This window comes from Panthera pardus, unplaced genomic scaffold (assembly GCF_024362965.1).
Source record: "Panthera pardus isolate Hobbes unplaced genomic scaffold, ASM2436296v1 HiC_scaffold_8, whole genome shotgun sequence".
NCBI lineage: Eukaryota > Metazoa > Chordata > Mammalia > Carnivora > Felidae > Panthera > Panthera pardus.
In genome coordinates, this window is record NW_026527013.1 from 1,977,529 (window position 1) to 2,049,124 (window position 71,596).

Sequence of the window (71,596 nt, forward strand, 5' to 3'; positions counted from 1 at the left end):
GAAATCTCTGCCTAATACGTGAATAGAGGAAGAAGGGAGAAAAAGACGGTGAGTTTCTCGCAAATGTCCTAGACAAAAGGAATAGGCTCACAGACAGGAACTTGTTCAGATTTTTTTTTTAGACACCCCCCCCCCCCCAAATACTGGAACTATATTAATCCTTCCAGGCAGGGGCTGCATTACAGCAGGGGTTTGGGCACCAAGAGTGTACTTCTGGTGTCAAGGACAGAGATTCATTCCCAATGTGCAGGTGGTTCCACAAGCTGATTAAGACAGACAGCTGGGAAGAGCCCCTGTGGTTCCCTGGAGCCCTGTCACTGGGAATGAGGAGGATGTCAGAAAGACCAGGTGGAGGGATGCGGGTGGATGGAGTGCTTACATTTGAAGAAGATTTTTTCCAGAATCCTGGCTCTTTGTAATAATACCAGAAGCTACACTTTTTAAAATTTTCCTGTGGAGAGATTTCATATGCTGTCAGTAAAAAGTGAGAATTTTCTTATTTTATTTTTAAATTTATATCCAAGTTAGTTAGCATATAGTGCAATAATGGTTTCAGGAATAGAATCCAGTGATTCATCCCCTACGTATAATACCCAGTGCTCATCCCAACAGGTGTCCTCCTTAATGCCCCTTGCCCATTTAGCCCATCCCTCCACCCACAACCCTCTCCAGCAACCCTCAGTTTGTTCTCTATATTTAAGAGTCTTTTATGTTTTTCCCCCTCCCTCTTTTTATATTATTTTTGCTTCCCTTCCCCTATGTTCATCTGTTTAGTATCTTAAATTCCACATATGAGTGAAGTCATACGATATTTCTCTTTCTCTGTCTGACTGATTTTGCTTAGCATAACAGCCTCTAGTTCCATCTATGTTATTCCAAATGGCAAGATTTCATTCTTTTTGACTGCTGAGTAATCTCCATTGTATGTATGTATGTATGTATGTATGTATGTATGTATGTATGTATATGTGTGTGTATATGCACACACCACATCTTCTTTATCCATTCATCTGTTGATGGACATTTGGGCTCTTTCCATATTTTGGCTATTGTTGATAGCTCTGCTATAAACATTTGGGTGAATATGTCCCTTTGAAACTGCACACCTGTATCCTTTGGATAAATACCTAGTAGTGAAATTGCTGGGTCATAGGGTAGTTCTATTTTTAATTTTTTGAGGAACCTCCATACTGTTTTCCAGAGTGGCTGCACCAGTGTGCATTCCCAACAGCAGTACAAAAGAGTTCCCCTTTCTCCACATCCTTGACAACATCTGTTGTTGCCTGAGTTGTTAATGTTAGCCATTCTGACAGGTTTAAGGTGGTATCTCATTGTGGTTTTGATCTGTGTTTGTATTGATTTGATTTGTATTTCCGTGATGTTGAGCATTTTTTCATATGTCTGGTAGCCACCTGGATGTCTTTTGAAAAGTTTGAGAAGTGTCTATTCATGTCTTTTGCCCATTTCTTCACTGGATTATTTGTTTTTTGGGTGTTGAGTTTGAGAAGTTCTTTATAGATTTTGGATACTAACCCTTTATCTGATATGTCATTTGAAAATGTCTTCTCCCATTCCATCAGTTATCTTTTAGTTTTGCTGATTGTTTCCAAGTTTTTATCTTGATGAGGTCCCAATAGTTCATTTTTGGTTTAGTTTCCCTTGCTTCTGGAGACATATTGAGTAAGAAGTTGCTGTGGTTGAAGTCAAAGAGGTTTTTGCCTCGTTTTCTCCTCAAGGATTTTGATGGCGTCCTGTCTTACATTTAGGTCTTTCATCCATGTTGAGTTTATTTTTGTGGATGGTGTAAGAAAGTGGTCCAGGTTCATTTTACTGCATGTCGCTGCCCAGTTTTCCCAGCACCACTTGCTGAAGAGACTGTCTTTATTCCATTGGATATTCTTTCCTGCTTTGTCAAAGATTAGTTGGCCATATGTTTGTGGGTCCATTTCTGGGTTCTCTACTCTGTTCCATTGATCCGAGTGTCTGTTCTTCTGCCAGTACCATACTGTCTTGATGATTACAGCTTTGTAATAAATACATCCTGAAGTCTGGGATTGTGATGCCTCCAGCTTTGGTTTTCTTTTTCAGGATTTCTTTGGCTATTAGGGGTCTTTTCTGGTTCCATGCAAAGTTTAGGATTGTTTGTTCTAGCTCTGTGAAGAATGCTGGTGTTATTTTGATAGGGATTGCATTGAATATGTAGATTGCTTTGGGTACTATCAACATTTTAACAATATTTGTTCTGTCCATGAGCATGGAATATTTTTCCATTTTTTGTGTCTTCTTCAATTTCTTTCATAAGCTTTCTATAGTTTTCAGTGCATAGATTTTTCACCTCTGTGATTAGGTTTATTCCTAGGTATTTTATGTGTTTTGGTGCAATTTTAAATTGAGATCAATTCCTTGATTTCTCTTTCTGTTACTTCATCATTGGTGTATAGAAATGCAACTGATTTCTGTGCATTGACTTTATATCCTGTGCCTTTGCCGAATTCATGGATCAGTTCTAGCAGTTTTTTTGTGGAATCTTTTGGGTTTTCCATATAGAGAATCACATCATCTGCAAAGAGTGAAAGTATGTCTTCCTCCTGGACGATTTGGATGGCTTTTGTTCCTTTGTGTCGTCTGATTGCTGAGGCTAGGACTTCCAATGCTATATTGAATAACAGTGGCAAGAGTGGACATCCCTGTCGTGTTCCTGACATTAGGGGGAAAGCTCTCAGTTTTTCCCCATTGAGGATGATATTAGCAGTGGGTCTCTCATATATGGCTTTTATGGTCTTGAGGTATGATCCTTCTATCCCTGCTTTCTTGAGGGTTTTTATCAGGAAAAGATGCTGTATTTTGTCAATGCTTTCTGTGCATTTGTTGAGAGGATCATGTAGTTCTTGTCCTTTATTTTATTAATGTGATGTACCGCATTGACTTGTGGATATTGAACCAGCCCTGCATTCCAGGTATAAATTCCACTTGATCATGGTGAATAATTCTTTTAATGTATTGTTGGATCCATTTGGCTAGTATCTTGTTGAGAATTTTTGCATCCGTGTTCATCAGTGAAATTAGTCTGTAGCTCTCCTTTTTAGGGGGTCTTTGTCTGGTTCTGGAATGAAGGTAATGCTGGCCTCATAGAATGAGTTTGGAAGTTTTCCTTCCATTTCTGTTTTTTGGAACAGCTTCAACAGAATAGGTGTTAACTCTTTAAATGTTTAGTAGAGTTCCCCTGAAAGCCATCTGGCCCAGGACTCTGTTTTTTTGGGAGAATTTTTTTTTTTTAGCGTTTATTTTTGAGAGAGAGAGAGAGAGAGAGAGAGAGTGTTGAGTGGGGGAGGGGCAGAGAAAGACAGGGAGACACAGAATCTGAAACAGGTTCCAGGTTCTTAGCTGTCAGCACAGAGCCCAACACAGGGTTTGAACTCGGGAATGGTGAGATCATGACCTAGGCTGAAGTCAGATGCTTAACCAACTGAGCCACCCAGGTGCTCCTAGAGATTTTTGATTATTAATTCAATTTCTTTACTGGTTTTGGGTCTGTTCAAATTTTCTATTTCTTCCTGTTTCAGTTTTGGTAGTTATAGGTTTCTAGGAATTTGTCCATTTCTCCCAGATTGCCCATTTTATTGGCATCTAATTGCTCATAATATTCATTTATTACTGTTTGTATTTCTGCAGTGTTGGTTATGATCTCTCTTTCATTTGTGATTTTATTTATTTGGGTCTTTCCTTTTTCTTTATGATCAATCTGGCTAGGGGTTTATCAATTTTGTTAATTCTTTCAAAGAACCAGCTCCTGGTTGCATTGATCTGTTCTACTGTTTGTTTGCCTGCCTGTTTTATTTTAATAGCATTGATTTCCACTATAATATTTATTATGTCCCATCTTCTGCTGGTTTTGAATTTTATTTGCTGTTCTTTTTCCAGCTCTTTAAGGTGTAAGGTTAGGTTGTGTATCTAAGACCTTTATTCCTTCTTTAGGAATGCCTGAATTGCTATATACTTCCCTTTTATGATCGCCTTTGCTGCATCCCAGAGGTTTGGGGCTGTGGTATTATCATTTCCATTGACTTCCATGTACTTTTTAATTTCCTCTTCAACTTCATGGTTAGCCTATTCATTCTTTAGTAGTATGTTCTTTAGTTTCCAAGTATTTGTTGTCTTTCCATTTTTTTCTTGTAGTTGATTTCAAGTTTCATAGCTCTATGGTCTGAAAATATGCATGGTATGATCTCAATCTTTTTGTACTTTTTGAGGGCTGATTTGTGTTCCAGTATGTGATCTGTTCTGGAGAATGTTCCATGTGCACTTGAGAAGAATGTGTATTCTGCTGCTTTAGGATGAAAAGTTCTGAATATATCTGTTAAGTCCATCCGGTCCAGTGTGTCATTCAAAGCCATTGTTTCCTTGTTGAGTATCTGCTTAGATGCTCTGTCCATTGTTGTAAATGGGGTGTTAAAGTCCCCTACTATTATGGTATTATCGTCAATGCGTTTCTTTATGTTTGTGGTAAATTGATTTATATATTTGGGTGCACCACGTTAGGGACATAAATGTTCACAATTGTTAGATCTTGGTGGATGGACCCCCTAATTATGATATAATGCCCTTCTTAATCTCTTGTTACACTTTAATTTTAAAATCTAGATTGTCTGGGGCGCCTGCATGGCTCAGTAGGTTGGGCGTCCAACTTCAGCTCAGGTCATGATCTCACACTTCATGGTTCAAGCCCTGTGTCAGGCTCTGTGCTGGCAGCTCGGAGCCTGGAGCCTGCTTCCGATTCTGGCTCTCTCTCTCTCTCTGCCTCTCCCCGACTTGTGCTCTGTCTCTCAAAAGTGAATAAATGTTAATAAATAAATGAATAAAATCTAGATTGTCTGATACAATTGTGGCTACTCCAGCTTTCTTTTGGCAACCATTAGCATGATAGATGGTTCTCCACCACCTTACTTTCAATCTGAAGGTGTCTTTAGGTCTAAAATGGGTCTCTTGTAAACAGCATATAGATGGATCTTGTTTTCTTATCCATTCTGTTTCCCTATGTCTTTTGGTTGGAACTTTTATTCCATTCACATTTAGAGTGAGTACAGAAAGATAGGTATGTATTGCCATTGTATTGCCTATAGAGTTGGAGTTTCTGATGGTGTTCTCTGGTCCTCTCTAGTCTTTGTTGCTTTTGGTGTTTCTGTTTTGTTTTGTCTTTTCTCTCCTCAGAGAGTCCCTCTTAAAACTTCCTGCAGGGCTAGTTTAGTGGTCATGAGCTTTTTTAGTTTTTGTTTCTCTGGGAAACTCTTTATGTCTCCTCTATTTTGAATGACAGCCTTGCTGGATAAAGAATTCTTGACTGCATATTTTTCTGATTCAGCACATTGAATATATCTTGCCACTTCTTTCTTCTGCATATTTTTCTGATTCAGCACATTGAATATATCTTGCCATTGAATATATCTGCCAGGTTTCTGTGGCTAGGTGTGTTGCGAACCTGATCTGTCTTTCCTTACAGGTTAAGGACTTTTTTCCCTTGCTGCTTTCATAATTCTTTCCCTGTCTACATATTTTATGAATTTGACTATGATATGCCTTGTTGATGGTCAGTTTTTGTTGACTCTAATGGGAATTCTCTGTGCTTCCTGGATTTTGATGTCTGTCTTCCCCCAGGTTAGGAAAGTTTTCCACTATGATTTGCTCACACAAAACTTCGACCTCTTTTTCTTGCTCTTCTTCTGGGATCCCTATGATTTGGATGTTATTCCTTTTTAATGAGTCACTGAGTTCTCTAATTCTTATATCATGCTCTTTTGCCTTAGTTTCCCTCTTGTTTTTTGCTTCATTATTCTCCATGTTTGTCTTCTATATTGCTGATTTGCTGCTCTGCTTCATCTATCCTTGCTGCTGTGGGAACCATTGAGATTGCATCTCAGTTATAGCATTTTTAATTTTGTCCTGACTAGATTTTACTTCTTTTATCTCCGCAGAAAGGTATTCTATTTTTTTTCACCCCAAGCTAGTATTATTATCATGGCTCTAAATTCTAGTTCAGACATCTTACTTATATCTGTGTTAAGTCCTTGGCTGTCATTTCTTCCTGTTCTTTCTTTTGGAGTGAATTCCTTGATTTTGTCATTTTGGAGGAAGAAAAATAATTAATAAAATAAAAAATTAAATTAAAAATTAAAAACAACACAAAAAAGTCAAATAAAGGAAGCTAGATTCTAAGTGTGTTTTGATCTGGTTGTTGAAAGAAGCTTGATAGAATATAGAAAAAAAGGAAAGGAAAAAAAAGAAAACTTTAAAAATTTTAAAAGGATGTATACAGTAAAATAAAATAAAATTAAGAAAGTAAAACAGACTAAAAATTTAAAAAAAATTAAAAATAGAAAAATCTTCATAAAAATGGAAAGTAAAAATAATTTTTTTCTCTTTCTGTTCAAGAGTAAGAAAAGAAAAAAAAAATGAATAGATGGACCAGCAATCAGAATGAAATCTGAATGAAATTACATTGGTTTCCCCTAGAAGTCAAACTATGAAGCATTTTATAGTCTGTACACTAAGCAGGCAGAGAGACTTGTGGTGGTCCTCTAGGGCTTGGTTGGTATAGTTGGACCAGGCTTGGTGTAATGGCTCTGTACTCCACTAGGTGGTGCTGCTTAGCTTACTGGGGGTGGATTGGTGTGTCACATGTGTATGTGTATGTGCATGCTCAGGAGAGGTGAAAATGGTGTCACCCAGCTTCCCAGTCTCTAGGATCAGAACTCTGCTCTCGCTGACTAGCAACCAAGCATCCCTCCTTTGTCTCTGGCTTCCATCTACTCACCACTTCTACACTGTCTGCAACCAAGCCTTCAGCCTGCCAAGCAGCACCTCCCTCCCGAATTTTATCTCAGATGGGGCTGTGTTTCCAAATCCCTCACTACTGAGGGCCCTGAGGCTTGAACCTGCTCTGACCCTCTGGGGAGGGTATCCTTGAATAATGGCCGGGTGCCAGCCTACCCCCAGAAATGTTCACATGACTGTGCTGGTGCAGATGCTGAGAGACTGTGGCTGGTGCCAGTCCGCCCCAGAAAAATTTAGCATTATCATGTAGCAGCAGTGGTTCGGGGACTATGGTAAATCACAACATACATCTGACGCCACATTTCACTGCTCCCTCATGCCCCCTAACGTCCTTGTTCCAATACCAGCAAACATGGGTGAAATATGGGGTCTGCTGAGACCTTTGCCTGTGAGGAAGCTGCATGGCCTCTACCATATATCCTCCTGGCAGGGGACCTGCCTCTCCCCATATGGTCCGAGGACCCCCAGTACCTCGCTATTTGCTCCTGGGGATTCTCCCTTCCCACCAGAGCACCACCAGGTATTGAGCTGCAAACTTTCCGACTCTGTGCTCCCCAGTTTATAGACTTCTAATGGTACTGAAATCCTCTCCTTTCTCCTTTCTCCCTTTCTTGTTCAGTCCCTTATGAGTGTTTCCACTCTTTTTCTTTCCAGCTGCTTTTGGGGGAAATGCTTTCCCTGTACTCTCTCCCCTGTCTCTGTCTTCTCTCTGCAAGCAAAAATAGTTCCCTACCCTCCGTGGCTTCTTCCTGCCTCAGTTTACCTCTCCATGCCACGTACCGGCCAAATTCTGTGGCTCAAGTTCTGCAGATTGTTGTGTTAGTCTTCAGATCAATTTTATAGGTGTGCAAAATGGTTTGGTGCTGATCTAGCTGCATTTCAGGGATGAGAGAAGCAGAGAAGTTCAATGTGGCTCTGCCATCTTGGCCCCTCTGAGAATTGTCTTGAGAGACAATTTGGACTCAATTGTGATCATTAAGAAAACATTCATCAGGTTGTGGTGTGCAAGTCTGAATTTTGCTCCACCCTAGAGGCTTAAGGGAAGATGTATAATTGCTCAGTCATATTTCCAGTGACTGTTCTAGCATCTTTGCCAGAATGTAGGTGTCTGCTTTCCAAATACCTTTAAGGATGTTCCCATTGGGCCCGCTGGGCCTGGCGGTCTCCAGCAAGCATGTGAGCTAATTGGTATAAAGTTGAGAAACTAAGTAGGTGAGTATGAATAACTGTTAAATTCTTTGGCAAACCTCTGGGGATTCTCAGTTACTTTGGGAAAGCCTAATTCTGGCTCACAATTCTGCCTTAGTCCAGGGAAGGTAAGTAATTGAGCTTTATTTGGATTCTCACAGGGGCATGTCTTAACAGGTTCAGGGGAGGAAGGATTGGGGAGAGAATCAGAGGAAAAGGACCTTCAGTAAAAGGATTAAAAGTAGGTGGGGGTACATAGAAGGCCGGGATGGGGCAGAGGGAACAGAGGAAGGGGACATTGATGGCCTGGTCTCCACTGGAAGAGGCACCCACGTGTCTGGAAACAAAGAAGATGGGGAAGGGGAAGGAGGCTTGGAAGCCATTTTGACACCCTTGAGTGCTTTGTCTCTGATAATTTAGAAATAGTGGAGAAGGAACTTTAGATCCTGATAGTGTTTGGAAGCTTCAAAATTCCCATTAAAATAGGCATCCAATCTGGTTCTGACAATTTGAGAGCCATGGCTGTCCAATTCTATTTTGATTAGAGTCGGGAGATCAGAAGTCTTCCGTAATGGCCATTGATGTTCTAAGTTACCCCTGCTAAAGTTAGTCCATTTAGTTAGAAATTCACACGAGGAAAGACCGCAGTTTTTAAACATAAAACCAGAGGGGACCACTGAATTGGGGCTGAGAGACACCCTCAAAGCATTTTGATGACTGGGATCCCCTTTCTTGGCTTTTTCTTTAGAACAAAAGGATCAGATCCTAAAAACCACTGTTGTGACAGGAACAGGCTGGTTCCAAAAGGACTTGGCCCAAAGGCCCACACACTTCCAGGTAGAAACAGTCTAAGTCCACACAGAAGTCAGACCAGAGGCTGGCACACTTCTAATGGGACAGTGTTTGGTACCAAGTAGGTTAACCTTAAGTGTTGGTTGTTTTTCCAGCAAAAGGGGTCTATTGGGAGCTAATTGCAAGAACTGCAAATCAAGACATGCAAGAAATGGCATATCTGAGAGCAAGTCCTGAGAACAAAGGAGAGGATGCTCTTTTATAGGCAAAGGAGGAGTAGGGAGAGGGGAGGAACTATACAGAAAAAGTCCATTTGGGCAAACTGTGGTTTGAAGATGGTGGCTTCTCATTGACTGAGCTGTCACCATCTCTCATTGGCGGAGCTGTGACTGTCTCATTGGGGTGTGACAGCCTCTCATTGGCTAGACTGTTGCTGGGCAGGGGAAAGTTTTCTCAATGGGGTAAGGGCAGTAAAGTCTTTTCCTGTTGAGTCTGCAGGTGGCCAGGGGTTGAACAAGGAGCATCTCCGGCTGGCCTCCTGCCTTTATTTTATTTCCCTTTTGTGTTCTCACAAAACTTACACCTTTTGACGTTTTACTTTCTGCTGTGATTTTCTTTAACTCCTTTACAACTACCACTTTTTATTTATAAAAATGACGTTGTCACTCCTAATCTTGAAAACCTAAATATTGCTTATGAAATGGTCTTTGACAAAGAACACCAGGAGTCTTGGCCTTGCAGGTTAAGATTGTGGGATGGGGAGCCAGACACACATCTTCCCTACTTGTCTGTCAACAACTAGAACAGTGTCGGTGAGGTGAGTCTTAGTTGTGGTGGGAATGAGTTCTTACACGGAGCTCCAGGCATAACTGCGTTGAGGACACTATTAATTTCTGGAAATGCTGTTCCCAATGTGTGTTTTCCAAATAGCTCTTTGATGTTTACATGAAAATCTTTACCAGAATGGAAACATGTCCTTATTTCCTTACTTGTTCTTACTAGGAATAGTGCTATTTGTGTTCAACAGGAGGTTTCTTCCTGTGATGGGTGGGTAATTGGTTGGTAATATTTCACCCATCAATGTATCCTTGTATTAATTCCAGTGGAGGAAAAATGGGCCATGCCTTTCTCTTTTCCTTCAAACCACTGATACTTCTGTTGATCTGCCCCCAATTGAGATAAATCAGTTTCTATTGCTGTGTCAGATGGCCTCCAGGGATGCTTCTCTGGCCCCGGGCATGGTCGTAGTCCGGTTGTATTTCAGGTTGGGTTTCATGTCTGAGATGGTGTGTAAGGGGAGCTGCAGTCCCACTGGGATGTGGGGAAGGAAACAGTAAAGGAAATGTACAGGAATGTGGTAGCATAAATGGAAAATAGAGATACCTGTACACTGTGCAGTCTTTGCAGAGAGGAATGCTTATGTCTTATCATTCCAACCAGGGTCAGAATGGGCTTTCCTGTCTACTGTCCTCAGTTCACCAAAATGACCTTGTCATGGGGACGACAACACACTGACCTAACAACATGGGAAGTGTGGATCACAACAACATTGCAATTTCTGCACTGGCAGGAAAGAGTCCGTATGTGACATTTGATGTGGGATTCTTTCTTGTTCATAGAAAAACCATGAAATCCCTGATTTTAAACATTGTCTAAAAAGAGTTCACAATTGCAAATACTCAGAGGATGTTTTCTTTGTGGATTTATGTTCCTTTTCTTTGCAATGCCCTTCTGATTCTGAGTCTGCAGTTTTGCAGGACAACCACTGAGTACATGTTTAGAGGCCTTGAAGGTGCACCTGTTCTGTGGCCATTTAAGGTTGGCCAGTCTTGGCAATGACAGGAGGGGGCACAGGAAGGCCCAGGACAACAGACAACCTTATCCTCAGGTCTGAGATGGACAGTCAGTGCGTAGAGATGGGGTGACCGTGGGAGGCACCAAGGGAACGAGCCTGAACGGGCAGCTGGGAAGCAGTGAGCGTGAGGACATGTGGGCAAGTGTCTGCAGTGCCTGGGTCCACATGGAATATAATTGTGTGCTTTGAGCAAACATTGCTTTGCTTTGAGCCAGCTGTGTGGCACATAAGAGGGGGCTCAACTTTTAGCACCTGATACCGAGTATAGAGTCTGGGAAAGAAAGGATAAATTTGAATCATAATCCTGAGTTGTTTGTTTTGTTGTTGTTGTTGTTCCTATGCTTGGTGCCCTCTAAAAATTCACCTAGATTTATAGGCCTCAGTTAACTCATACAAGGAGAGGGGAAAAAAAGGATGGCATTTGAGCAACTTGATTTATATGTGCTGACAGGGTTCCTTTAAGGAGGGCATTTAACACACTGCCGGATATGAGTAAGCAACACGTCCGTGTTCACACAGTCGGTGAGAATGGCAGTCATAGCCTCAGACACGGAAGCCGGCCCGGCGCTCGGTACCGGGCTGTGACATTCACTGAGCAGAAACCATTTTACCCGCCTGTCCTCGGACGAGGCACACCCATGTCTGTGAGGCGTCAAGGCACATGAAGACCACGATACGGTCATGTGTGTAAAGAAGCTAAAAAATAGAGTCCAGTCCATACAGCTCCCCACATATTCCCTGCTTCTTGCTGATGTGCTTGCTGCCTCTTTTTTAAAACAAATTTTTTTTTTAATGTTTATTTTATTTTTGAGAGAGAGAGAGAGAGACAGAACATGAGCAGGGGAGGGGCAGAGAGACTAGTAGATACAGAATCCGAAGCAGGCTCCAGGCTCTGAGCTGTCAGCACAGATCCCGACATGGGGCTCGAACTCATGAACCAGGAGATCATGACCTGAGCCAAAGTAGGACGCTTAACCGACTGAGCCACCCAGGCGCCCCGTGCTTCCTCTTTATTCATAGTTCGAGCTGCACCGCATCCCGCCTGCTTTCTAGACAAGAAGTGTGAAGATCTCCAATCACAAACTTACCTGTACGTCCTGACGGCAACTAATCCAGAATAAGGGAGCCCTTCTCACACGCCCCCATCATCTGTCACACGTCTGCATGCGTCATGTCAGAACACGTCCTCACGCGGTACATGTCACAGTGTGTCCCTCACACCGACACCTCCGCCCACCTTCATGAGTTGTGGTCATCCAATGTCCCGATGCAGTGTGATCCTCTCTGCCGACAGGTGTGGTCCTGGTGGTCTTTGAGTGGAGGGCATTGATGAAGTCATCGCCTTAGTCTTAGTAATGTGTTACAATCACGGTAATGACAAAGATCGGAAGTATATAAGAATTTAAAATATCGACCCAAAAGAAAACATCCCTAAAATCCTGTGCAGCTGGTACCATGACTAAGAATGCATGAAAATATTAACCAAGAATTGTCCTACATGAGAAATAGCAAGGCTGACTTGACACTACATAAGTGCAAAGGGATATTTTGATAAAATCTCTCAGCCAATGAAAAGTTAAAGAGAATTACATTCGTTAGTATACAGGTGGTTTTTAAAAATGATTGACAAGTTTTCTTCCGGGCAACATGCATACAAACTTGTGTTTGACTAAACAAATGCACGCAGTTTTTAATCATAATATAAAATGTGAACACTTGCTGAATTCTTGGCTTCAACTCCCAAGTAAAAGAAATCTCCCACATCCCGCCTGAGACATGCAGAAGGTGCTCGTTTCTCACACGGAAGGATAGAACAGTACAGACACTCAACAGGGCAGTAGAGGGTCAGAGTCCCATGTAGTTTTTAGCTGCACCATTATATCTGTTGTCCTGGAATCAAGATGCCTGGTCTTCCACAATTACTGAGAGAATGGGTGCTTGCTATACAAATGATATGTTACACAAATACGGTAAGAAAAGGGGAGTCAAAGCATCAGAGAAATTTAAGAAATATGACTTTAAATCAGTGGCTCGGGGGACACAGTGGGGCTGGGTGGAAAACCCAAAGCTGTGGCTTTCTGACCATGGAATCTGATCTGTATTTGGGGGGTCATAGAGACATGAATGGAAGGCAAGACTGCTAAAAAAATAGGAGGGGAAAAGGTTAGTGTTTGGTTTGGTACATGCTTGATTGACAGGCTGCTAGTTAGAAATTTGGGCTGCAGGCTGTTGGCAAATAAGCCCCTATGCATTTGTCCATCTGTATGGTGACCCCAACACTAGACTAGGGCATCTTCACCTCTACTTTCAATACTCAGACCACTGGTGAGTTGTCACCTAGAACCACGAATATGGGGATTCTGGGAAAAGTGGCTGTTAGCCTTATCCACAATGAAATAATTCAGCAGAACCATAATTATCTACGTAATTTTGTTGACCTTTCACAGTCGCATGGAAAAATGGAGTACAGTGAAGGGACAAAAAGAAAAGGTATATGGAGATTATATATTTCTTAAATATACATACAGTCTGAAATATATATACATACAGTCTGAAACATATATGTATATTTTAGAGGGATAGCTGTATATGTGGTTGGAAGGACTAGGAAAACAAAACAGTAAAGTAATGATTTCACGTAACACTGGAAGTTGATACCTAAATTCATGACAAGGTATATGCAGTACAAACACACACATACTCTGGGTTCAGTATTGTACCCCCCACATTTCCTGTCTATGCGGAACCTCAAAATACAGCCTTATCTAGAAATAAGGTGTTTGCACATTTAAGGAAGATGAGGCCACACTGGATTAGGGTAGGTCTTGACCCAGTGATGGGTGTCCTTATAAAACGGGGAAATTGGGACACAGAGGCCTGTACTGAAGACAGGGCTTGACCATATGAGACAGAAGCAGGGATTGGCATGATGTGTCTACCCGCCGAGGAATGCAAGGGTTCTTTGGCAACCCCTGGAAGCTGGGAGGGAGGCCTGGGACACATTCTCCTTCAGAACTTTCAGAAGGAACCAACCTTGCAGACAACTTGATCTCAGGCTTCCAGCCACCTCAATTGTCTGTCCACAAATATCTGTCCTCTGAGCCACCCAGTGTGTAGCACTGTGTTACAGCAGCCCCAGGAGAAGAATGCATTCCGAAGGAGGGAAGGGACCTCGGATATCCAAGGGACAGCTGGAAGCCGCTGTGTCTACAGCAGAGTGAGAGGGGAAGAGGCACAGGAGATGTGAGAGGAGAGGATGGGGCGGGTCACATGTGCCACTCAGCCAAGAAGACGGACTTTGGTGGTGGGTGGTGTGGACCCTCAAGATGAACTGATAGGGCAGCCTCACTGGACCCGTTACCATGACAACAGACAGCAGGATGGTGATGTCGTCCAAGGTGGTGGGTCACGCTGGGCGGATCATAGCAGTGGCAATGACGTGGAGGTTGGAGTGCAGATAGAGTTGGAGCCATGAGAATTTCGCGGTTTGCAGGTGGGCTGAGAGAGATTCCAGGAAATGTTCCCACAATGTCAATACTTCGCAAATAGTTGGATGGTTTTAGTAGAATTTCATCAATACTATAACCAAGTTTTTCTTGGAACTTCACAAATCCCACTTCAGCATTTTATACAGAAGAACAATTGTTCGATCATGGACATGCTTTTCTATATAATGAGGTAGAGGGAATTACCCAAAAACGAGCAATCATCAAGAACTTGTATGTTGGAAGTATAATGCTGAAGGTATGGATGTATAGAAGTATTTTCACATAGGAATCAAAGATCATCACTTAAAACAGAAACACCTGGGGCGCCTGGGTGGCTCAGTCGGTTAAGCGTCCGACTTCGGCTCAGGTCATGATCTCGCGGTCCGTGAGTTTGAGCCCCGCGTCGGGCTCTGTGCTGACAGCTCAGAGCCTGGAGCCGGTTTCAGATTCTGTGTCTCCCTCTCTCTGACCCTCCCCAGTTCATGCTCGGTCTCTCCCTGTCTCAAAAATAAATAAATGTTAAAAAAAAATTTTTTTTAAACAGAAACACCTTCATGGCCTCGCACATTAGACAAGTGTCCAGGGACATGTGTGTTATCAGAGCATCTCAGTTCCAGGCCTTGGAAACAGCTCTGCTGAGAATCCCCAGCCCTGAAGGGGCCTGTCCTGGATAATTCGAGAGTGAAAGAAACTCAGGGAGAAATCTTCATGAACTCGCATTCGGTAAGGTTTCTTAACTGACAGGATAATCTCAGGGAACACAAGAAAAAGTAGCTAAATAAGGCTTCAGCAAGATGAAAATCTTTTGTGCATCAAAGGTCAATATCAAGAGATTGAAAGGACATAAAATGGGAGAACAACCTTGTAAATCACATCCATGGTAAGATTTTATCATTCAGAATACACAAAGAAGTCTTAAGTGAGTAACAAAAACGTGGCCCAGTCAGAAAGCAAGCAACACCTTGAAGAGACATTTCTCTTAAGATGACGCACAGGGGCGCCTGGGTGGCTCAGTCGGTTAAGCGTCCGACTTCAGCTCAGGTCATGATCTCGCGGTCCGTGAGTTTGAGCCCCGCGTCGGGCTCTGTGCTGACGGCTCAGAGCCTGGAGCCTGCTACCGATTCTGTGTCTCCCTCTCTCTCTGCCCCTCCCCCATTCATGCTCTGTCTCTCTCTGTCTCAAAAATAAATAAACGTTAAAAAAAATTAAAAAAAAAAAGATGACGCACAAATGTCTAATAGACACCTGAACCGATCCTCCCATCAGGACGATGCGAGTCAGAACCACGATGAGATGCCACTTCCCACTCACGAGGACGGCTAGGAGCCAGAATCCAGAAAAGAAGCGGCGGCCAGGATGTGGAGAAAGCGGAACCCTGTGCTTGGCTGGTGGGAGTGTCAGGGCAGCTGACGTGGAAAAAAGATTGGTGGTTCCTCAAAAAGTGAAACACAGAACTGCAGTGTGACCCAAGTGTTCCAGTCCTACGTAAACGGAAACAGACACTCAGATGTGTGCACACGAATGCCAGGTGCAAAACTGTGGAGACCCCGCAAAAGAGGGAAACGTCCCAAATGTCCCCCAGTGCAGGGATGGATGAACAGGGTGCGGCATAGACACAGGACGGTCGGTGATTCAGCCCAGAGAGGAATGAAGGACAGACACATCATGCACGTGAACGTATGGTGACAATGTTATACCACGTGGAAGACACCAGCCACACCTGGCCACGTGGTGTGAGTCCACTGACATTAAATAGGCAGAGTGGGCAAATCCGCAGAGACACGAAGTATTTCAACAGTGCCCAGGAGGCATGATTTCCTGGCTATTGTGGCCTTTAAATTTGTTTCGGAAAATGGAGATATAATTCACATCCCATAGGGCTCACACTTGTCAGAGTAAAACTCAGCGTTCTTTTTATTTTGTGTGTTCCCAGAGCTGTCCCACATCAACCCACCCCCTGAAGAAGGATGTGGAGCTTTTACATTCCACATCCACAGGGACGGATTATAAAATGGATCTGCGTGACTTTCCTTGCAGAATGTAACGCACACCTGATCATTGCAATGTGTCACGTCTGGGGCTGTGCCTGGCTGGGGCCGCGGGGTCCCACATCCCTTGGTGGCTGAGGCCTCGGGGCACTTTTGATTGACCTGAGGCCTGAGACGTGGAGGTTGGTTCAGAGGTCGGGGCCTCACGCTTTCAATGGGCCAGGTTAAAACTCAAGGAGACCAATCATCCCTTAGGTGAGGCCACAGACCAGTGACTTTCTTCTCTCTTATTTTTTAATTTTTTAAATGTTCTTTTATTTTTGAGAGACAGAGGCAGAACACAAGTGGGGGGAGGGCCAGAGAGAGAGGGAGACACGGAATCTGAAGCAGGCTGCAGGCTCTGAGCCACCCAGGCACCCCGTCAGTGAGCTGTTCTTAAACACAGGGGACAAGTGCATCGTCACCCCGTGTCGACCACGAACACAGGGTCACCAGGACATTCTGTTCTTTCGCGTCCCGAATCGACCCTGGACTAGGGAGTCTCCGCAGAGAAAGTGAGTCGGATTCCCTGAACAGCATAGGAGGAGGCAGGCTGCTCAGCTCGCCCCGAGCTCTTTCAGCTGAGAGCCCACCTCCTGGCAGGCGGATCGGACGCGTGTGTACCGCCAGCCTGTCACTCGGGGGGAAAATGCGGGACCTGGGGTTATCTACCCAATTTTCGGCCACCCAGGACTACCCTCCAATCAGAACGGGAAGGGCCGAAGGCTGTCCTATCACGGTGAGGAAGCGAGGTGGCTTGGTAACGTCCAATCGGGTTCTGGGGGATTATCTTCGGAACCCATCCAATCAGGCCGCAGGGACTGAAGGATCGCCCAATCAGGGCCCGGGACCTTCACGCCACCCAATCAGGCCCGAGCGAGAGCCCGGTGGGTGTGGCTCTCCGCCGGGGCGGCTGGTGCAGTCGGATCCTGCGCTGCCACAGTTGTGGGGGTGCGCGCCGTGGAAGGACGCCCCGAGGGCGCGGAGCGGGGTCGCGAGATGGTGAGTGCGCGGGCCGGAGGGGACCAGCCGGAACTAGGTGGAAGCGGCCGCGGCGGGGTGTCCCCGTTCCCCGGGGTCCGCACCTGGGTCCTGGGCGGATGGAACTGAGAAGGGAGGCTGGGGGAGGGCAGGGGGGAGGCCTGGGATTCGGGGAGCGTGTGCGACGAGCTGACTAAGCAGGAGTTTGCTCCTCGGTGGAGGACAGGTAGAGACTGTCCGGCGAGTTGTCTCATAAAGGAAACTGTTTGCAGCCATAAGGAGGCCGCAGGGAATAGCTTCCGAATCCGCGACTCCCCAGAGGGGAGGGGGGGGGGGTCTTTTATGGAGGGTGACGATGAATATTCAGAAAGGGGAGCTCTGTCGGGGGCAGTCTAGGCGGGCGTGAGGTTGCTCGGACCGAGCTGCAAGACGTGCCCAGAAAGCACGCGTGCAGCGTGACGGTCACGGAGCCAGAGCTGCTCCCGGGGGCTGAGACTTGGACGTTAGAATCCAGCGGAGGTAAGTGTGGGACGTAGGGCCCGGGCTGAGCGCGCGCTGAGGGAGCAGGTGCGCGCGCACGGGGTCCTGGGCTGCGATCTCGGGTAAGAAATGCAGGGTTTTCTCACTTTGGAAACCGCGCGGAGCGTTTCACGGGTTTGGCTGTTTCCTGGCCTGGTGCAGACTGTCAGTGTGCAACCCGCTGTTCCCTTCAAGTCGTAAATGGCTGAGATTGGTTTTCTGTTTTTCCATTTCTTTGTGATTCTGACCCGGACCAGGAAGTTATGCAAGGAGTGTACTGGGCAAATAGAGCCGGTGAGGCGTAGATCACGGAATGGAGCTGGGGTCCTAAAACGATTGCTTTTCTGGGCACCCCCTAAACCCGCTGAGCTTACAGGGGGACCCACGGTGGACCTGTCACCCAACCAACCTGAGTTCTCTGCTTGGTGAGTCAGAAAGTGCTCCACACTGAGCAGTCCCAGGAAGAAAACTTTATTAGCAGCAGATACAGAGATCAGTAGATCCCAGGAAATAACTTCCAAAGCCCTGACTCCCCGGAGGGAGGGTGGATGGGCTCTTCTGGTTTAGAGCTGGATGGATATTTCCATGGGGAAACCTCCTCGTCCTGTGTGGGGTGGAAGGAGGGGTGCTGGAGGTGGGCCTTAGAGCAGCAGGCCTGTCCCCAGGAAGTAAGTCATGTACAGGAGGCTGTGCTCCTCCCCCAGTGGAGACTTCGGTGTGATAATGAGGTAAAGGTAATTGGTGGTCATTCCAGAGGTCCCTCCAGGTCCCTCTGCACAGACAGGAATCCTGGGGCTTCTCAAACTGGTTGGGGAGGTTGGGGCTCTGGAGGTCTGGTGAGGGCAGTCGATCTGCGATCTGCTCCAGGGGCAGGTTCCTGTCATTTGCCTAAGTTAAAGAGGACAGCTGGAAAGGACAGCTTAGGGAAACATGTGGGGCAAAGTTCTGTGAATACAAGCACGTCGGCTTGAGGTCTAGCTGGTGACAGACCTGGTGGATGACCTCAAATCTGCGCCTGGCTGAGGACAGTTTATTACAATCAGTTCCAACAGGGACCTGCTCCCATCTCAGGGACCCTCCAGTGAAACAGAGCCGGGGCATGGCTGTTCTGCAAGAGGGGGATGGGCAGGAAAGCCCAGTGTCAGGATCCGACCCCTGCGGTGGAGGAAGGCCTCAGTGGCTCAGGTCCCCAGGGCCTTGTTCCTCAGCTCAGTGGATGCTCGGAGTGTGGGCCTCCAACACTTCAAGGGAGGACAGTGGCCTGGGTAAAGTTTGGGTAGGAAAGGGGCAGTGGTGGACAGTTGGTCAAACCAGTGTCAAATGAAGATTCCCAATTGAGTAAGGAGAGTCCTGTATTGAGGAGAATGATTGCAAAGGGGTGGGGTGGGAGGGGACTGTTGCACTAGGGGCAGGGGCCTTGCAGGGGGCAGGGGCTACATCAACAGGGAGACACTGTGAGCAAAAGGCATCTGAGTGTCTCGAGTCGTGTAACAGGAAGGAGAAGAGAAAAGAGACCAGGCAAGTGCAGGTGTGGTGCTGACGTGGTGGTTCCCTGAGGCCAGCCTGTCCCCCTGTCCCCAGGAGGGGCTGTGTGTGGCTCAGGCTGAGATCAAGCCCACGTTCAGGGGTCTGGAAGAAGGAGAGAAGCCAAAGGAAGTGGGACCAGCCAGCATTTTGTGCCCCTTGGTCACGGGGACAAGCAGCTGAGCTGATCACAGATGAGGCACAAAGTGTGGGTGTGGGGGTCTGCGCGTGGCCCTGTCGTGGGTGAGCCAGGGGGACTTCCTGTCAGTCTTCTCCTGGTCTGATGGGGGAGGGGCCCTCGTGCAGCCTGCTGTTTTCCAGACCCCAACAGGGTGGGGGAGGGAGTGCCTTTCCCTTCCACTGAGGTTTTCCCGGGAGCACAGGGCTCAGGTAGGCGTCTGCATGTCACCTGTCACCTGTGAGAAGTGCTGTCCCTGTCCAGCTCGACACTGATGGCTCTGTCCTCCGCCAGCCAGCCTCGCGTTGAGCAGGTATAAAATGCAAGTTCTTTCTGCCTCCTTTCTTCCCCTTCAGGGGAGAGGGTGGTAAATGTGTCAGGTCGTTCCTGTCCCTGCTGACTCAGGTTACTGGGGGCTTTATCCAGAGAGCGTCCCCTGGGGAAAAGTGTCTCAGGACAGAACTGTCCTTCTCCATTAGGGTTGGGGGGGGGGGGGGCGGTCTGCAGGGGGCTCCACACCTTCATGCAGGTGGGTGGAGTCATGGGTCAGAGGATTCATCCAAATGCTGGTGACGGTTCCACGCAGGGTCCAGAGGTGGGAAACTGTCTTCCTGATCTGTCCCCTGGGAATTGCCGGTGTCAGAGACGCACACAAATTCTGTGAACTGAGACGGGTTCAATTCTAACGGTACCAGGTCCCTGTTCTCTGAAAGGGATAAACAGCTTCCATTCATGGGAAACCACGCAGGGGCCCTAGAGCCGCCCCTCCCACTGTGGCCTTGCCCTCAGGGTGGAAGCCGTGATGCTGCACCTGGTTGTCCACACAGCAGCTTGGGGTCCCCGTGTCATTCGGATGACCCGGGTTGCTGGAAGCTAGGGCCTCCTCTGGGCTGGGGACCGGCCACCCCCAAAGCTGGGCCTGGTGGGAGGCAAGGGAGGGTGTGGTGGGGTCTCGCTTGCCTGCAGGTGGCCTCCAGCCCCCGGGATCAGTGGGGACCAGTGGGGAAGGGGCTGGGGCCGCCCTGGGGTGTCTCCCGAGGACCGGTGTTGGCATCGTCCAAGGGGTTGTGGGGTTAAGTGGGATCTGTGGAAACAGGAAGTCTGTGCAGGTCAGACTGAGGGAAGGCTCCTCGGGGTCAAGTGCCATTGGAAGGGTCATGAACACAGAGCGTGTAGGGTTCAGATCCTAAACTGGGAAGGTTTCCTCTCTGGTGAGAATTGTGGCCCCAGAGGAGGGGGTGCAGGGCATGTGGAGCTCAGAGTCCAGTCCCCAGGGGTCTCTGGTCCCCTCCTTCCATCCCAGAGGACCGGTGTCAGCAGGGAGAGCTTGGCGCTCATGGGGGGACTGGGTGTCACCCTGTGCACTGGGGTGTCATGTGTGGTGTGGGCGCCGTGGGTGACCAGTCTGAGCGGCTCCTGCTCTGGTGCTCGGCCCGTTGTTCCTGGAGAGGCTCTCGCTGCCCTGGGCATCCAGTGTGGGTGACACTTAGGACTTTTGTCCCTTGGCCATACCTCTTTGTGCTGGCAGCTTTCCGTGTCGTCACCCCCCAGCAGGCGTCACTCGACCTGATCTCTGTTGCGGGGCGAGAGGGGAATGTCAGCAGTGCCACCGGTGATGTGTGGCTGCCCAGGGCTCGTCTGTGTCTCTCGGGCGGGTGCTTGGGGCTCGGTGTGTCCGGTGAAGCCCTCCGTCCCGGGATGGTGGGGCGCGGGGTCTCCAGTTCATGTTTTCCTTCTGTGGGCTCTGCTGTTGCCGTCAGTGTGGTCTTGTCTCCAGGGTAAAAGCCTCGTAAGTCCTTCTGCGCTGGGGGGACATTGCATGTTGTAGCTCGTAAGTTACACGTTAGCAGGAAACGGGGTGCGGAGTGTGAACCACGTGTCGGTTTTGGGTCCTGTCACTTGCGACTTCATGGCGTCCAGCTCGAGTGTGTGACACGGGGTCTCCTGGACGTCACACGTTGGTTTATCTGATTCCTCCAGGGCTGAGCATTTCTCACGTGTGGGTTTCCTCTTCCGTGGAAGCATTTCCAGCGTGTTGTCTCCTGTATCTCACATGTCTTCTTCCTGAACTTCTGTTTCCTTCACGTCCTGAGGACATTTGTCTGTTTCATTTCTACGTGTTGTGTTTTCTCCACGTCAGGGTGTGTCCTTTCTCTGGGTTGTCTGCGTGGATGCACCCTTCACGTTGTTAGTAGACTTGTCCTTCCCCGTCTCTTCCTGTGTAGACGACCGTCTTTTGTTCTGTGGGAAAACTCCTCCATCGCTCAGGTCTGATCACACGTGCTGGAACTTTCTGTCCGTGTGTTCCTCTTGTTTCCAGTTAAATCCACCAGACTCGGTTATTGCCCGTGAATCTGATGATCCCTTTTACCCTTTAGAAAACCAGTCTTCCCTGGCCCCCTGTGCCCTGGTGTCCCTGTCTCTGCCACCGCCCTGCGGCACTTGCCGTGTGGACATCCACTTGCCTAAATCAGGGGCGACTGATGTCTCCCCTTAACTATATCCTCATTACGGGAATCGATGGCAAGTGGGAGATACTTGTCCTGGGAGATAAGAGCATCCCCAAGTGCATCCTCCAGTCCAAGATGAGGAATGTGATCCCACCCGGTATTTCCACAAGTCCGTAGTTAAGCCTATGGAGTGGGGTACGCTGTGGTTTAAGGAGCGATTTTGAGATCCCAGTCTCACAGGATCGGTCAAGGTGATAGTTGAGTCATGCAGTTGTTGGGGAGTCCTTCCCATTTTCCGGTTGATCACAAAATCCTGTGTCCATGGGGTCCTGTCATTATCCCTCTAGAGACACAAGCATGGAGATTGTGTCTACATGAGCCGTAGGGTGGTTTCTCTGAAGCTGACCTCAAGTTGTTCAGGATCGGTTTTCAGGACTTGAGGAAAGAGGGCAGATTGGTTTTTAATGACTTTAACTCAAGAGAATGGACGATGGGACCCCTAGTTTGGAGAACGGTAGCCAGAAATTTGAGGAAACCAGACGAATTCAGGACCTAGTCTGGTTTATAAGAAAGAGTATCAAAGTCTAATACCTACAAAAATGTGTTCCTGAAACATAATTTTTTTCTCTCTGCATTCACTCTTATTTCCAGAGATAGCCAAATCAAGAACAATTCATTTGTAAAACAAGTCCAGTTTTAACAAAATGGCCTACTTACTTACAAAAGCTCAGCAAACGCAATGATTGACCATATAAGTTTTCCAAAAACTTGCTTTGCTCAAAATTTTCATAAGGAATCTCTAGATTGAACTTCATTAGCCCCTCGAGGCCAGAAGGTAAGGGAAATATCTGTCATCAGACTTGTCTGCAAGACCTATAAATTTTCGTGACTTCCTCCTCTTGAGGCCCCCAAACTATCCTGAGGTTTTCTGCGCCTGCCAGGAGTTGACTTGACTCACCTGGTAAGGCTGCTGGGAACTCTGTCAGCAAGGCATCAGGCCAGTATTTCCAGGAGGCCTGATTGGTTCCAGTAAGTCTACCTTAATTCCTTCATGCTGTCTGCTTATTCTGAGTCTATGCAGGTCTCTGTCAAATCTAACATTCCAGTCAGAGCCTTAGTAAAACAACCATTGTGTCCAATGGTGTCCTATTACAAGGAGAATACGTTCTCATTGAACTTATGCAAAAGGAGGGGAGGACTCAGCACTCAGATGTGTAGGAATGTGTTTGCTTGTAGATCAAGATGGCAGCTGGGTACATGGGAACTAAGGAGTTAAGGGGGGAATCTGACAGAAGCAAGGCTGCCGAGACTCAGCCAGCGTCAGGAAAGGGTCCCAGCTGAGTCCTTCACATGTGCGGATTCACCACGGCCGAGCTGCCGTTGCCATATTTGCCACTCGTTGGGAATAGACCTTGGGAACAGAGTGGAGAGGAGAGGAAAGGGATCATTCGCCCATACAGGCCCGAATGGTCTGACCTTGTTCACCCTCAGACCCATAGACCATACCAGGGACCCCTTGGATAGAGAACTTTGGCTGCCTGGTGAGGACTGTGGTTACACCTGCCAAAGGGCAAAAAGAAAGGAGAGGGAGTCACGGATCCCCCTGAAGGGCAAGAGGGGAAATCCCTCATCCTGTTGGGCAAGGGGTGCCCCATAGACGCCCCCTGGGACTTGGGATCCTCACCAAGGAGGAACCTCAGGTGGAGGTCGTCAGCTGTCCAGAGAACGCTAGGGTCAGTCCACCGAGGGAAACTCCCAGAAAATTCCTAGAAAATCCCAGGAGAGGCCCAGTACAGCAGAGGGTCCCTGTGAAGGCCATCAAATGTGGGGTGACCCGATCAGAGGGAGGCCCGCAGCTCAGGGGGTGAGAGTTCCCCCAAGGCAGAACAGAGGAGATGGGAGTTTACTGAATACCCTGCAAGGGAGCAGCGGGCAGGACGGCAAAGGAGAGACCGTCTGCCGGGAGGCGGTGCTGGGGGCTACAGTTATGGGGTCACGAGGGAGCATGAGAACCTTTGGAATGCTCCCTGTGTGGGACCTGTGCCCGGTTGTAAGTATGCAGGGGTTAGTTAGGGCCTGTGGCCATTTCGAGGCAGGTCACTCAGGAGCGCGTGTGCATTCAGCTGTGTGCTCACTGTGCCCTTCGCTGCGTATCTTTCCATCACTCAGGCCTGTTGCCTAAAAACGGTCCATACACTGTGATTCTTCCTCCTGTGTTAACGTGAGCGGTGGCTGTGTCCCCATCAATCCCTCAGGGACTCTTCCTTCTGGTGCCCTTTTCCTTGAATTCTGGGCCCTGGGTTAAATGTTAGAGCGGCCCTACTGACTTCCACGTTTATTAAGGCCCCGGACTCGTCTTACACCAGGTGTGCCAGGCACCCAGGCCCTGGCCTGTGTCGGTGCCCAGAGCCCACCTAATCCGGGGAAAGGGTCGTGTCTGCCTCTGTCGGAAGAGAGGGGACTCCAGCAGGCTTCTTGCCCTTGTTCCTTCCAGGGCGAGAGCTGCTCCCATCAAGCAGCCCTGGAATCTGAGTGTCCACAGCATCCTGACATTCTGGTTCCAGTTCTTGGAGCTGATGATGAGGCATAATCGTCTTAGAGCAAGCCAAGCGTGTGTCCTCCGGTCTGTGTGCTGTCCGAGTGAATATTTCACTTTTCAGTCTGTACAGTGCTGGTCTGCTCAGATGTGTCTCCGTAGAAATAACCCAGTAAATTGGGTGTGTGTAAGTCCATGTCAGCTGTTGTCCTCACCCTCTGTTGTGACTCAGGGGTCCTAGGAATGGAGTCAGCTCCCTGCCTGTCACCCACACCCTTCATTCTCTAACCCACACCCTTCATCCTCCCACACACGTGGGTGATGATGGAGCTTTGCTGCAATAGAGTGTGTGGTATGTTTCAGGCCCCTGTGGTCTTTGAGGACGTGGCTGTGAACTTCACCCTGGAAGAGTGGGCTTTGCTGGATCGAGGTCAGAGGAAGCTCTACAGAGATGTGATGATGCTGGAGACCTGCAGGAACCTGGCCGCAGTGGGTAAGGATCCTCCATACCTTCACTGGTCTTTTCAGGAGGAGGGAGAAAAGGTCAATATTTGCAAATCATATGAGACTGTACCTAGAATATCCTTAAGGCTTCACTAATTAGTATTAGAAGTAATAAATGAATTGGAAAAGTTGCAGAACACAAATTAATATTGCAAAATCTGTGCATTTCTATATTTACTACCCACGTAGCTGAGAAATTAAGGAAACAAACCCATGTTCAATTCGTTCAAAAACAATAGAATACTATGTTAAAAGTAACCAAGGATGTTGAAACAGCTTACTCTGGCAGGTATAAAACATTTTTTTTTTTTTAAATTTTTTTTTTCAACGTTTTTAATTTATTTTTGGGACAGAGAGAGACAGAGCATGAACGGGGGAGGGGCAGAGAGAGAGGGAGACACAGAATCGGAAGCAGGCTCCAGGCTCCGAGCCATCAGCCCAGAGCCTGACGCGGGGCTCGAACTCACGGACCGCGAGATCGTGACCTGGCTGAAGTCGGACGCTTAACTGACTGCGCCACCCAGGCGCCCCGAAACATTTAATGAAAGACATTGAAGGTGACATTGTCACAGATTGTACGGACTAATTTTTTTGAAAACGCCCATAGTATAAAAAGCCCTCTACGTACTGAGTGCAATCTCTATCAATATACTAATAGTATTTTTGAAAGCACTAGAGCAAAATACTCTCAAATTTGTGTAAGAACAGAAAAGATTCCCAACAAACAAAGCCATTTTGAGAAAGCATACCAAAGCTAAGCAAAAAACAGTCCTAGATTTCAAACTGTAGTAAACAAAACCATATAGTACAAAAGCAGATACAGAGCTCAAGGCAACAGAATAGAGAGTCCAGAAGTCAACCCATGTTTATATGGCCAGATTATCTACAAAGAAGGAGCTGAGAATATACCGTGGGGAAAAGACTGTCTCTTCAGGAAGCGGTGCTGGGAAAATGAGACAGCTACCCGCAAGATGAAATTGGAAAATCTTCGTACCTCTTACCTGAAAGGAAGCTCAGTATGGATTAAACACCTCAGGATAGGACTTGAACCCATACATGTCTTAGGACAAAACAGAGGCGCTGAACTCATGGACATCAGTCTTAGCAATATTTTTGTGGAATTATCCCTTCAGGTAAGGGAAACAAAAGGGAAAGTAAAAAATGGGAACAGGGACATAACAGACATTTTCCCACAGAAGATATAGAGATGGGCACTTAACGCATGAAAAGCTGCTCAATGTCACTAATCATCAGGGAGATGCACATCAAAACCACAATGAGCTGTCCCCTCCCAGAAGCCAGAATGGCTAGTATCAGAAAGATAAGAAATAGCAAGTGATGTTGAAGGTGTGGAGAAAAAAAATCTCGTTGTTGGGATTTAAATTGGTGCAGCCACCTTGGAAAACAGTATGGAGTTTCCACAAAAAACTAAACACAAGTACCATCTGTCCATAATTCTACTTCTGGGTGGGTAAACTTACCAAAAAAACTAACAGAAAAAGATAGGCGCACTGTCCCACTCCCTGTGGCATCAGTCACAATACTTAAGATATGGAAGCAACCCAGGAGTCCATCAACAGGTGAACGCATAGTGAAGATGTGGTATCTACTCAGCCATTTGTGACAACACGGTTGGACCTACAGGACATTATTCCAAGTAAACAAGTCAGAAAGGCAAACGTTGTATTTTACTTACGTGTGGAATCGAAACAGCACAATGAACGAACGAACAACAAGAAATAGAAACAGACTTAAAAGTATAGAGATTCAATTGGCGTTTGTGGGATTGGAAGGGATTGGAGGAACATGTGAAATAGGTAAAGGGGATTGAAAAGTACAGAGTTGGGTTTATTCAGCAAAGAGGTCATGGGAATGCAGAGTCCTGCACAGGGAATATGGGCAGTAATATTGTAGTATTTTGTTCAGTGACAGATGGTAATTCCAATTATCGTGGTGAGGATCTTGTAATGACTGTAATTGTCCCAAGCACTAGGCTGTACAATATTACAGATCAATAGATTTCCACTGAAAACGCCCCACACTTATCATCATTAACGAACCTGAAGACTAAAGTAAGAGCCCATTTTCCAGATTGCTTGTGGTCCTTCAAATCCTCCCTGGTGAGAGCTCTTCTCAGGGGCAGGACAGCAGCCACACACGCACCATCTAATCTCCTAGTGGCAGCTGGGGCAGCGCAGACAGGCTCCACCGAGGGCCTCTGTGCCTTCAGAACAGACCAGTGTTCCTCTGGTTGACCAAGTTCTGGAGAAGGAAAAGCATTTGGACACAGCCATTAGAAAGGTGACTCAGCCTTTGCTGGAGAAGATGATGTCTGTCATTCACGTGGCTTCCCTGTTGGACTTTTCATACATCCTCACCCTCGTGGTGAGCCTTTTGTGTTCCTCTTGTAGAGGTAGGTGTGGACGTGTGTGTCTTGCCCAATTCCTTCCTACTTTGCTTGTCTGATACTTATCTCCACTTTATGTCTGTTTTTTTTTTTTAAGATTATTTATTTACTTTGAGAGAAAGAGTGTGTGGAAGGAGCAGAGAGGGAATCCCAAGCAGGCCCCACACTGTCAGTGCAGAGCCCACACAGGGCTGGAGCTCGTGAACCATGAGGTCATGACTAGAGCTGAAGTCGGCTGCTTAACCCACAGTTTCCAATGGTCAGGCGCCCCAGTCTCCATCTGTTCGGAAGTATTTGTGAGTGAATGGGCCGCCATTATGTACCCTTTTCCTATTACTGCCAAAGTCCCAAATCACTAGGGTCTCCCGAAGTTTTCTTTGGTCACGTGTCCATTCTTTCTGATGAACTTCATCTACATTTCAGGATCCGTGTATGAATAGAAATCAGCATATGGTCTATGTTCTTACCTTACACACCAGGTCATTTCCAAAGAAATTAAATTAGGCTCCCAATTCTTGTAGTTTCTCCCAGTAAAGGTAAAGCGTGTGGATCAAAGACTCCGTGGGCTACTGAGTGAAGAGGAAACAGTAATATTTACGATAAACGATTCCTGTTCTGCCTTTGGAGAAAACCAGAAGTTTCATAGCAGTGGAGACGAAACCCAAACCCAGGAAGGGTGTGTGAGGTGAGTGACAGTTGTACGGGAGGCATGCGTGGATCCGGAGAGATTGGGAGACTACCTTGAAATTTAAGAACAGCCATAACCTAGCTCAACAATCGTATAGTCAGATTTGCACAGGACACTGTTTTTACAAACGCATTCTAGGTACTGACCATCTGAAGAACAATTCAGTTGGAAATAATGGTCAGGAAAAACTATGTGTAAGAAACCCAGAAAGTTATGACTGTCATTAATGCCAAAGCATTAATCTTGTTCCACGTTGTAACCATACAGACGGTGCCACGAACAAACCCATTCATTGACAATGGACATTATGTAGTCCAATAATAATTAACAAGCATCAATAGATCATTTGTTAATAAAGAGATCACTTATAATCATTATTCCCTGACAACGTGCCTTCCTATTTTGAACAGAAGTCTTTTGGTGGGGAGTGTCTGTGAACGTTCTGAATGAAGGAGATCGACGTAGAGAAGCCCTGAACCTGATTACAAGTCTTCCTGTGCATGAGGGGTGTCCTACTGCAGGCAAATCGTGCACTGAGTGTAGAGAAGCCTTCGCGGATGGTTCCTTCCTAGAGAGGACGTGAAGCTCTCACCCAGGGCTCAAACGTAGTCCCTGTGAGGAACGTGGGCTGGGCTGTAGCCCCGTCTCGAGCCTCAGCACTCACGTGGATGTAGACCTCGTAGAGAGATCCTATGAAGGTCAGGATGCTGGGAGAGCATCTGACACAAAAGGGAAGAGTCTCAGTAGTGAAAAATCTCTAGAGTGCAAGAGTTGTGGAAAAGCTTTCACTTGCACGTCTTCCTTTCAGGGTCATGTGTCAGTTCACTGTGGACGGAAAGTCCATGAGTGTGACGTGTGTGGGAAAACCTGTATGTATCACTGCTACCTCCCACGCTATGTGAGACCTCACACTGGGGAGAGACTCCTGTCCATGTTAAGAGTGTGGGAGCGCCTTCAGGTATAAGTCAAGCCTGAGAAAACATGTGCGAACACACGCTCAGGAGAAACACTATGAACGACCACACTGTGGGAAAGTCTTCACTTGTCTCTCTTCCTTTCGAGGACACACATGCAAGCACAATGACATGAAACCTTATGAGCTTAAGCACCGTGGAAAAGCCTTCAGGTGTCCCAGGAATCTTTGAGCACAGACACGCTGTGGGAAAGCATTTTTTCTCCCTTAAAATCTTATTTATTTTTCTCTTTTTCTCTTAAAATCTTAATTAAAATGTGAGCCAATACATTGGAGATGATCCTGGATGCACACAATTTTGGGAAAACTCCAGGTATAGAACTTCATGTATTTTGTTCATGAAAATTCAGGTGGGACAAAAATCTGTTCATTGTTGGGAATATGGCTTTGAGTTTCCAGATGCCTCTTCCTTAATAGGGATCCCACATGTATGGATTCCTAGTTCGTGTCACTGATATGAACACTGATGGTTTTAAGTGTCCTTCTTTGTCCTCTACATCTGTAGGATGTAGATGTTGTTATCTCAGACTTGAAGTAATCATATGGTTATATAAAAATACCTGTTTCCCATTACAATGTCTCTTGGACCCTGGGGTGATAAGAAAGTGTCTGTTGAGGGGAGGTGTACATGCAACTTTATATAATTTTAGAGAAAAATTCCGTGAATTCTACATCCCAGAATATGGCTACTATCTGATCACGACACCAGACTTGTCTTGTTGCAAGTTCATTTCTGTTCGCTGTTGCGGATACTGGAATTTGCCAATTCTGTGTGTCCTTTCAGTCCTTATTATTGAAAGATACATTTCAAGTTCAGTTATCTCTTTATTTAACGGATATTTGTTAAAATTCCAATATTGGTTAATGTGTTCGGGCACTGAATCTTGGTATCTTTGGTCAGTTTTGTTCCCAATTATGACCTGGAAGAACATCCCTTTGGACCATGACTCAGATTTGCCTGTTTTTTGGTTTTTTTTTTTGTTTTGTTTTTTTTTTAATGAACAGTGACTGTGGTGGAAATACAGTGGGGTGCTTTCCTCTGGCCCCCAGGAGGTAAAGTCTGGAAAGACCAGTACCCTTAATATCAGACAGATCAGTCGGTCAAAATATGGTATCTTGTAAATTTTGGACACAGGAGTCTTTTCCGTTTTATCTCCCCACTGGAGATAAAAACACCTCATTATTTCCATAATATTCCACAGTTCCTAGGTACCCCAAAGGCATTCAAACTATGGGACTAAATGGTTTTGGTTTTACCCTTCACTAAGGTATATGGCCAAGTAAGCATATGTAACTATCCTGTTGGGTTGGATGTCAAAGGGAGAAGTATTGTTTCCTCAGTACTTTCAAGAGGATTTACAGGGCATTTGGCAGACTCATTCAGTGGAGCGTGCAACTTTTGGTCTTGGACTTTTGGATTTTGACTCCACACTGGGTGTAGAGATAACGTTAAAACCAATGATAATAAAATAAAATCTTTAAAGGAAAAAAAAGGATTTGCAATAGTACACGCAAGTTAATATTTACCACTTTGATCTTTTTTTTAAAAGACCCATCAGTAAACTATGCAAAATCTTTACTGTTTAGAGGAGTGGCATGTAAATTGCCATGGGGAGTCAAAAGGGGACGTGTCAGCATTAAGCAGTCCTGAGGGGTTTTCTTTGGATCCAAATGAGGTCTGGTTCCACGATCAAGTGCCCTAAGCGTTGGTCCTGAGTTTGAGCAAACTGCAGATTTTTGAGGCTTTCTGTCCCTTTAAGGCCAAAAGTTGCAACAGGTACATGATGTCTTCCACTGGGGGCAAGCAGACAATGAAACTACCTGCGTACTGTAGCTAAGTAGAGATGCGGAAGACTCTCTCTCCTCCAGATCAGCTTTAGTGGTTTGTGCAACGACAGGAAGATCATCAGTCCCTGGGGCACGACTGTCCAGTGTATTTCTGTGCCTCCAAGAGAGAACAAAACCTCGCAACACTGGTAGCTACACTGGTGGGAGTATAAACTAGGACAGCTGACGTGGAAAACGTTTGGTGGTTCCTCAAGAAGTGAAACACAGAACCGCAGTGTGACCCAAGTGTTCCAGTCCTACGGAAACGGAAACAGACACTCAGATGTGTGCCCACGAATGCCAGGTGCAAAACTGTGCGTTCCCCGCAAAAGAGGGAAACGTCCCAACTGTCCCCCAGTGTGTGGATGGATGAACAGGGTGCGGCGTATCCACAGGACGTTCGGTGATTCAGCCCCAGAAAGGAATGAGGCACGGACACATCATGCACGTGAACGAATCCTGAGAATGTTATACCACGTGGAAGACACCTGCCACACCAGGCCACATAGCGTGAGTCCGCTAACATTAAATAGGCAGAGTGGGCAAATCCGCAGAGACACGAAGTATTTCAACAGTGCCCAGGAGGCATGATTTCCTGGCTGTTGTGGCCTTTAAATTTGTTTAGGAAAATGGAGATATAATTCACATCCCATAGGGCTCACACATGTTTTTAAATGTTTATTTATTTTGAGAGAGGGAGCAGGGGTAGGGGCAGGGAGAGATGGGGACAGATCTGAAACGGACAATATACTTAAGCCCAATACTGGGCTCCGACTCACTAACCAGAAGCTCATGACCTGAGCTGAAGTCCTTGGCTCAAGCGACTGAGTTGCCCAGGTGCTCCTGTGCTCACACTTTTAAGAGTAAAACTCAGTGTTCTTCCCTCCCCTCCCCTGCCCTCCCCTGCCCTGCCCTGCCCTCCCCTCCCCTTGCGTGTTCCCAGGCTGTCCCACATCAACCCACCACCTGAAGAAGGAAGTGGAGCGTTTACATTCCACATCCACAGGGACTGATTACAAACTGTATCTGCCGTGACTTTCCTTGCAGAATGTAACGCACACCTGAGTGTTGTAACGTGTCACACCTGTGGCTGTGCCCGGCTGGGACCGCGGGATCCCACGTCGCATGGTGGCTGAAGACACAGGGCACTTTTGATTGACCCGAGGACTGAGAAGTGGAGGTTGGGTCGGGGGGGGGGGGGGGGGGCGACTCTAGGTGTCAAATGTCAGCTCCAAACACGGGTGGACCTGGCTCCCGTGCGATGAGGTCACCGGTCAGTGAGCTGTTCTTAAACGTAGTGACCACGTGTAGGCCACGGACTGAAGGATCACTGGGCCCTTCTGTTCTGTCACGTCCCGATCCCACGCCGGACAAGGGAGTATCCACAGAGAAACTGAGTGGAATGAGCGACAGAAAAGGAGGAGGCGGGCAGGAGACCCCGCCCAGAGCACATTGGACTGAGGGCCCACCTCCCGGCCGGAGGAGGAACCACGTGCGTGCCTCCAACCTGTCACTCAAAGTGGAGAAGGCGGGGCCTGGGCGTTCAGCCCAATCTGTGACCGCAGAGGTGGTGTCAGGATTATCTTCCAATCAGAACGTGAAGGTCCCAGACTGTCCTATCAAGGTGCGGAAGCGCTGTCGGTAATGTCCAATCTGGTTCGGGGTGGTATCTTCGGGACAGCATCCAATCAGGCCGCAGGGATTGAAGCACCGTCCAATCAGGGCCCGGGACGTGTAAGCTACCCTACCAGACCCGAGTGAGAGTCCGGGGGGTGTGGCTCTCAGCCGGAGCCGTTGGCGCCCTCGGATCCGGTGCTGCCCCAGGCGCGGGTGTGGGCGTCGGAGGAGGAAGCTCCGAGGGCGCGGAGCAGGGCCCCAAGATGGTGAGTGCGCGGGCCGGCGGGGCGGATGGGACCAGCCGGAACTAGGTGGAAGCGGCCGCGGCGGGGTGTCCCCGTTCCCCGGGGTCCGCACCTGGGTCCTGGGCGGATGGAACTGAGAAGGGAGGCTGGGGGAGGGCAGGGGGGAGGCCTGGGATTCGGGGAGCGTGTGCGACGACCTGACTAAGCAGGAGTTTGCTCCTCGGTGGGGGACAGGTAGAGACTGTCCGGTGAGTTGTCTCATAAAGGAAACTGCAGCCGTAAAGAGGCCGCAGGGAATAGCTTCTGAATCCGCGACTCCCCGGGGGGGGGGGTCTTTTATGGAGGGTGACGATGAATATTCAGAAAGGGGAGCTCTGTCGGGGGCAGTCTAGGCGGGCGTGAGGTTGCTCGGACCGAGCTGCAAGACGTGCCCAGAAAGCACGCGTGCAGTGTGACGGTCACGGAGCCAGAGCTGCTCCCGGGGGCTGAGACTTGGACGTTAGAATCCAGCGGAGGTAAGTGTGGGACGTGGGGCCAGGGCTGAGCGCGCGCTGAGGGAGCAGGTGCGCGCGCACGGGGTCCTGGGCTGCGATCTCGGGTAAGAAATGCAGGGTTTTCTCACTTTGGAAACCGCGCGGAGAGTTTCACGGGTTTGGCTGTTTCCTGGCCTGGTGCAGACTGTCAGTCTGCAACCCGCTGTTCCCTTCAAGTCGTAAATGGCTGAGATTGGTTTTCTGTTTTTCCATTTCTTTGTGATTCTGACCCGGACCAGGAAGTTCTGCAAGGGGTGTACTGGGCAATTAGAGCCGGAGAGGCGTAGATCACGGAATGGAGCTGGGGTCCTAAAACGATTGCTTTTCTGGGCACCCCCTAAACCTGCTAAGCTTACAGGGGGACCCACGGTGGACCTGTCACCCAACCAACCTGAGTTCTCTGCTTGGTGAGTCAGAAAGTGCTCCACACTGAGCAGTCCCAGGAAGAAAACTTTATTAGCAGCAGATACAGAGATCAGTAGATCCCAGGAAATAACTTCCAAAGCCCTGACTCCCCGGAGGGAGGGTGGATGGGCTCTTCTGGTTTAGGGCTGGGATGGGTATTCCCATGGGGAAGCCTCCTCGTCCTGTGTGGGGTGGGAAGAAGGGGTGCTGCGGGTGGGCCTTAGGGCAGCAGGCCTGTCCCCAGGGAGTATGTCATGTACAGGAGGCTGTGCTCCTCCCCCAGTGGAGACTTCAGTGTGATAATGAGGTAAAGGTAGTTGGTGGTCATTCCAGAGGTCCCTCCAGGTCCCTCTGCACAGACAGGAATCCTGGGGCTTCTCAAACTGGTCGGGGAGGTTGGGGCCCTGGAGGTCTGGTGAGGGCAGTGGGTCTGCTCCAGGGGCGGGTTCCTGTCCTTTGCCTGAGTTAAAAGGACAGCTGGAAAGGACAGCTTAGGGGAACGTGGGGCAAAGTTCTGTGAGTACAAGCTCGTCAGCTTGAGGTCTAGCTGGTGACAGACTTGGGAGATGACCTCAAATCTGTGCCTGGCTGAGGACAGTTTATTACAATCAGTTCCAACAGGGACCAGGTCCCATCTCAGGGACCCTCCAGTGAAACAGAACCGGCTTGGCTGTTCTGTGAGAGGGGGATGGGCAGGAAGGCCCAATGTCAGGATCCAGCCCCTGGGGTGGAGGAAGGCCTCAGGTCCCCAGGTGGCTCAGGTCCCCAGGGCCTTGTTCCTCAGCTCAGTGGATGCTCAGAGTGTGGGCCACCTGCAGTCGGGCCTGTGGGGAGGACAGCGGCCCGGGTAAAGTTTGCGTAGGAAAGGGGCAGTGGTGGACAGTTGGTCAAACCGGTGTCAATTCAGTCAAAAATCCGAAGTGAGTAAGGAGAGTCCTGTATTGAGAAGAATGATTGCAAAGTGGGGAGCAGGGGCACCGTTGCACTTCAGGCTGGGGCCATGCCAGGGGCGGGGCACTTTTGCACTAGATGCAGGAGCCATGGGGGTGGGGGTGCAGCTGTTACATTAGAGGCAGGGGCTACAGCGGGGAGGGGGCTGTTGCATTAGGGGCAAGGGCTGTGCGGGAGGCGGGGGGCTACATCGACAGGGAGGACACTGTGAGCATAAGACTTGCGAGTGTCTCAAGTTGTGTAAGTTGTCTGCGAGTTGTGTACAAGGGAGGAGAAGAGGAAAGAAACCAGGCATGAGCAGGTGTGGTGCTGACGTTGGGGTTCCCTGCGGCCAGCCTGTCCCCCTGTCCCCAGGAGGGGCTGTGTGTGGCTCAGGCTGAGAGCAAGCCCACGTTCAGGGGTCTGGAGGAAGGAGAGAAGCCAAAGCAAAGTGGGACCAGCCAGCATTTTGTGCCCCTTGGTCACGGGGACAAGCAGCTGAGCTGATCACAGATAAGGCACGAAGTGTGGGTGTGGGGGTCTGCGCGTGGCTCTGTCGTGGGTGAGCCAGGGGGACTTCCTGTCAGTCTTCTCCTGGTCTGACGGGGGAGGGGCCCTCGTGCAGCCTGCTGTTTTCCAGACCCCAACAGGGTGGGGGAGGGAGTGCCTTTCCACTGAGGTTTTCCTGGGAGCACAGGGCTCAGGTAGGCGTCTCCATGTCACCTGTCACCTGTGAGCAGGACCTGTCACCCTGTCCAGCTCCGCACTGATGGCTCAGTCCTCTGCCAGCCTCGTGTTGAGCAGGTGTAAAATGCCCGAGTTCTTTCTGCCTCCTTTCTTCCCCTTCAGGGCAGAGGGTGGTAAATGTGTCAGGTCGTTCCTGTCCCTGCTGACCCGGGTTACTGGGGGCTTTATCCAGAGAGCGTCCCCTGGGGAAAAGTGTCTCAGGACAGAACTGTCCTTCTCCATGAGGGTTGGGGGGGGGGGGGGTCTGCGGGGGGCTCCACACCTTCATGCAGGTGGGTGGAGTCATGGGTCAGAGGATTCATCCAAATGCTGGTGACGGTTCCACGCAGGGTCCAGAGGTGGGAAACTGTCTTCCTGATCTGTCCCCTGGGAATTGCCGGTGTCAGAGACGCACACAAATTCTGTGAACTGAGACGGGTTCAATTCTAACGGTACCAGGTCCCTGTTCTCTGAAAGGGATAAACAGCTTCCATTCATGGGAAACCACACAGGGGCCCTAGAGCCGCCCCTCCCACTGTGGCCTTGCCCTCAGGGTGGAAGCCGTGATGCTGCACCTGGTTGTCCACACAGCAGCTTGGGGTCCCCGTGTCATTCGGGTGACCTGGGTTGCTGGAAGCTGGGGCCTCCTCTGGGCTGGGGACCGGCCACCCCCAAAGCTGGGCGTGGTGGGAGGCGAGGGAAGGTGTGGTAGGGTCTCGCTTGCCTGCAGGTGGCCTCCAGCCCCCGGGATCAGTGGGGACCAGTGGGGAAGGGGCTGGGGCCGCCCTGGGGTGTCTCCCGAGGACCGGTGTTGGCATCGTCCAAAGGGTTGTGGGGTTAAGTGGGATCTGTGGAAACAGGAAGATGTGCAGGTCAGACTGAGGGAAGGTTCCTCGGGTCAAGTGCCATTGGAAGGGTCATGAACACAGCGTGTAGGGGTCAGATCCTAAACTGGGAGGGTTTCCTCCCTGGTTAGAATTGGAGCCCTGGAGTAGGGGGTGCAGGGTGTGCAGATCTCCAGGGTTGGGTCCCCTGGGGTCTCCAGGTCCCCTCCTTCCTTCCTGGAGGACTGGTGTCAGCAGGGAGAGCTTAGCTCCCATGTGGGGATTGGGCGTGACCCTCTGCAATGGGGTGTCCTGTGCGGTGTGGGCACCGCGGGTGACCGATGTGAGCGGCTCCTGCTCTGCTCCTTGGCCTGTTGTTCCTGGAGAGGCTCTCGCTGCCCCGGGAGTTCAGTGTGGGTGACACTTAGGACTTTTGTCCTTTGGCCATATCTCTTTCTGCTGGCAGCTTTCCGTGTCGTCACCCCCAAACAGGTGTCACTTGACCGGATCTCTATTGCGGTGCGAGAGGGGAATATCAGCAGTGCCACCGGTGATGTGGCTGCCGTGTGGCTGCCCAGGGCTCATCTGTGTCGCTCGGGCGGGTATTTGCGGCTGGGGCCTCCTAGTGAACCCCTCTGTCCCGGGATGGTGGGGCGTGGGGGTCTCCAGTTCATGTTTTCCTTCTGTGGGCTCTGCTGTTGCCGTCAGTGTGGCCTTGTCTCCAGGGTAAGTGCCTCGTAAGTCCTTCTGCGCTGGGGGGACGTTGCATGTTGTAGCTTGTAAGTTACATGTTAGCAGGAAACGGGGTGCGGAGTGTGAACCACTCGACAGTGCTTCTGGCTGGTATCACCTGGGTGGTAAACTAGGTTCCCAGCCTGGCTGGTGAACTTTTAAGCACCTGGCTGGTAAACTGGGTTCCCCGATCCCTGTGAAGTTTGAGAGGTGTTCCCCAGGTAGGGATATCGTTCTCTCACAGTCTGAAGCCATAGGGAAACACTGGGCTTCTGTCCAGTGAGATAACATATAAACCGTGGCTAAACTGTATTCGTGTTTACGAGAGAGGGAGCTGTGTGACATCCGTTTGTGCGAGCCAGCTTCCCTGGGGTTGTCCTTGGACCGGTGGAACCTGCGAGGTTGTCACTTTTGTGACCTTATTAGTATTTCTCCGCTCATAGTCATTATCGAACACTATTAGGTTGTTGGGGGTCACTGCTCTAATGTCCGTCCACTGGTGAGTAGTGCATATTATAGTGTCTCTGGATATTGCTGGACTGGTATTTGTCCAACCAGAGTTCTCTTTTTACTAACGTCACAATTATTAGATTTCCCTCAATGCTTTTACATTTCTGGGGAACATTTTTGGACACCTCTGTTCAGTTTCTCTATGTTATTATTTGGGAGAACATCCCTTTGAACTATGACATGAGTTTGCCTTGGTTTCCTAGAGCTGTGTTTCCTTTTTTGTGTTGAAGAATCATTAGCCAAATGGTTTCTTTTGGTCTCCAAGGAGTCAGATCTGGAGCCAGGACCCTTCGTAATGCCAGAGAGGTCAGTTCAAGTAGGGCATCTAATGAATTTGGGACAAAGGAGCCATTTTTAATTGACCCCCGTGTGGGTGAGGACATCTTGTCTCCATAGTAGTCCAAGGTCATGAGCTCCCATACAGGCATGGCGACTGTCCCTATGAACATGTGTGAACATGTTTTACCCTTGGTGAAGGTGCAGGGCCAGAGGAAGGGCCGATCATTCAGCGTGTTGAGCCGAAGTAGCCCAAAGGTAAAGTGCTGCTCAGGGACCTCAAGGGACTTGGAGTCGCATCCCCAGCACGATATTTACCGTTTTCAATTTGTAAATAAGAGTAAACCATAGAACCTGTGCGTGAGAGGCACTTCCTGTTTGCAGGGGGAGTCAGAAGGTGCTGTGTCCGTGCTCAGCAGTCACGAGGGGTTTCACGTGGGTCCAGGTGTCACGCTCATTCCCGGATCAGACGCCCTACGTATCGATCATTTTGTCCTTTCAAGGCCAAAAGGGGTAACAGGTGGATTCGGGCTTCCCGGGAAGAGGTCTGAGAAGGGGAGCAGAGACCGAAACCATCTACATATCATCAGAGAGCAGAGCCTTCAGCAATTTTCCATCATCCAGACCAGCTTTTGAGATTCCAGAAAAGCAAGAAAGCCTGTGCCGCCCTGGGCGTGAGTGCCCTGGTGTGTTTCTGTTCCTTTCAAATGCAAGCGGAGTTAACTGCGTTCATCCTCACAAACTGCAATACGAAAAATGCACTGTGCAGTTTTATTTCCTTGAAAATTTGCTCTCAGTGGGAAGGGATGTCAGCGTGTGGGAGTTGGGAACAGCAGGTGCCAGTGATCACCGTGTCCTGGACAGTCCTCCATCATCTGGGCACTGGTAAAAGAGGATGGGTGCAGGGTATAATGGGATCATAGCCTCAGGCTCGTAATCTTCTGTGGGCTTGGTGCCTTTAAGGGCTTCTTTATTTACAGGAAATTTATTAAATACGACAGCGCTCTGAGGGATTTATTTGAATCTTCATAGGAGGTACACTGTGGGTTCTGCCAATATTAGTTGGGGATTTTGCTCAGAAAGAGGATGGCAGGTGATCCAGCCGAGACAAATGATCAGTGTCCCCAGATGCCACTCTAGTGCGTCAGAGATGAAGTAGATAAAAGATGTCCAAAGGGCATTTCGCCCCCTGGTTAGGTATTTTGAGTACCTTCATCCAGTTCTAGAATTACTTCCCCTTTGTGGGAGAATGAAATTCCAGCGTGATCCCTTCTGAGGATCCGTGCAGTGAATGACTAGAGGTGGAGGAACTAACGTGAAAATGGTGTGTCTGTCACACGGGACTAGACACAAGGGGGCGGGTTCAGAGGCAGGAACCTGTGCAGGTTCATTAGAGACCCCACTGTTGGAGCCCCGTGAGCTCTCTGCGGCGGGACCTGCTTCACAGTGTAGGTCCCGTGTCAGGCGGCACAGAGAGAGTGCCTCCCCATCTGGAGAGTGGTTTCTCCAAGCTGATCAGGAGGGAATTTGGGGCAGAGCCCCTGTGGTCCTTAGAGCCCAGCCGTCGGGCATGAGGAGGGCTTGGGAGGGGCCGGGAGGAGGGCTCCCACCTGGAGCATTCAGGCTGCTGATAACCTTCCCTCACAAGTCCTGTATGTTGGCAATAATAGTGCAAACTAGGAGGTATTTGGTGGGTTTTTTTTAAATGTTTGTTTATTTTTAGAGACACAGAGTGTGAGTGGGGGAGGGGCAGAGAGAGAGGGAGACACAGAATCCGAAGCAGGCTCCAGGCTCCGAGCTGTCAGCACAGAGCCCAGCATGGGGCTCCAACCAACGAACTGTGAGATCATGACGTGAGCCGAAGTTGGATGCTCAACCCACCGAGCCACCCAGGTGCTCCTTATAGAAGCCTTCAGTTGTTCGTGGTGCAAATTAAGAATTTTAGCTGTCTTTCCTTCATGTGGGCTGTGAGTGGCCTAGTTTGTCAAAATAATTAAATATGCAGGGGATGAGATTTCCCAGCCCATCCTGGTCCTTTTAACGAAAAAGAAAGATTCCAGTCCAGCCCATTAAATGCTGCCTGATGGATTCCACATGTGAAGAAAGACCAGAAGTTACATTGAAGATAGGCTGAAGTCCATTGTAATAGCTATGTACAGGTTCATCAGGCTTTTGTGTGGAAACCTGGATTTTGTTTTAATTCACAGTCTTAGGAAAAGCTACTGTAATTGCTTGGTGGGGATTTTCAGACGTTTGGCATCTTTTCAGAAGTTGGGCCTCTCTCTCTCTCTCCCTCTCTTGGGTTAGTTTCATCCCATGTGTGGCCTGGGCCTCAGCAACATGCATGTGGACTAGTTGATCTGAATCTGGGAAACCATGTTGGTAAGTTGAATAGCCATGTCATGTTCTTCAGCGAGCTTATGGGGGGTCCTGGGCACTTTTGGAAACTTCTGCCTTAGTCCAGGGAACATGAGAAACATGGGCTTTTAGATCTTTTTTTTTTTTTATTTTTTTTTTATTTATTTTTTTTTTCAACGTTTTTTATTTATTTTTGGGATGGGACAGAGAGAGACAGAACATGAACGGGGGAGGGGCAGAGAGAGAGGGAGACACAGAATCAGAAACAGGCTCCAGGCTCCGAGCCATCAGCCCAGAGCCTGACGCGGGGCTCGAACTCACGGACCGTGAGATCGTGACCTGGCTGAAGTCGGACGCTTAACCGACTGCGCCACCCAGGCGCCCCGGGCTTTTAGATCTTGAGAAGCCTTCCCTTTAAAGAGGCCTGGTTAACAGGCTGAGGTAAGGAGGGATCATGGGCAGGTTCAGAAGAAAAGGGGAAGTTCGGAGCTTGTTGAGGAAAGTGGTTGGAGGCAGGTCCCGGGTGTAGAGTAGCCACCGGATGTCTGCAGACAGGGAAGCCTGGGCGGGAGAAAAAGACACTTCGGAAGCCATTTGTCGTTATTTCAGTTGTTTGCCTTGGTTCATTTGAAACAGTCTTTTGCAAAGAGGTACACTTAGATCCTGAAAATATTTGCAAGTCTTGAGGTACTGAATAAAATATGTATCAAATTCAGTTTGCTGGATTCACGACTTCCTCATTTCTTTTTTTTCTTTTCTTTTCTCTCATTCTTTCTTTTCTTCTTTCTTTCCTTCTTAATTTTTAATTTTTTTTTCTAACAGTATTCAATAAAACATGTTTGGGGAGATTGAAAGTTCCCCATAAAGGCCCTTGTAGTTCTAAATTATATTTGGTTCAGTTGCTCATTTTGTTAGAAATGCACGAGGATGCACCATGGTTTTTAAACATAAGATTGGCCAGGGTTCCATTTGAGGGCCCCCTCCATGCGCTTTGATAACTGGAATCCATTTCTTGGTAGTTTTCTCTAGACCAGAATAAAAATTTATGAACACTAGTCTCTATAGGAGTAGCCTTGTTCCAGAAGAAATCAGACCAAGAGCCAACGCATTTCCAACAGGCACGATTCCAAGAGGAACAGTCCAGTTTTGGAAAGTAGTCGGAACAAAAATGAGTTCTCTGAGAAAGGACAAGCCCCTAACACAGGTTCTGAATAAACCCTGGAGAGTGCACACACAGGAGAGCGCAGACCCAGGGAGCGGGGCTCTGATCTCAGCACAAAACAACCTCCACTTCAGGGTCCCCAAGAAAGCAGAGAGAGCAGTGGGCTCCGTGGGTACCTGCACCTGTTTGCTCGCCAGCCTGGAGTGGTTGGGGTCTCCTCTGGGTCCCCTGGTGATCACCAAGTAACATTAACTTAAAAATGAAACCGGCAGTTATTTTTCCAGGAAAAAAATGAGAATAGCAGAGAATTGGGATTTGGGACAGGTAAGCCCCAGCAATACCACAGGCAAGTCTGGAGAAGAAAGGGAGGAACAAAGGGAGGAACGCTTTTTCCTAGAGGAGAGGGGACATTGGGAGGGGCTGTGCCAAACCAGAAAGCCATTGGAGCAAACTGGGTGTTCCACGTGTAGTGGCTTCTCATTGGCTGAACTGTGGCTCTCTTTCATTGGCCGAGGCATGACTGTCTCTCATTGGCTGGGCTGCGACCATCCCTCATTGGCTGGGTTGTGACTGTCTCTCATTGGCTGGGCTGTGGCTCTCACTGGCTGAGCCCTGGCTCTCACATTGGCTGGACTGTGACTGGCTCTCATTGGCTGGCCTATGATTGTCTCTCATTGGCTGGGCTGCTACTATCCTGCATTGGCAGGGCTGTGGCCGTTTCTCATTGGCTGGGTTGTGGCTCTCACTGGCTGAGCCCTGGCTCTCTCTCATTGGCTGGGCTATGATTGTCTCTCATTGGCTGGGCTGTTGCCACCCCAGGAAATCATCTTCCTTCCTCCTGCAGGAGCAGTGATGCATTATGGGTGTGCAGGTGCGTCTCTCCGTGTTGTGTCTGCCCTTGGCCCTGAGCGGCAGGTTGGGGAGCTTCCCCTGTGGACTCCTGACTGCACTTCAGTCGTGTCGCCTTTACTCAGCCTGGAAGGGGTGCCCGGCTTCTGGGTGGTTTTCATCGCTGGCGATCGGGAGTCGTGCCGCGGAGAGCAGAGCGCGTGCGCACGCGTGTGTGTGATGGCGCTCGTCCTCCCGGGTCTGGGGCAGGTGGATACGAGGAGCGGACCTGCCGTGTTGGGTGGGAACTCCACGTTGCTCGTGTTTGGGGTCCACCAGACTCTTCCAAGGCGGCCGCCCCCTCTTACATCCGCAGCAGGATGAATGAAGGAGAATGCGCCCTGCTCACGTCCTCGCCAGCGCTTCCCGGGGCGTCTTTATAGCCAGTGTGGTGGGTGCGAAGGGGCCTCTGCTGGTAGTTCGAGGTGCGTGTCCCTCGTGACGAATGTCTAGCATCTTTTCATCGACCCACTGGCCATTTGCATATGTTCTTGGGAGAAGTGTCTGGGTGCGCAAATGTTAGGTGTGGACTTTTCCCCGCTGCCCCTTTTCCGGGATGAGGAAGTTCCTTTCTGTTCCTAGTTGGCTGAGTATTTTTGTCAAGAGAGGGTGGTGGGTTCAAGGAGATACCTTTTCTGTGTGTAAGTGATCATGGGGTTTTTGTTTCTCTTCTGTTCATGAAGTTTATGACTGCTATTTTGCTTGCTGAACCAACCATTTTATTCCCAGATAAATCTCACTTGGTCACATTGTAGAATCCATTTTATTACTATTTTTAAATTTTTTTTAAACATTCATTTTTTGAGAGTGAGAGAGACAGAGCATGATCGGGGGAGGCAGAGAGAGAGGGAGACACAGAATCCGAAGCAGGCTCCAGGCTCGGAGCTGTCAGCACGGGGCCTGACGCAGGGCTGGAACTCACAGACTTGAGAGATCATGACCTGAGCCGAAGTCAGACATTCAACCAACTGAGCCACCCAGGCGCCCCTGTAGAATCCATTTCATATAGGATTAATTTTGGTGTCAGGATAAACTGGCCACATGGGGTAGATTGGAAGTGTCTGTGCATGGTTGCATTTTGCATATGGATCCCTGATGTGTGGTGACGTTGAGCTCATTTCATGTGCTTTTTGGCCACTTCTGTATCTTCCTAGGGAAATGTGCATTCACATTTTTTTGTCCATTACTTAGTTGCATTATTTGTCTTTATAATGTAACCTATAATATAATCTTTTTTATTGTTGTTATGCAAGTTTTGAAAAACCTGTGTAGGTTACAAGCCTCGTATCAGATGTGACTAGCAAACCCACGCTGCAGCCCCAGATGAAATGGTGTTGCCTTCATTGTAGCTGATGTAGCTGGAATTCTGTGTGCTTAGGCTGTGGAAACATGTCTTTTATTTAAGTAATTCCTGATTATTTTCTCATAATTGTTTGCTTTTTCCTTCAGTGATGTGGTGTCCTCATATTGCTCCAAAGATACTATGTGTAGGGTGTTCAGATTGGTTGCGGAGGGAGGGTGGGCAGCATAAGCTGTGAAAGAATTCACCCACAGCAGAATTTACCCAACAAAGGAGTTAGAAGTCTATTGAATGCACTGCAGGGGAGCTGCAGGCCACCAGGTGGTGGTGACGAGCTATGGTCATAGGGCAGAGTGAAGGAGTGTAGGGACACATGGAAATTCGCCCTTTTTATGGTAACTGTGCCCGGTTGTAAGTAGACCATTGGCGAGTTGGGGCCTGTGGCTATTTAGAGGCGGGTCACTTCATGAGCCTGTTTTTTATCCATCTGTGTGGTCACTGTGGGCCCTTTTGCCTAACTTAGGTTTCCATTGGTGAAGCCTGTTGTCTAAATGTGGCCCTGACATCCCCCTGACAGGTGGAAAATGACAAATCTTTGGTGTTAGGACAGGGGTGTCACCTTCAGTAGCTTCTTCCTGCTGAATGAGGGCATAGAGATGTCCCTGGTGTGTCAACATTCAGCAGGAAAATAAGCCTGAAGAAAAGACCTTTGATAGTTGACCATGATCTTCCTCCAGTCCAGGAGTGTCGCCAGTCATTAAAGGAGAGGGAGGGATCCTTTCAAGCACCCACATGAGGATTTGTATCTGTCAGCGCGCCTGTTACGTTATTGGGGTAATCTGGAGCGCGTACATGGCACTCTGTTTTAATGAAAGCATAGGTTCCTTTTTGAGCTGCTGCAGGATATCAGGCCATTGGGTATTGGAGGGTCACCTTCTCAGTTTGTGGGTGACTGTGTGTTGGGCTTGGTTAAAGATGGCTGTTGTATGCCTGGCTAAAACCTCTATTTGTAATTTTAAATCCATAGAGGTTTTCCAGGAGAAATATGGTTACAGGAGAGTCCCATTAATAAGCCTTCAATGCCTGATGTCTAACCTTAACAATATCCTAATTATGAGGAATTGCTGGCAAATGGGAGCTACCTCTCCCCGGAGATAAGGACGTCCCAACCTGCACCATGCAATCCAATATAAGGAAAATGAGGGCATCCCCTATTTCTGTAAGTCCATAGTTAATCACATGGAGTGGGATATGCTCAAGCGTTTAAGGAGTGAATTTCTTATCACAGCCATGCAGAATTGGTCAAGGTGACAGTTGAGTCATGCAGTTGGTGGGGAGTCCTTCCCATTTCCCAGCTGTTCAAATAATGCTGTGTCCCTGGGGTTCTGTTCTTATCCAAACAGAGTAACAAGCATGACGATTCTCTGTACATGAGTTATTGTGGCATCTCTCTGAAGTTCACATCAAGTTGTCTAGCGTTGGTATTCAGAATTTTAATAAAAACAGCAGTTTTAACTTTTAATGATTTTAAGTCATGAGAAAGGAAGATATGAAACCTTAGTTTGGAGAGCTCTAGCCAGATATTTGAGGAAACCAGAAGAATTCAAAACCTAGTCTGGTTTATAAGAAATAGTACCAAAAACCCAGTATCTACAAAGATGTTGTTTTGAAAACATAATTATTTTCTCTCTGCATTCACTCTTATTTCTAGAGATAGAAATCAAGACTGATTTGTTTGTAAAACAGGTCCAGTTTTAACAAAATGGCCTAGTTATTTACAAACGCTCAGCAAGAACAGTGATTGGCCATATAAGTTTTTTAAAAAGCTTGCTTTGCTCAAAATTTTCATAAGGAATCTCTAGATCGAACTTTTAAAAAAAACTTTATTTATTTAAATGTTTATTTTTGAGACAAAGAGAGACAGAGCATGAACAAGGGAGGATCAGAGAGAGAGGGGGAGACTTAGAATCTGAAGCAGGCTCCAGGCTCCGAGCTGTCAGCACAGACACTGACACGGGGCTTGAACTCACGGACCGTGAGATCATGACCTGAGCCGAAGTTGGACGCTTAACCGACTGAGCCACCCAGGCGCCCCTCTAGACCGAACTTTTAATAGGCCCTCGAGGCCAGAAGACAAGCCAAATATTTGTCACCAGACTTGTCTGCAAGACCTGTAGATTTATGTGATTTCTTCTTCTCAAGGTCCCCAAACTATCCTGAGATTTTCTGCGCCTGCCAGGAGTTGACTTTACTCACCTGGTAAGGCTGCTGGGAACTCTGTCAGCAAGGCATCAGGCCAGTATTTCCAGGGGGGTTGATTGGCTCCACAAAGTCCACCTTAATTCCTTCAAGCTGTCTGGTTAGTTCTGGGTCTATGCAGGTCTGTCTCACATCCGACATTCCTGTCAAATCTTTGGTGAAATAACCAATGTGTCCAATGGTGTCTTGTTACAAGGAGAACAGATTCTCATTGTACTTAAGCAAAAAGGAGGGGAGGACTCAGCACTCAGATGTGTAGGAATGTGTTGGCTTGTAGGTCAAGATGGCAGCTGCATACATGGGAACTAAGGAGTTAAGGGGGGAATCTGACAGAAGCAAGGCTGCCGAGACTCAGCCAGCATCAGGAAGGGGTCCCAGCTGAGTCCTTCACATGTGCGGATTCACCACGGCCGAGCTGCCGTTGCCATATTTGCCACTCGTTGGGAATAGACCTTGGGAACAGAGTGGAGAGGAGAGGAAAGGGATCATTCGCCCATACAGGCCCGAATGGTCTGACCTTGTTCACCCTCAGACCCATAGACCATACCAGGGACCCCTTGGATAGAGAACTTTGGCTGCCTCGTGAGGAGTACGGTTGTACCTGCCAAAGGGCAAAAAGAAAGGAGAGGGAGTCACGGATCCCCCTGAAGGGCAAGAGGGGAAATCCCTCATCCTGTTGGGCAAGGGGTGCCCCATAGACGCCCCCTGGGACTTGGGATCCTCACCAAGGAGGAACCTCAGGTGGAGGTTGTCAGGTGCCCAGAGAACACTAGAGTCAGGCCACCAAAGGAAACTCCCAAGAAATTCCTAGGAAATCCCAGGAGAGGCCGAGTACAGCAGAGGGTCCCTGCGAAGGGCAACAAATATGGGGTGAGCCGATCAGGGGGAGGCCCGCAGCTCAGGGGGTGAGAGAATTCCCCCCAAGGCAGAACAGAGGAGATAGAAGTTTATTGAATACCCTGCGAGGGAGCAGCGGGCAGGACGGCAAAGAAGAGACCATCTGCCGGGAGGTGGTGCTGGGGGCTACAGTTATGGGGTCACGAGGGAGCATGAGAACCTTTGGAATGCTCCCTGTGTGGGACCTGTGCCCGGTTGTAAGTACGCAGGGGTTAGTTAGGGCTTGTGGCCGTTTTGAGGCAGGTCACTCAGGAGCCCGTGTGCATTCAGCTGTGTGCTCACTGTGCCCTTTGCTGCATATCTTTCCATCACTCAGGCCTGTTGCCTAAAAACGGTCCATACACTGTGATTCTTCCTCCTGTGTTAACGTGAGCGGTGGCTGTGTCCCCATCAATCCCTCAGGGACTCTTCCTTCTGGTGCCCTTTTCCTTGAATTCTGGGCCCTGGGTTAAAAGTTTGAGCGGCCCTGCTGACTTCCACGTTTCTTAAGGCCCCGGACTCGTCTTACACATCAGGTGTGCCAGGCGCCCGGGCCCTGGCTTGTGTCTGTGCCCAGAGCCCACCTAATCCGGGGAAAGGGTCGTGTCTGCCTCTGTCGGAAGAGAGGGGACTCCAGCAGGCTTCTTGCCCTTGTTCCTTCCAGGGCGAGAGCTGCTCCCATGAAGCAGCACTGGAATCTAAGTGTCCACACCATCCTGACATTCTGGTTCCAGTTCTTGGAGCTGATGACGAGGCATAATCTTCTTAGAGCAAGCCAAGCGTGTGTCCTCCAGTCTGTGTGTTGTCCGAGTGAATATTTCAGTTTTCGGTCTGTACAGTACTGGTCTGCTCAGATCTGTCTCAGTGTAAATATCCCAGTAAATGGGGTGTGTGTAAGTCCATGTCAGCTGTTGTCCTTACCCTCTGTTGTGACTCAGGGGTCCTAGGAATGGAGTCAGCTCCCTGCCCGTCACCCTTTATTCTCCCACACATGTGGGTATAGATGGAACTTTGCTGCAATAGAATGTGTGGTATGTTTCAGGCCTCTGTGGTCTTTGAGGATGTGGCTGTGAACTTTACCCCGGAAGAGTGGGCTTTGCTGAATCGTGGTCAGAGGAAGCTCTACAGAGATGTGATGCTGGAGACCTGCAGGAACCTGTCTGCTGTGGGTAAGGATGGCTCCATACCTTCACTCGTCATTTAGGGAAGAAATATTTCTTACAATTGGCTATTCTTACTGGGCCGGAGGAATGGGAATACATTGGAAGAAGGACAGAGTTGGTCCAAGCATTCATGAAACCTATCTGGAGTCATATAGCTTTTCCACAAAAGCATAGTTTTATGTGTTAAATTGGTTGTTTATTACCCTGTTTTTTAAGTTTATTTATTTTGAGAGGGAGAGAGAGTGTGTGTAGACACTACTCATGAGAGTGGGGGACGGGGAGAGAGAGAATCCCAAGGAGGCTCCGCACCGTCAGCACAGAGAGCAATGTGGACTTGATCTCACGAACCGTGAGATCATGACCTGAGCTGAAACCCAGAGTCGGGTGCTTAACCAACTGAGCAAGCCACCAGGCACTCCAAGGCCACTAGTTTTAAGACCAAGAAATGTTGCCGACTTGCTACATGCCAGCACAGGGAGGAGACAAACAAATATGTTGTAAAGGAAACAACAGGACAAAACCACTGAAAATGAGCTACATGATATGGAGATAAGAGACCTACCAGAGACAGATTTCAAAGTCATGGTCCTGCAGATCCTCACCAGTCTTGAGAGAAGAGTGTAGAAACACAGACCTTCAACAAGAAGATAGAAACTATAAACAAAAACCAGTCACAGCTCAGAGTTTCCATAACTGGCCCGAAAAATGCCAGATGGAATCTGCAGGAGGTAAGAGGATGTTAAACACAGATCAGTCATCTGGAAGATGCACTAGTGACAAGCCACCAGGATGAACAGCAAAAGAACAATACTGACAAATAAGTGAGGACAGGTTCTGGGACCTCTGTCACTACTGGGCTGCTTGGTTCTTGTCCTGGATGCACCAAAGAATCGGCGACCTGTACCAGAATGGGGAGCTGGGGTGGCTTGAGTAGATATGCGTAGTCATTGCACTTTCCATTAGAGAAAAGGGGCCACTGCTGGAGTAAGAGGGGCAGTGGCCCCAGGATGCTCTCCTTTGAAGCCTGCTTCATGTACGTGTAAATTTGCCTTTGGTTGACATTTTGACTGGCAAAATGGTGGTTGTAGAATATTTGGGCTTCTGTGCCTGTGCCTGCTCATGATTCATTCTGTTAGAATTGTACAGATTTATATATTGTCTATTAGTTTTTGCTATTTATGAGTTTTATGAGCTTTTGCTGTAATCTTAAGAGTAAGTTGCACTCTTTCTGCACATGGCTCAGCTCTTGAAAGTCCCAATGTGGCTTTTGTTTTTGAATTTTTTTTTTTTTTAGAGAGAGAGTATGCAAGCAGAGGATGGGGCAAAGGGAGAGGGAGAGAGAGAGAGAGAGAGAGAGAGGGAATTCTCAGGCTACACGCTAAGCACGGAGTCCAAAGCAGGGCCTGATCCCATGGCCCTGGTATCATGACTTGAGCCAAAATCAAGAGTCAGATGCTAAACAGACTGAGCCACTGAGGCTCCCTCATACACACCCCTCACACACACCTCCCTCATACACACCTTTGTGGCTTTTGAGCCAGCTCGGTGGCTAGGCCTTTCCTGTTTTGGTAGCCCTTAGAGGTGGCTCTGTAGGTGTGGCTGTTAGCCCCACCCCCCGCCACGCCCCACGTAGGGGTGGCTCTGAGGTTGTGGCCAGATCTGTTTTATCCCTCCTCACTCATGTCTAACTAACTGCCCCACACTATACCATGTCAGGGGGAATAACATTTTATTAGAGAAGTCTAAGGAGGGGAAGAGAGAGAAAGGGGCAGAAACTTACTAGAAGAAACAAAAGCTGAGAATTTCCCTAATCAGGAGATGGGAACAGATATCCAGATCCAGGAAGGACAGCAAGCCGAAACAGGATGAACCAAAGGAGGTTCACGCCAAGACTTATAATAAAATGGGAAAAAACTTAAAACTAAGGAGATAAGGTCTAAGAAGAAAGAGAAAAGCAAACTGTAAACTCTAAGGGAAATTTCGTAAGGCTGTCAGCTGATTTTTTTAGCAGAAACGTGGCAAGTCAGTGGGGAGTGCCATAATACTTTCGAAGGGCCAAAAGGAAATAACTATGACCAAGGATATTCTACCAGGCAAAGTTAATCATTCAGAATTGAAAGAGACAGAGCTTCCCAGAGAAAAATAATTAAAGATGTTCATCACCATTAACCCAGCTTTACAAGAAATCTCAAAGGACTTCTTTTAAGTGGAAAAGAAAAGGCCATAAGTAGAAGCATGAAAAGTATGAAAGGAAAAACAAAATTGCTGGTAGAGGGGCACCTGGGCAGCTTAGTCAGTTAAGCATCCAATTTCAGCTCAGGTCCTATTCTCACAGTTCCTGGGTCCAAGCCCCATGTCAGGCTTTGTGCTGACCGCTCAGAGCCTGGAGCCTGCTTTGGGTTCTGTGTCTCCCTCTCTCTCTGCCCCTCCTCTGCTCACACTCTGTCTCTCTCTCAAAATAAACAAACATTAAAAAAAATTTTTTAATTCCTGGTAGAAGCAAATGTGTGGTAAAGATAGTAAATCAATCACTTACAGAATTAGTATGAAGGTAAAACTCAAAAGTAGTAAACTCAAAAGTTGTATCTTGAGGTTACTCAAGGGATACACAAGAAAAGATGTGAAATATGTGGTTCCTGGCTGGCTCAGTCAGTAGAGTGTGTGACTCTTCATCTCAGAGTCATAAGTTCAAGCCCCACATTCATTGGTGTGAACCCTTGGGGAAAAAAAGACATGAAGTATGACATCATACCCATAAAATGTGGGGGAGTATAAATGTGTTTTAGAATGTGTTCAAATAAGCAATTATTAATGTAATACATACTGCTGTATGCATAAGATATTACATATGAACCTCATGGTGACCATAAACCAAAACCCTATAATCCATGCACAGAAAATAGTGAAAGGTACACAAGCAAAACATTAGGGAAAGTTGTCAGATCACACGAGGAGAGAGCATGAGTAGAAAGGAACAGAGAAGAACTATGAAAGCACTTAGAAAACATTGAACGAAATAGCTAGAAGTACATGCCTCTCAATAGTTACTTTCAGTGTAGGTGGACTGAAGGCTCCAATCAAAAGATCTACAGTGACTGAATGAATAAGAAGAAAAGACCCATGTATATTCTGCCTGCAAGGGAGTCACTGTCACCCAGTGGACACAGACTGAAAGTCAAGCAGATGGAAATAGATTTTCCATGCAAATGGAAGTGGGGGAAAAAGCAGAGGTAGAAATACTTCTATGAGATAAAGCAGACTTCAAAACAAAGACTGTAATAGACAAAGGCCATGACACGATGACAAACAGATTAATCCAACAGGGGGCGTATAACAATTGCATATATCTATGCATCTGACAGGAACACCTCAATATATAAAGCAAACATTACTAAATACAAAGGCAGAAAATGACAGTAGTACAGTAATTGTAAGAGAATTTAACACTCCACTAATGTGAATGCATAGAACGTCTAGACTAATAATCAGTAAGGAAAGAATGGATTTCAATGACACATCAGACCAGATGGACTTAATAGATGTATACAGGACAGTCCATCCCAAACAGTGGAATACACATTCTTTTCAAGTCTGCATGGAACATTCTGCAGGATAGACCATAGGTTAGGCCCAAAATTTTACAAGTTGCAGTAAATTTAAGAAGACTGAAACCATACCAAGCATGTTTTCCATGCATAGCAGTATGAAAGTACAAGTCAAGTACAAGAAAACAGAAGGAAGCTCCAACGCATGGAGCCTAAACAGAATGTTACTAAACAACAAAGAAATTAAAGTGAAGTTGTTAAATACCTCCAGGTATTCACTGAATGAATGCAGTGATGGAAGATTTTTGGCATGTGTAGCATAAGCAGTTTGAAGAGGGAAGTGTATAGTGACACAAGCCTACGTCAGGAAACAAGAAAAATCTCAAACATTCTACCATTGCACCTAGAGTAACTAGAAAAAGAACAAGCAAAGCCCAAATCATAGCGAACAGAGCAGAAATAAATGAAATGGAGATTTTAAAATAGATCAATTGCAAGAAGAGCTGGTTCTTTGAAAAGGTAAAATTGACAATATCTGGTGAAAGTAATCAAGAAAACAAGCGAGAAGGCTCAAAATTAGAAATGAACCTAATGAAACTAGAAAGAAAACTTGCAGTCAACACCACAGAAATACAATGGACTAAAATAGATTAGCATGAGAAATTGTTTGCCAACAAACTGCACAAGCTAGAAGAAATAGACAAGTTTTTAGAAACTGTAATCTGCCAAGGCTAGATCAAGACGTAATAGAAAATGTAAATAGATCCATTACAAGAAACAAAATTGAATTACTAGTGAAACAACTCCTAGGGAAAATCCAGGACCATCCAGATGGCCTCACAGGTACATTCTACCAAACATATAAAGAAGAGTTATACCTATCCTACTCAAACTATTCTCAAAAATAGAGACGGAAAGAATACTTGCAAGTTCATTCCATAAGGCCAGCATTACCCTGATACCAAAACCAGACAAAGTCACTACAAAGAGAAAAAAAGTTACACAGGAATATCCCTGTTGAACATAGATGTCAAATATAAAACAAAATGTTAGCAAACTGAATTCAAAATATATTCAAAGGAGCATTCACCACAATCAAGAGGGATTTATTCCATGGATGCAAGGATTTAACATAAGCATATCCATCAACATATGATACACCACACTAATGAGATAAATTATTAAAAATCATGTGATCATCTCCATAGATGTAGAAAATCTTTGGACAAAATTGAACCTCCATTCCTCATAAAAACTCTCAAAAAGTGTGTATACAGGGAATATACCTCAACAGAATATAGGCCACATATGACAAACCCATAGCTACCATACTCAGTGGTCAAGAGCCAAAAGTTTTTCCTCTATGATCAGGAACAAAAAACGATGTCCACTCTCACCACTTTGATTTAACATAGTACTGGAAGTCCTAACCAAACAAGTCAGACAAGATTAAGAAATATGCAGACTGTTAAGGAAGATGAAAATATGGTCAATATTTGCAGATGATTTGAAACTATTTATAGAAAATCCTTGAAACTTCACCAAGTACTATTAGAACTAGAATCATTGAAAGATACAAAAGTAATAATACCTAAGTCTGTTGTTTTTCTATAATAACAAAATGGCAGAAAGAGGAATTAAGAAAGCAATCTCATGTTCAGTTCCTTCAGAAACAAGAAAATATAGTGAATAAATGTACTCAATGAAGTTGAAAGGCCTGTACTCTGAAAGTATAAGACATTTAATGAATGAATTGAAAAGGACACAATAAGTGGAAAGATATACCATTGTCATGGATTGTAAGGGTTAATATTGTTAAAAATGCCCATACTATGAAAAGCACTCTACATATTCAATGCAATCCCTATTGACATACTAATAATATTTTTCAAAGAACTAGAACAAAAATTCTAAAATTTTTATTGAAACAGTAAAGATTCCAAATAACTAAAGCAATGCTGAGAAAGAAAGCATACCAAAGCTGAAGATACAACAGTCCCAGATTTCAAACTATACTACAAAACTATACGAAACAAAACAGTATCGTACTGGCATGAAAAGAGACCTATAGATCAAGAGAACAGAAGAGAGTCCAGAAATAAACCCATGCTTATATGGTCAAATCATCCACAAAAAAAGGAGTTGATTATATACAATGGGAAAAAGACTGTCTCTTCAATAAATGGTGTTAGAAAAATGAGACAGCTACCTGCAAAAGTAAGGCTCGACCACCTTCTTACATCATCTCACACAAAAGTAAACTCAATATGGATTAGATACTTATGTGTAAGACTTGAACTCACGTATCTCTTAAGACAAAACAGAGGAGATAAACTCATGGACGTCATCAGCCTTGGCAATATTTTTGTGGATTTCTCCCTTCAGGTAAGGGAAACAAAAGGAAAAATAAAAAATGGGATGAGGAACATAACAGACATTTTCCTAAAGGAGATATAGAGTTGGCCACTTAGCACATGAAAAGCTGCTCAGTAGCACTTATCCTCAGAGAAATGCAAATCAAAACCACAATGAGCTGTCACCTTAAAGCAGCCAGAATGGCTACCTTCAAAAAACACAGGATACCACAAGTATTGGTGAGGATGTGGAGAAAAGGAAACTCATCATTGTTGGTGGGATTTAAACTGGTGCAGCCACGTTGGAAAACAGTATGGAGCTTCCACAAAAAGCTAAACATAAGTACCATATGGTCCATAATTGCATTTCTGGGTAGTTCACCAAAGGAAAAACCAGGACAGTAAGATACATGCACCCCCACATTCTTTGTGGCATCAGTCACTATTCTCAAGATATGGAAACAATGCAGGTGTCCATCAACAGATGAATGGATAGTGAAGATGTGGTATCTACATACAAGGGACTATCACTCAGCAATATGAAATGGATGGAGTCTTGCAATTTGTGACAACTTGGATGGATCTAGAGGGTATTATTCCAAGTAAATAAGACAGAAAGACAAACACTGTCTTTTATATGTGAAATCTAAAGAACATAATGAACGAACAAACAGCAAAAAATAAGGATAGACTTAGAACTATAGAGAATAAAATGGTGTTTGTGAGATTGGAAGGGGATGGAGAGACAGGTGAAATCATGGAGGGGATTGAGAAGAACAGATTTGCACTTATTGAATAAACAAGGAAGGAAGGAAAAGTAGAGCACAGAGAATATGGTCAATAATTTTATAGTAGTTTTGTATAGTGACAGTAATTGCACTTATTATGGTGAGCACTTTTTAATGTATATAATTGTCCAACATATAGTTGTATGTTGTACAACTGACAATAGTGTAGATCAAAATGCTTCCACTAAAAACAAAACAAAACACAGGTATCCATTAGCAATGACCTTGAAGACTATGAATCCATCTTCCAAATTGCTTGATGCCCTTCAAATACTGCCCCCTGCTGAGCTGTTCTCCAGGGGCAGGGCAGTAGCCACACACACCACCCGACCTCCCGTTGGCAACTGGGACAGTGCAGAAGGCTTCACCAAGGGCCTCTGTGCCTTCAGGACAGACCAGCAACCCTCGGGTGCACCAGGTGCCAGAGAAGGGAAAAGCATTTGGACACGTCCATTAGAAAGGTGACTCAGTCTTTCTTTGAGAAGATGATGTTTGTCATTCACTTGGCTTCCCTGCCAGACTTTTCATCCATTCTCACCCTCAAAGTGAGCCTTTTGTGTTCCTCTTGTAGGGGTACGGGTGGCTGTGTGTATCTTGCCTAGTTAGTATCTGATAATAATCTGATAATACTTATCTCCACATTGGTCTCCATGTATTTTGAAGTATTGCTGAGTAAAGAGGCTGCCATTTCATACACTCTTCTTAATGGCAAAGTCCCAAACCACTAGGGTCCCCAGAATTTTTCTGTGGTCATGTGTCCGTTCTTCCTGACGAACTTCATTTACATTTTGGGATCAGTATGTGACTGGAAGTCGATGTAAGGTCTGTTTCTTATCTTGAAACATCGACCATTCCCAAGAAATTAAATTACGCTACTAATTCTTGCAGGTTGTCGAAGTCAAGGTAACACAAGTGCATCAAGGCTTCAGTGGAGCATTTTGCTGAATGAGCCACCGGGAGAAGACAAAACAGGAATATTTACAAGAAAAGATTCGTGTTCTGTTTTTGGAGAAAAGCAGACATTTTGTAGCAGAGGAGATCACCTGCAAACCCAGGAAGGGCATTCAAGGTGACTGACACTTGCATGGGAGGAACGGGGATGTTGGCGGTTATGAGACTAGAAATTAAAGAACAGCTGTAAACCTAGCACAACAATTGTGCAGTCGGAATTTTCACAAGACAGAGGTTTTTGTTTTTTTTAATTTTTTTTTTAATGTTTATTTTTGAGAGAGAGAGAGACAAAGCATGAGTGGGGGAGGAACAGATAGAGAGGGAGACACGGAATCCAAAGCAGGCTCCAGGCTCTGAGCTGTCAGCACAGCCCGACACGAGGCTCAAACCCACAAACTGTGGGATCGTGACCCGAGCTGAAGTCGGATGCTTAAGCGACTGAGCCACCCAGGCGCCCCACAAGACAAAGTTTTTATAAATGCATTGTAGATATTGATCATCTATAAAACAATTCAGTTGGGAAGAATGATCAGGGAAAACTATATGTAAGAAGCCCAGAAAGTTATGACTTTGTTTGAGTCCTTAGCCAGAGCAGTAAGCTTGTACCACTTTGTAAGCATGGAGACAGTGCCACAAACATACCCATTCATTGACAGTGGCCATTAGGTAGTCCAATAATGATTAACAAACATCAATATATCATTAATTAATAAAGAGATCGCTTATAAGCGTCATCCCCTAACCGTGTGCCTTCCTATTTTGAACAGAAGTCCTTTGGTGGAGAATGTCTGTGAACGTATTGAAGGAGATCCATGTGGAGAAACCCTGAACCCGATTACAAGTCTTACTGTGCATGAGGGTTATCCTACTAGAGGCAAATCCTGTCAACATGCTAAGCGTAGAGAAGCCTTCGCAGATGGTTCCTTCCTTGGGAAGCCAAGAGGATCTCACCCAGGACTCAAACCTAGTCCCGGTGAGGAGTGTGGGCTAGCCTGCAGCTGCGTCGTGAGCCTCAGCACTCACACGGACACAGACCTTATAGAGGAACCCGATGAAAGTCAGGACACTGGGAGAGTATCTAAGACATCGAAGAGGCTCAGTAGTAAAAAATCTCTAGAGTGCAAGAAATGTGGAAAAGCTTTCACTCGCACGTCTTCCTTTCAGGGTCATGTGCGAGGTGACTGTGGAAAGAGAGTCCATGCATGTGACGTGTGTGGGAAAGTCTTCAGGTATAAGTCAAGCTTGCGGACACATAAGAAAACACACACTGGGGAGAAGTCCTATGAATGTCAGCACTGTGGGAAAGCCTTCTCTGGTCGCAGTTCCCTTGTAAGACATGTGAGAACACACACAGGGGACAGACCCTATGAATGTAAGGAATGTGGGAAATCTTTTTGGAATTGTGGACATTTTAATCGGCACATGACCATGCACAGTATGGTGAAACCCTGTGAATGTAAGCAGTGTGGCAGAGCCTTCCGGGATCAGACAGATCTGCGGATCCATATGAGGACACACACGGGGGAAAGACCCTTTGAATGTCAGCAATGTGGGAAAGCCTTCAGATATCTTGGAAATCTGCGAGAACATATGCGGACACACACGGGGGAGAGACCCTACGAATGTCAGGAGTGTGGGAAAACCTTCAGGTACAACTCAAGTCTGCAAGCTCATGTGAGGACACACACTGGGGAGAGGCCCTATAAATGTCAGCACTGTGGAAAAGCCTTCATTCGACACCACACCCTCGTACTACATACTGCGAGAAGACACTCAGGGGATGGACACTTGGAATGTAAGGAGTGTGGGGAAACCTTCCGGAAGCATCGACCTTTTCAACGTCACATGACCACTCACAATGTAGTGAAACCCTATGAATGCGAGGAGTGTGGCAAAGCCTTCAGGTATCACAGAGACCTACAAATACATGTGCGGACACACACTGGGGAGAGGCCCTATAAATGTCAGCACTGCGAGAAAGCCTTCACCTCCTCTGAGAACCTGCGAGTGCACATTAGGACACACACTAGAAAGTGACCCTATGAATGTCTGCAGTGTGGGAGGGCCCTCAAGTGTCCATCACACCTGGAAACACACCCGTGGACACACACTGGGGAGAGACACCATGATTTTAAGGAGTGTGGACAAACTTTCCAGAAGCGTGAACATTTCAAACGTCACTCGAACACGCACAGTGCAGTGAAACTCTGAATAAGCAGCGTGGCCTCCTGGGATCACACACATCTGCAGGTACATGTGAGAACACACACTGGGGAAACTTCGTAAATGTCTGCTCTGTGGGAAAGCCTTCGTTTGTCTCTCTTCCCTTCAAGGACACACACACGGGCAAGCAGAGTGACGTGAAACCCTATTAACTTCAGCACCGTGGGAAAGCCTTCAGGTATCCCAGGAATCTGTGAGCACAGACACACTGTGGGAAAGCATTTATTCTCCCTTAAAATTTTATTGGGAATGTGAGCCAACACACTGGAGATGATCCTGAACAAACAAGATTTTGGGAAAACATCAGGTATAGAACTTGATGTATTTTGTTCACAAAAATTCCGGCAGGACAGAAATCTTTTCATTGTTATGAATATGACTTTGTCTTTCAAAGTGCCTCTTCCTTAATGGGGATCCCAAATGTATGAATTCCTAGTTCATGTCACTGATATGAATGCTACTGGTTTTAAGTGGCCTTCTTTCTCCTCTGCATCTGTACAACATGGATGTCGTTGTCTCAGATTTCAAGTAATCACACTGTTATGCACAACATGTCTCCTTTCCATTAGTATATAGCTCAGACCCAAGAGTGAGAAGAGAGAGTGTGTGTGTGTGTGTGTGTGGCAGTGTGTGTACAACTTTATATAATTATAGAAACAGATTTCTTTAATTTCACCTTGCAGAGTGTTTCTAGTATATGATCACAACATGTAGACTTCTGTTGTTGAAAGTTGTGTTCTCTGTTGCAAATACTGCAATTTCCTGAGTCAGTACCAACTCTTCTATTCAATCCTTACTGTTAAAGGATATATTTTCACATCAGTTCTCTTTTCTTTGTCGTTTATTTATTTGTTTTGAGAGAGTGGGGGAGGGGCAGAGAGAACTCCAAGCAGGCTCCACACTGTCCACATGCAACCCGATGCAGGGCTTGATCCCACGAATGGCAAGATCATGACCTGAGTGGAAGTCAAGAGTCAGATGTTTAACTGCCCGAGTCACCCAGGTGCCCCGAGTTCTCTCTTTTTATTGAATGGACAATTGGTAAACTTCCAATATTGTTTCTTTTTGGGGACTAATTTTTGGTGTCAGTCAATTTTGTGTCAAGTTGTGACTTCGAAGGACATCCCTTTGGACCATGACTCAGGTTTGCCCGTTTGTTTCCATGAGCAGTGATTGTGGTGGAAATCCTTATGAGGTGCTTTCCTCTGGCCCCCAGGACATAATACCTGGGGTGCCTAGTACCCCTAATATCAGCCAGATCAGCTGGCCAAAATATAGCATCTGATAAATTTTGGACATAGGAACCTCTTCAGTTTTATCCCCATTGGAGATAAAAACACCTCATTGTTTCCATAATATTCCAGAGTCTTGAGGTACCCCAAGTGCATATCAACTATCGGGCTAAATGTTTTTGGTTTTGCCCGTGGCTAAGGCATATGGCCGAGTGGCAGTTTGTAACTCATACTACTGGGCTGGATGTGAAAGGGAAAGCATTGCTCCCGTAGTACCTTTTAAAAAAGGTCTTGCAGGCTGGCTGGCTCAGTCAGTGGAGTGGGCAACTCTTGCACTTAGAGTTGTGGGTTCGATCCCCATAGTGGCTGTCAAGATAGTTTTAAAAAAATGATACAATGTTATTTAAAAAACAAAAAAGATTTCCGATAGCACACCCAAGCGAATATTTACCACTTCCATCCTATTTAAAAGACCTATCAGTAAACTATGAAAAGTCTTCATTGTTCAGAGGACTGACGTGTAAAATGCCACCAATCAAAAGGAGACGTGTCGGCGATCCGCAGTCCTGAGGAGGTTTGTCTGGATCCGAATGTGGTCTCTTTCCTCAAGGCATCCGATGACTGGGATCTCCTAAAACTCCTAAAAACCACAGTTTCCTGCAAACTGGCTGGTTTCAAAAGGCCATGATCCAAAGGCCTGCACAGGTCCAGGTAGGAAGAGTCTGAGTCCGCACAGGAGTAGGACTGAAAGCACACTTCTAACGGGTGCGGTTTCTGACCCCAAAGTGAGGTTAATTTTAAGTGTCTATTATTTTACAAGCAAAAACGAGTTTATTGGGAATAGCAAGGATTGCAAATCAGGACAGGCAAGACATGGCCGATCCATGGGCAAGTTCAGAGAAGAAAGGAGAGGATGCTCTTTTACAGGAAATGGGGAGAGTTGGGAGGGGTTGTGGTAAAGAAAAAGTCCGTTGGGACGAACTGGGGGTTTGAAGATGGTGCCTTCTCATTGGCTGGTCTATGACCACCTCTCAACGGCGGAGCTCTGATGGTCTGTCATCAGCTGGGCTGTGACTGTCCTGCTCAAAAATATGGGAGGAGGAGGCAGACACACGCATCTTCCCTACTTGTCTGTGAACGACTAGAAGAAACAGTGTGGCTGATGAGGTGAGTCTAGTGGTGGTGGGAATGAGTTCTTATATGGAGCTCCGGGCATAACTGCCTTGAGGACACCGCTAATATCTGGAAAGGCATCTTTCCAATGTTTGTTGTCCAAAATAGCTCTTAGATGTTTACTTGAAAATCGATACCAGAATGGAAACCTGTACTTCCTCCCAGCTAGAAATTGTGCTGAAAAGGATGTTTCTTCCCATGAAGGATGGGTAATTGGTAATGCTTCACTCAGAGGTGTTTCCTTATTTCCAGTGGAGGAAAAATAGGCCAGGCCTTTCCCTTTTCCTGCAGACCACTCATGCTTCTGTTGGTCCGCCCCCACTGGACACAGATCAGTTTCTATCTCTGTGTCACATGGCCTCCAGGGATGATGCCCTGGTCCTGGGCGTGGTGGGAGTCTGGTTGTATTTCGGGTGGAGTTGGGCTTCATGTCTGAGATGATGCGTGAGGTGAGCAGTCCCACTGGGGCTGGGGGAAGGAAATGGTAAAGGGAATGTTCAGGAATGTGGTAGTTTAAATGGAAAATCAAGATATCTGTACAGTGTTTGCAGAGAGGAATGCTTGTGTCTAGTCATTCCAACCACTGTCAGAATGGGCCTTCCTCTCTGCTGTCCTCAGTTCACCAATCGATACGACCACTGGTCACGTGGATACCACACACTGATAAGGCTCAGATATAGCTGCGCTGAACTAGAACAGCATGGAAGCTGTGGGTCAGAACCACGCTTCTGTTTCATCACCGGTGGAAAAGAGTTCAAGCTGGACATATTCCATGGAATGCTCTTTTTCTTAGCAGACCCATGACATACATTGTCAAACTGGCTTATAAGTTGTTAGCCCTTCTGCATACCCAGTGGCAGTTTTCCTTCTGAAGCTGGAGTTCTATTCTTTGTAGTGCCTTCAGATTCTGACTGAGAAGTTTTGCTGGGATGCCCATTGATGTCTGTAGGCTGTGACTCTGCACGTGTTCTGTGTGCCTTTAGCGGCTAGCCAGTTCGTGTGACCAACCCAGGTGCACAGAAAGGCCCAGGATAATTGTGTATTATGATCACATCCCAGGACAGTCGGTGCATGTAAAGAGGGGGTGACACTGGGGAGCACCACGGGGGCGAGCGAGCAGAGCAAGAGGGTGGGCGGCCATGAGCACGAGGCCATGTGGGCAAGTGTCTGCAGTGCCTGGATCGGCATGGAACATCACTGTGTGCTCTGGGCCGACGGTGTGGGGCATGAGGGAGGCTCATTATTTATTACCGGACAGTATAGAATCTGGGAAAGAAGGCTCAGTTTCACTGACCATCCTGAGTGCTTCCTTTCCTCTTGTGTCCTCTGGAAAATCACCTGCATTTGTAGGCCTCAGGCAACTCAGACAAGGAGATAAAAAATATCTATCTTACAGATTTTGCTCAGGGGAAACTGGATTTATATATGTTGGTGGAGTTCCTTTATGGAAGGAACACACTGCCGGATATGAGTAAGCAGCAGGTCAAGTGTTCACACAGTCAGCGACAATGGCAGTCATAGCCTCAGACACGGAAGCCGGCCCGGCACTCAGTCAGTACTGGGCTGTGACATTCTCTCACTGAGCAGAAACCATTCACCCACCTGTCCTCGGACGAGGCACTTCCTTGTCTGTGATGTGTCGAGGCACATGAAGACCATGTTATGGTCATGTCTGTAAAAGGCTTGAAAATAGAGTCCAGTCCATAAAACTCACCAAATATTCCCTGCTTCTTGCTGATGTGCTGGCTGCCTCTTTATTCATAGTTTGAGCTGCACTGCATTCTTTTTTCTAGATAAGAACTGTGTGGGCACCTGGGTGGTTCAGTCAGTTCAGCATCCGGGTCTTGCTTTTGGCTGAGGACGTGATTTCATGGTTCATGAGATTGAGCCCCACGGTGGGCTCTCTGCTGATAGCGTGGAGCCTGCTTGGGATTCTCTCTCTTCCTCTCTCTCTGCCCCTCCCCTGCTCTCTCTTTTTCTCTCTCAAAATATTGTTTTTTAATTTATTAATTATTTTTGAGAGAGGGCAAGCAAGGGAGTGGCAGAGAGAGAGAGAGAGGATGACAGAGAATTGGAAGCAGGCTCCATGCTGACAACAGAGAGCCAGCCCCATGTGGGGCTCAAACTCAAGACCCATGAGTTCATAACCTGAGCCAAAGTGGGATGCTTAACCAACTGAGCCACCCAGGTGCACCAATAAATAAACATTTTCAAAAAATAAAAACAGATAAGAACTATGATAATTTTTCAATGATAAATTTACACGTACCTCCTGATGGTATCTGGATTAGACAGCACCCAGTCCAGAGTAAAGGAGAACATCCCACACACATCATCCATCACATGTCTGAATGTGACATGTCAGAACACGTCCTCACGTGGCTCATGTCACAGTGTGCCCCTCACACTGACACCTCTACCCTCCTTCATGAGTTGTGGTCATTTGATGCGCTAATCCAGGATGATCCTCTCTGACTACAGGTGTGGTCCTGGTGGTCTTTGGCTCAGGGCATCGACAAAGTCATTATCTTAGTCTTATTAATGTACTACAATCATGTTAATCACAAAAGTCTTAATAGATAAGAATTTTAAAAATTGATTCATAAGGAGAAAATCCATGAGGTCATATGTAGCTGGTACTATGACTAAGCATGTATGAGAATATGGACAAGAATTGTCTTAAATGAAAAACTGCAAGGCTGATTTGACAACCCATAAATGTAAATAGATAAAATATCATTTTTATATATAAGTCTCACCAGTGAAAAGTAAACAGGGTGTCATTTTGTTGCTATACAAGTTCTATTTAATTAAAATATCAGGGATATATATTTAGGAGGTTGGTGGGAATAGGAAAGTGGAAGAGTAAAATAACAATTTCAGGTAACACTGGAAGTTGATAAATTCATGACAAGGTATATGCAGTACAAACACACACACACTCTGGGTTCAGTATTGTACACCCCAAATTTCATGTCCACGTGGAACCTCAGAATACAACCTTCTCTAGAAATAAGTAGTTCAGGGGCACCTGGGTGGCTCAGTTGGTTCGGCGTCCGACTTTGGCTCACGGTTCGTGGGTTCAAGCCCCATATCGGGCTCTGTGCTGACAGCTCAGAGCCTGGGGCCGGCTTCAGATTCTGTGTTCCACACCCCCCCCCCCCGCCCCACCCCTGCTTGTGCTCTGTCTTTCAAAAATGAATAAAAACATGAAAATATTTTTTTTTTTTAAAGAAAAATAAGGTGTTTGCCCATGTAAGGAAGATGAGGCCACACTGGATCAGGGTAGGTCTTGACCCAATGATGGGTGTCCTTATAAAACTGGGAGATTTGGACACAGAGGCCTGCACTGAAGACAGGGCTTGACCATGTGAGACAGCAGCAGGGATTGGCATGATGTATCTACCCCCTCAAGGAATGCAAAGGGTTGTGGGCAACCCCCAGAAGCTGGGAGGGAGGCCTGGGACAGTTTGTCCTTCAGATCCTCCAGAAGGAACCAACCTTGCAAGACATCTTGATCTCAGGCTTTCATCAGCCTCAGTTGTGACACCACAAATGTCTGTCTCATGCTGTGTTATGGCAGCCCCAGGAGACGAATGCATTCTGAAGGAGGGAGGGGACCTCGGATATCTGAAGGACACCAGAGGCCACTGTGCCCCCAGCAGAGTGAGGGGGGAGGAGGAACAGCAGATGTGAGAGGAGAGGATGGGGTGGGTTGCATGTGCTGGTCAGTCAAGAAGACAGACTTTGGTGGTGGGTGAGTTGATCAGGCACCCGCAGAGGATCCTTCTGTTACCATGACAACAGACAGTAGGATGGTGATTTCTCTTTTTTTTTTTAATATATGAAATTTATTGTCAAATTGGTTTCCATACAACACCCAGTGCTCATCCCAAAAGATGCCCTCTTCAATGCCCATCACCTACCCTTCCCTCCCTCCCACCCCCCCATCAACTCTCAGTTTGTTCTCAGTTTTTTTTTTAATTTAATTTAATTTTATTTTATTTTTCAATATATGAAATTTATTGTCAAATTGGTTTCCATACAACACCCAGTGCTCATCCCAAAAGATGCCCTCTTCAATGCCCATCACCTACCCTTCCCTCCCTCCCACCCCCCCATCAACTCTCAGTTTGTTCTCAGTTTTTTTTTTTAATTTAATTTAATTTTATTTTATTTTTCAATATATGAAATTTATTGTCAAATTGGTTTCCATACAACACCCAGTGCTCATCCCAAAAGGTGCCCTCCTCAATACCCATCACCCACTCTCCCCTCCCTCCCACCCCCCATCAACCCTCAGTTTGTTCTCAGTTTTTAACAGTCTCTTATGCTTTGGCTCTCTCCCACTCTAACCTCTTTTTTTTTTTCCTTCCCCTCCCCCATGGGTTTCTGTTAAGTTTCTCAGGATCCACATAAGAGTGAAACCATATGGTATCTGTCTTTCTCTGTATGGCTTATTTCACTTAGCATCACACTCTCCAGTTCCATGCACGTTGCTACAAAGGGCCGTATTTCATTCTTTCTCATTGCCACGTAGTACTCCATTGTGTATATAAACTATAATTTCTTTATCCATTCATCAGTTGATGGACATTTAGGCTTTTTCCACAATTTGGCTATTGTTGAGAGTGCTGCTATAAACATTGGGGTACAAGTGCCCCTATGCATCAGTACTCCTGTATCCCTTGGATAAATTCCTAGTAGTGCTACTGCTGGGTCATAGGGTAGGTCTATTTTTAATTTTTGGAGGAACCTCCACACTGTTTTCCAGAGTGGCTGCACCAGTTTGCATTCCCACCAACAGTGCAAGAGGGTTCCCGTTTCTCCACATCCTCTCCAGCATGTATAGTCTCCTGATTTGTTCATTTTGGCCACTCTGACTGGCGTGAGGTGATATCTGAGTGTGGTTTTGATTTGTATTTCCCTCATGAGGAGCGATGTTGAGCATCATTTCATGTGCCTGTTGGCCATCTGGATGTCTTCTTTAGAGAAGTGTCTATTCATATTTTCTGCCCATTTCTTCACTGGATTATTTGTTCTTTGGGTGTGGAGTTTGGTGAGCTCTTTATAGATTTTGGATACTAGCCCTTTGTCCGATATGTCATTTGCAAATATCTTTTCCCATTCCGTTGGTTGCCTTTTAGTTTTGTTGATTGTTTCCTTTGCTATGCAGAAGCTTTTTATCTTCACGAGGTCCCAATAGTTCATTTTTGCTTTTAATTCCCTTGCCTTTGGGGATGTGTCAAGTAAGAAATTGCTGCGACTGAGGTCAGAGAGGTCTTTTCCTGCTTTCTCCTCTAGGGTTTTGATGGTTTCCTGTCTCACATTCAGGTCCCTTAGGATGGTGATTTCTCAAGATGAGTTGATCAGGCACCCGCAGAGTATCCTTCTGTTACCATGACAACAGACAGTAGGATGGTGATTTCAACCAAGGTGGTGGATCACACTGGGTTGGTAGAATGGCTATGATGTGGAGGTTGAAGCCCAGATAGTATTTGAAGTTAGAGCCATCAGAATTTCCTGGCTTGTAGGTGGGCTGAGAAAGAGGTTCAAGGAAATCTTCCCACGTGTCAATACTTAACAAATAGTTGAATCATTTTAATAGAATTCCATCAGCATTATACCAAGTTTTTCTTGGAACTTCACAAATCCCACTTCAAAATTTTACACATAGGAACAATTGTTCAGAGACATGAATTTTTATAAAATGAGGTACAGGGACTTACCCCAAATTGAGCAGTCATCAAGAACTTGTATGTTGGAAGCATAATGATGAAGGTATGGATGTACAGATGTGTATTTGCATAAGAATCAAAGATCATCACTTAAACCAGAAACTCCTTCATGGCCTATCGCATTAAACGATGTCTAGGGATGTGTGTTATCAGGACCCCCAGCTGGGCACAGCCACAGGTGTGATGTGTTGCAATACTCAGGTGTGCATTGTGTTCTGCAAGGAAGGCCACAGCAGATCCTGTTTGTAATCAGTCCCTGTGAAAGCGGAATGTAAAAGGCTCCATTTCCTTCTTCAGATGGTGCACTGAGAACACACCAAATAAAACAACACCTGAATTTTACTCTTAAAAGTGTGAGCACTACGGTGTGTGACTTATATCTCAATTTTCAAAACAAATTTAAAGGCCACAATAGCCAGGAAATCATGCTTCCTGGGCACTGTTGAAATACTTAATGTCGCAATGGATTTGCCCACGCTGCCTATTTAATGGAAGCGGACTCACACCATGTGGCCTGGTGTGGCTGGTGTCTTCCACGTGGTATATAACATTTTCACGATTGGTTCACGTGCATGATGTGTCCGTGCCTCATTCCTTTCTGGGGCTGAATCACCGTCCGTCCTGTGTATACGCTGCACCCTGTTCATCCATCCACACACTGGGGGACACTTGGGACGTTTCCCTCTTGTGGGTCCTGAATAGTTTTGCACCTGGCATTCGTGTGCACACATCCGGGAATCTGTTTCGATTTGGGTAGGACTCAATACATGGGTCACATTATAATTCCGTGGTTAACTTCTTGAGAAACAATCAAGATTTTATCCACATCAGGTGCCCTAGTTTACATTCCCCTAGCCATGCACACCTGTGGCTGTGTCCTGCTGGGATCGCGGGATCCCACGTCTCGTGGGGGCTGAGGACACAGGGCACGTTTGGTTGACCTGAGGCCAGAGAAGTGGGGCGGGGATGGAGAGTGGGGCCTCGCGGTGTCAAAGGGTCAGGTCAAAACCCAGGAAGACCTTATCTTCTGTTTGGTGACATCACTGGTCATTGAGCTGTTCTTAAATACAGGGGATACGTGCACCGCCACCCCGTGTCCACGGCGGACTCAAGGGTCGCCGGGCCCTTTTGTTCTGTCTCTTCCTGATCTGGCGCCGGACAAGGGAGGCTCCGCGGAGAAAGTGAGTCAGATTCTCGGGACAGAAGGAGGGTGCAGACGGGTCAACGGGCCAAGAGCGTATTCTGCTGGGAGCCCACCTGGGGGCTCACAGATCCCGCACAGGTGTATCGCGAGCCGGACGCTCAGGGGGCAGGAGGCGGGGCCTGGGGGAGCTGTCCAATCTGGGGCCCCAGGGGCCGTGTCAGGGTTACGCTCCAATCAGACCGTGAAGGGCCGCAAGCTGTCCTATCACGCGCGGGGGCCGCAATTACATCACCAGCCCGGGAACCATCCAATCAGGCCCGGGGGCGGGCGCGATCCCACCTCGTGGACGTGAGTCCGCGTTCCCCGCGGGCTAGGGCTCCTCTGCGCGGGGCTGGCACCCGCCTGGGGCCGCAGTGCCGAGTGGAGGACGCGTGGAGAGCCCAGAGCGGAGCCGCCAGAGGGTGAGTCCGGCGGGATTGAGACAGGGTGGGGGGCGCTCGTTCCAACTGGCTGGAACCGTCCGGAAGTGGCCGCGGGCCCACGTCTCCCGGACCGCGGTGACCGGACCCGAGTTTCAGCCCTCGTCCGCGGAGTGGGGTTCTGGCGTCCTGTCTCCTCCCCGCGGGTTGGTTCTGGGGTCCCCTCCCGATTTTCTGCGGCGGGCCGCGAGGTGGAGTCCCGGCGTCCTGTCCCCTTCTCACGTGCTGGTTTCCGTGTCACCAGCTGAGTCCCTGGCTGGTGGAAGAAGGCCGGGACCACCACCCGTGGGGCGGTAAATCCGGGGAACTCATGATGGACCTAAGAGAGAAATTCAAATCCCAGCTTGTCTGAGGACCCTTTAATACAAAAAACTCCAACAGGGACAATGTCCAGTCTCAGAGATCCTCCAGTGTCTCCAGTGAAACAGAACCGGGGCGTGGCTGTTCTTTAAGAGGGGGATGGGCAGGAAAGCCCAGTGTCCGGATCCGGCAACTGCGGTGGAGGAAGGCCTCATTGGCTCATGTCCCCAGGGCCTTGTTCCTCAGCTGAGTGGATGGTCAGAGTGTGGGCCACCCGCAGTTCAGGGGCCTGTGGGGAGGACAGTGGCCTCGGTAAAGTTTGGGTAGGAAACGGGCGGTGGTGGACAGTTGGTTAAACCAGTGTCAAATGAAGATTTCCAACTGAGTAAGGAGAGTCCTGTATTGAGGAGAATGATTGCAAAGGGGGGGGGGGGGGGGGAGGGGACTGTTGCATTAGAGGCAGGGGCCTTGTAGGGGGACCGGGAGGGGGGGTGGCTTTTGCACTGGGGACAATGGCTGTGCAGGGGGGCAGGGGCCTGCAGGGGATCAGGGGGCAGTTGCATTTGGGGCAGGGGCTACATCGACAGGGAGGACACTGTGACCCTAAGACCTGCGAGTGTCTCAAGAGTCGTGTAGAAGGGAGGAGAGGAGGAAAGAAACCAGGCATGAGCAGGTGTGGTGCTGACGTGGAGGTTCCCTGAGGCCAGCCTGTCCCCCTGTCCCCAGGAGGGGCTGTGTGTGGCTCAGCCTGAGAGCAAGCCCACATTCAGGGGTCTGGAGGAAGGGGAGAAGCCAAAGCACTTTGCTTCCCAGCACTTTGCTGGGACCAGCCAGCATTTTGTGCCCCTTGGTCACGGGGACAAGCAGCTGAGCTGATCGTGGATGAGGCACAAAGTGTGGATTTGGGGGCTTTGTGCATGGCCCTGTCGTGGGTGAGCCAGGGGGACTTCCTGTGAGTCTTCTCTCTCTCTCTCTCTCTCTCTCTCTCTCTCTCTCTCTCTCTCTCTCTCTCTGTTTTTATATTTATTTTATTTATTTTGAGGCAGAGGGTGTGAGCAGGGGGAGGGGCAGAGAGACAGGGACAGAGAATCCCAAGCAGGCTCTGAACCCTCAGCTCAGAGCCTGATGTGGGGCTCGAACCCACGAACCATGACATCACCACCTTAACCAAAATCAAGACTCACTTGATTTAACACTTAACCAACTGAACCACCCAGGAGCACAGGGCTCAGGTAGGCGTCTGCAGGTCACCTGTCACCTGTGAGCAGCGCTGTCCCTGTCCAGCTCAGCACTGATGGCTCTGTCCTCCGCCAGCCTCGCGTTGAGCAGGTGTAAAATGCCCGAGTTCTTTCTGCCTCCTTTCTTCCTCGGGTTACTGGGGGGCTTTATCCAGAGAGCGTCCCCTGGGGAAAAGTGTCTCAGGACAGAACTGTCCTTCTCCATCAGGGTTGGGGGCTCCACGCCTTCATGCTATGGTGACTCCAGTGTTCACAAGCACTTAAGACCTTTGTGCCGTATTTGCAGGTGGATGATTTTTCTGTTGTAGTGTGTGAGTGTGCTGTCCCTGGGGACTGCTGTTGTTTTCCTTTCTTTGCAGCTCTACCTCTGTTCTCATCCCCAAGCAGTGCATGGCTTGATTTTGCCCCTGTTGAACTTGCAATAAGGGAGTAATCCTAGAATAGTCTTTGATGTCACGGGAGCCGTGCGGTTTCACAGCCCTGCTGTGTCTCACTTGGGCAGGTTTCCTGGAGAAGGGAGGTTCCTGGAGAAACTTAGTTACCTGAAGGAGGGAGGATGCGGGTGCATCCCCTGGCCAGGAGCCATCCTGCTGGGAGCTGACCTCTGGATAGGCGGGTCAAACACGTGTGTACCGCCAACCTATCAGGGAGCAGGAGGTGGGACCTAGCAGATCTGCCCAATTCTGGGACACAGGGGTGGTGCCAGGATCACCTTCCAATCAGAACGTGAAGGGGCTGCAGGCCGTCCTATCACGGGGTGGGAGCGGGTTTCTCAGAGCAGTGTCCAATCAGGTGTCAGGACCTGAAGCAATGCCCAATCAGGTCACAGGGGTGCATAACGCGGTGCAATTATATCATTGTGCTCAGAAACCATCCAATCAGGCTCGGGGGTAGGCGGGATCCTGTGCTTTCCAAGGTGGCTCTTCCAGTGCAGCTGGGTCATAACCACATGCCTCCCTCTGCTCTAGGTGTGGTGTCCACATTCTTACCTGCCACAGTCCCAGAACCACCAGGAAGATGCTCTGAGAGCCTGGAGTGGGACTGAGAAAGGCTGAGTCATGGGCCCAGGTCTCCCAGATCCCAGGGGTGTGGCCCCGAGTTATAGCCGTCTTCCCGAGTGGGGTTCCGGTGTCCCATACTGGTTTTGGGGTCACCGTCGGTCCTCACCTGACTCTCCATCCTTGTCCGCGAGGTGGGGTGCAGGAGTGGTGGTCCCAGGACCCCCAACCCCAGTTGTTGGCAATGTAGGGGGGCAGAGGGCGGAGGGCCCCACCGCTGCTTTGGTGGTTCGGGTCTGGGACGACCCCCCACGGATCTGTCTTGTAACGACAGTTGTGTCCTGCACGGGCTGATAGTACTGCCTTCACACAGGCCTGAGGTTTGGGTAAACGGCCTTGTCTGCTGTTCTCTGGCGAAGAGTAAGTTTCTGTCCTTGAGGAAGTACCTCCAAGTGCTGTCCCATGTGTTCTGGGGCTCATTGTGGGAGTGCCACCAGAGCAGGGTCTCAGGAAGGTCCTGGAAGGGCCGATACACACAGTTCCGCACCCTAAGGGGAAGTGGGTGCGGGAGTGATTAAAAATTCATAAAATCCTTAGGACTCTGAAAATTCAGTGAAGGAAGATGTGGTCAATTCTCATTAATTTAAGACTTGTTATCATGAGGATACAGTTAAAAGTTAACTGCTTTGTGAAGGTGTGAACAGTTTCCGCTTCCATAAAACCACCCAGGTGCCCTAGAGCTGCCCCTCCCACCGTAGCCGTGACCGCAGAGTGGAAGCCATGAGGCTGCACCTGGCTGTCCACACTTTTAGGCATATATTTGCCCTATAATACGTTGGGTCAGCATGACACTGAAATAATTAAACGTTTCTTAGGTTTAAGTGGCAAGAAAGACATTTTGCAGAAACCTCAACTTGAGCTGGAATCAGGTCTCTTCTGCCTCAAAGACAGCCTTTCACGGGCCTGTGGAGCCTGTCCACCTGGACGGATTCCTTCCACTTTCATCTGACCCAGTCTCTAGCTTCCTCTTCATTTTGAGGGATGTTTTCGCTGAGCATAGACATTTAGTTTGACAGATAATTTTGCTTTTAGCCTTTAAAATTATTTTTTATTTTTTTATGTTTATTTTTGAGAGACAGAGAGAGTGAGAGTGGGGGTGGGGTGGGGTCAGAGAGAGGGAGACACAGAATTTGCAGCAGCTCCAGGCTCCGAGCTGCCAGCACAGAGCCAGACTTGGGGCTCCAACCCACGGATGGTGAGATCATGACCTGAGCCGAAGTCGGTGGCTCAACCAACTGAGCCACCCAGGCGCACCTGCTCTTAACATTTTAAATATGCCACTGCACTATATTTGTGCTGCCATTAGTTCAAGTGAGAAATCAATGTCAACCTTGTTAACCTTCAAAATGAAACTCTTAGTTATTTTACCAGCAAATAAATAAGTAAATAAATTTGGTAAACTGGCTTATTTACAGACAGTAGATAATTACAGTCTGGAACAAGCGATGGCAGAACCACACAAGTCCAGAGAACAAGCGAGACAAACAGTCGTCCAGTGGAATGTGAAGGTTGGGAGGGTTGCTGTGAACCCAGGGTGCGTTGTAGGAAACTAGCAGTTGGACGCGTTGTGGCTGCTCACTGGCTGGGCTGGCAGAGGGTGAAAGCCTTTCTTCCTGCTCCTGGGGGAGTAAAGTATTAGCTGAGGTCCTACTGACTTGCAAGGCTTTTCTCTTTCTGCGGGATCTGCAACAAGGGCTGCCTTGCTTTTCTCCTGAGTCCATTCTAAAGCACATTTCCATTTATTAATTTTCACACTTGCCCCTTTCAATCAAGCTCCTTCCTCAGAAGCATTGCTCATCAAGAG

General features: G+C 47.5%; 2 long non-coding RNA genes across 5 annotated transcripts; both read left to right on the forward strand.

The window, feature by feature from the left end:
- The first annotated feature begins 17,072 nt into the window (after positions 1-17,072).
- LOC109261251 (uncharacterized) lies at positions 17,073-55,202 on the forward strand. Of its 4 annotated transcripts, none has more exons than XR_008420363.1 (3): positions 17,073-17,180; positions 47,449-47,575; positions 55,145-55,202. It is a non-coding gene; the product is annotated as an uncharacterized LOC109261251 (long non-coding RNA). The 4 variants fall into 4 exon arrangements; XR_008420366.1 differs by lacking the exon at positions 17,073-17,180 and adding an exon at positions 23,077-24,859; XR_008420365.1 differs by lacking the exon at positions 17,073-17,180 and adding an exon at positions 32,104-32,648.
- A 19-nt stretch (positions 55,203-55,221) lies between these two features.
- LOC128775569 (uncharacterized) lies at positions 55,222-58,252 on the forward strand. Its single transcript, XR_008420367.1, has 2 exons — positions 55,222-55,325; positions 55,975-58,252. It is a non-coding gene; the product is annotated as an uncharacterized LOC128775569 (long non-coding RNA).
- Positions 58,253-71,596: the final 13,344 nt, after the last annotated feature.